This window comes from Ruditapes philippinarum, unplaced genomic scaffold, assembly GCF_026571515.1.
Source record: "Ruditapes philippinarum isolate M1 unplaced genomic scaffold, ASM2657151v2 ctg6483_1_1_1_1, whole genome shotgun sequence".
NCBI classification, from domain to species: Eukaryota; Metazoa; Mollusca; class Bivalvia; order Venerida; family Veneridae; genus Ruditapes; species Ruditapes philippinarum.
Genome location: NW_026865479.1, coordinates 1 through 72,089, shown reverse-complemented (window position 1 = coordinate 72,089; position 72,089 = coordinate 1). Strand labels below are relative to the sequence as shown.

The following is a 72,089-nucleotide window of genomic DNA, read 5'->3' as shown; positions in this document are numbered from 1 at the left end:
GTTACTCCACAAGTGAATGACTAATTATCCCAGTAGATTTGTGAATCAGCAATGAGAGACAAATAGCAATTAGACTCAATAACTGAGTTCAGTTGTCATAGAAAAATTACGTCTCACCCGAGGGATTCATATGATGATCCCTGGATTTCTAAATAAATGATGTATCTATTGAGCCAAGGTTATAAATTTGTAGACTGGCCTGACTCTATATTGAAACAGAACAAAAGAGAACAGTAGAGTTCATTCTGTAACAATAGAATAAAGGGCCATTGGCCCTCTATTAAACAATAGAAAATACCAAAAGAAATGGCCGCTTATTCCATTTCTTGTCCGAGACTTTGACTTTGAAACAACAAGTGGTATCAACACAAACCTTTTTAGGTAGATAGATCTCATTGGGTAGAAGTGCAATGCAAAAGAACCATAACTTTGCCTTGCCTAATTTTGGAGTTATTGCCCTTTGTTCATGTTTACACTTTGAACTTTGTCTGGGACATAAATCTGAAACCATTAGAGGTATTAACATGAAATTTTGTAGGTAGATTGATCTCAATGAATAGAAGTGCATTGCAAAAGATCCTTAACTCAGCCTTGCCTAATTTTGGAGTTATTGCCCTTTGTTCATTTTTAGCTCACCTGTCACAAAGTGACAGGGTGAGCTTTTGTGATCGCTTTTCGTCCGGCGTCCGTCCGTCCGTCCGTCGTCCGTCCGTAAACTTTTACTTTAAATGACATCTCCTCATAAACCACTAAGCCAATTTCATCCAAACTTCACAGGAATGTTCCTTTGGTGGTCACCTTTAAAACTTGTTCAAAGAATTTAATTCCATGCAGAACTCTGGTTGCCATGGCAACCGAAAGAAAAAACTTTAAATATCTTCTTTTAAAAAACCCAATGAGCTAGAGCTTAGATATTTGGCATGAAACATCTTCTAGTGAGTGTCTACCAAGTTTGTTCAAATAAAAGCCCTGGGGTCAAAATTGGCCCCGCCCCGGGGGGTCATTGATTTTCCCTATATGCATATATTAAAAACTTAAAAAATCTTCTTTTAAAGAACTCAAAGGGCTATGGCTAAGATATTTAGCATCAAACATGTTCTAATAGGTGTCTACCAAGTTTGTTCAAATAAAAACCCTGGGGTCAAAATTGGCACCGCCCCGGGGGTCATTGATTTTCCTTATATGAGTATAGCAAAAACTTAAAAAACCCAAATAGCTAGAGTTAAGATATTAAGCATGAAACATCTTTTAGTGAGTGTCTACAAAGTTTGTTCAAATAAAAGACCTGGGGTCAAAATTGGCCCCGCCCCGGGGTCATTGATTTTCTTTATATGTGTATAGCAAAAATTTAAAATCTTCCTTGAAAAAACCCAAATAGCTAGAGTTTAGATATTAAGCATGAAACATCTTCTAGTAAGTGTCTACAAAGTTTGTTCAAATAAAAGCCCTGGCCCGGCCCCCGGGGTGTCATTGTTTTTAACTATATGTGTAAAGTAAAAACTTTAAAAAAATCTTCTTTTAAAAAGCCCAATGAGCTAGAGCTTAGATGTTTAGCATGAAACATCTTCTTATGGGTGTCTACCAAGTTTGTGCAAATAAAAGCCCTTGGATTAAATTGGCCCTGCAACGTTGGGGGGGGGGGGGGGGTAGGGGGGCCTATATACAGGTGAGCGACCTCAGGGCCATCATGGCCCTCTTGTTACACTTTGAACTTTGTCTGTGACATAACTCTGACACCACAATAGGTATACTTTCCTGTGTCCAAAACCTATTCGGGGAGCATCAACCGGTTCTTGTCTCTTTTTGTTCTCAAAATGTAAAGGGAAGTAATGATGTTGTACAAATTACTCTCATTATGTCATTGATCATATTTTAGGAACAAGGGTAGAAGATGCTAAGGCAATATTAGCTGCCAGTCCACTTAGAATGTTTGCTTCTGATGATCTTGATCAGGCAGCTAAAATGGTAAGTTTGACATTTGTAAAAAAAACCCACATGTTTCTTACATTTATTCATAGTTCACTTATGTATGGTGTCAGAGGCCAGGTGGTTGAGGTCGACGACTTCAAATTACTTGCCCGTCACCACTGTGTGTACAGATCTAGATAAGGACTTATCTGGCGTACTGAATGTCAGTGGTTTTACTCAGCTGCCCATTCGTGCCTGAAATAATGCACAGAGGGGCACATGAGGTCTTCATCCACCAGTAATAATGCTGCAAACTTGCCATATGACCTATATTGTGATGGTGAGTTGTAAAATCCAACAAAAAATGTGTGAACTCTGAGTTAGTTTTAAATATAATGTACATTACTTGTTCTCAGTAATTATTTGGGCCAGCATGTATTATGGAGATGTTGCATATTATTTGTGAAGATCATGCAAATAATTTGACATGATTAATATTGAAGTAGGTTAAATAAATATGGCATTATAAGAATGTCTTTTATTTTTTCTATCATGTTTAAAGTGGATAAAGCTTTATTTCTAATTCATTAATTATTATTTAATTTTGAAAAAAAAAAAAAAAAACTCAGAAAATGCTTGTATGATAGAAGTACATTTGTATATTTTCTTAACGCTTAGGTAATTGGCCAAGGAGTAACTTTTGGAAAATAAACTGCACCAAAAATGAATAGAATTTGAAAAATAACAATGGAACCATTTCTGGGGCATATTGGGCCTTTAACAACAATATTTGTTGTATATTTCAGGCTGTGAAGTTAGCGGGCATTGTAACTTTAGCAAAGGAGGCTTCTGTTGGAGTAACATTTGAACTTCCCATCTAGTGAACTGAGATCTTAAGAATGTTCCAATACTGTGTAAATGTACTGCATGTGAACCCAGGACAATTTTATTAGAAATAGAAAAATAATCATAAAGAGTAAAGTGGTGTATTGGTTTTGGTAGTGCATTTTGCATTGTACATTAATTTTGGTGCCTAAGACCACAGCCATTTTGCGTTTTCATCGAAACGGGTAAATTTTAAATTGGTCGTTTCAGAATACTCATCTCCATTTATTTTATTTATTCAATGAAAAATATTTTTTTATGCATTGAGGGAAATGATCTGAACATATTTTGAGCTTTTACAATGGCAAGTTTGTCATAGATATACATACATTTATTGTACTTTTATAATATGAATAGTGGTTAAGATTTTAAGCACTAAGTTTAAATCATTTGTCCTCCACTTAACAAGATTTTATGTAAGGTGATATTAATTAGGTTTAAAAGTTGGGTGGTTTACCAAAGGTATATTGATGCTGAATGTAATGTAAAGAATTTGAATCAGTTACTACTCTAATTATGCTAATGTGACAAATTTAATAAAGTATTGGCAAACATCCCTCCCTGCAGAGCAGGTATGAAAAGTTTGAACTTGGTTTTACATTCAGTATATTTATACAATAAAGGAACAGTAATTTATACGGAAATTTTATATTTGACGTGTACTGGTATTAGTGATTGGGTGTTGATTAGGTTTGCTGAATGAATGACTTTTGGTTATGTTTTCGATGAGTTTTGTTAAGTTTTTTTTATGTATGCATAATGCTGTTGAACTTGAAGAGTGCTGTTTTGCAAAGGTGTCAATATGCAGGAGCTGATGCAATACAGTAATCCCTGTATCATGATTTGTGAAATATGGCTGGCAACAGTGAGGCACCAAGTGTTTTTAAGTATATTAGTAATATATTTATTACAAACAAAAATGTAATCCAAAAGTGTACTTACACATTTAATGATGAAATGTAAGGTATTAGTTAGAAATGTATGTTTTATACAAACTTTACTTATGAAACTGTACCTGTAGTGAGAAAGAAATAATTGAAAGAATGAGCTATTGAAGGATTTATTTATATAACCATTGAAAGATTTGCCAATTTTGTTAAAAAACTGCATTTCGATATCAGTTCATCTTTAAAAGAAACTTACATTTTATTGTGCAAAATAAAAACTCTAAGATTCTTAAGATGTTGTAAATGTTTATTTTCAATACTTTATATGGACAACTTTGATTTAACAAGTGCTAAGAAAAAATAGTGATCTGTTATTAAATATTTAAAGCATCTTGAAATTTTAGTCTCCTCAACTAATGCATTTTGTATTTTTCTTTTTTTTTTCCAACAGAGAAAGGTCTTCTCTTCTTTTTATTTAAATCTTACAGCTGACTGACACTACTGGTGTACAAATATCATGTGACCTTTTTTTGAAAAAGGTTATTATAGATGTTAAATCATAATTTATACTTACAAAATTAAAACTGTTTTATGTAATACAAAAATGATATTTGTTGTTATTTTAATACTGAATAAATACAAAGCTATTAAAGCAAAACACCATAACTTTTAATGCATTTTATTCATCAGTATAACTCAAACTATATACTCCATATCAAGTGAAAACATTAGGAATGGCATTATCTGACTGCACTGATAAACCAAATATTAATTCCACTGGTAATCAAAAAGTACCATCTTGAATTCGATACCTTACGCTGAAAATAAAATGGTGACAAAAATAATGCATGGTAATGGTATTTATTATGACTTTCAGTTTGTCGAAATAATCCTGTAATAGATAATAAGAATTCCATTTCCATGATATCCAAATGTCATTTCCAATCAATGTCCATGATATCCAAATTCCATTTTCCTAATATCAGATATTTCTAATTCCATGATATTCCTTTTCCATATTATCAAAAATTTAAAATATGCTTCTAAAATTGATAAATACTACAGAAACTATTATATATGTCCGCAATAAGCGGACCTGTTCCGAACAGACATAAAGCATGCTTATTAACAATAAAAAGAAATAGGATATTGTCCCTCCAAAATTGGTCTTCTGAACAATAATGTCTGCCATATTTCCAAACCTTGGTTTAATAATTAAAACATTACATGTAATTCTTTAAAATATTTTTTAAAATGCAGAGTTGCACCCTCTGATTGTCAGAGTATCTTCGAGTGCAACATTTAGACCACTGTGTCCATCCCAGTCAATGATATGGTTGGCAATAGAAAACCTTGTCCAAGTCCAACGGACTATCGAGTCTCGATCAACCCATGGCTGTAAATATAAAACCAAAAGTTAAAGCCTAGAGTAAACGTGCACTTGCTGCTCTGTATGAACCACAAGAGGGAAAACTGGGTCTGCCAACTTGAAATAGGTCAGCATGTCTAGGATGATTATGACATGCCACCTTCCCATGATTTTCCTTGAGATAAAGGGGATATCTGCTGTTGAAATACATGCAGTACCCTTTATTAAAATGTAGACACGGTGGAGCTTGAAAATTTTCTTTTTCTTCTACTTGAAATGTGTGGTAATGAGCTAGAAAAAACAATGCAACCAAAAATCAGAGCGATACTTGACCAAGACATGAACTGTTTAGCTTTACGTAATCATAATTACGCCACATAAGACTTCCATGTTTTGCAGGAGCCTCTCTTATTATAAACATATTTTGGAGTAAGTATTGAGCTCGGTCTGGGAAAGCTTGAAGATAAACACTAGAAAATATTTGAAAGGAGTCAGTCCATTTATCAATAGCATAATTTTTTTCGATGGAGGTTCTTGGCTTGGCTATTATCTGGCCATTTTATCAATACCAAAAAGTATAAGCTCCCTGTGGTGCTCCCTTTGAATCTGGTAAATTTATAGACTTGGAGATGATGGTTTCAAAATGAATAAAATGCCTACCACTAGAACCAGCAAGGTCACTCTTTTTGGCTCCTCCCTTCCAGCTTTCCTCTTAATGCCCCTTTCCCCTTCCAGGCATTGTTGTTTAAGCTTTTGTTTATTTAAAAATAACAAATTTGTTCACTCTTCCCAGTATGGAAGCTGAGATGGACAGGAAGAATGTTTCCCATTTGACCCCAAACAGGCCTTTAACTTTTCATCTATTTCCCAGATTTTTTTCCAAGGGAAATAACTCTTAATCTATACGCAATACATCTTGTTACAGTTACCTCCCTTTATACATTCGTCCTTAGACTTAAACAAAAAGACACATTATTTTTAGTACTAGTACTTATTTTAACATTTATATAAGGGGGGGGGGGGGCTTGGTTTGAACGATGTAATAATTTGTTTGTCAGACCTCTTCCTCCACCAGTAAAGCTGGCGAGACCCAATCAGAAAAAAGATAAAACAGTGCTGGAAAAATTTAAGACCCAAAGAGATAAAAAAAAACCAAAAAAAACAACGATATATATAAGAACTGTATTGCAACATCCAACGTAAGCTTAAACACCATTTCAACAGCAGTATGCTGGTTTAGTTAACTTCTGACATTAAAAATTTCGAAAACAATAATATGTTGCTTGCCAAGCAAATGTTATGTTACACGTAGTAAAGTAAATACAATACATAATTTATGTAAAAAATGGAACATAGGGATGAATAACGTAATAGTTATGTAACAGCAAAAGAAAAGAAAAGAAAAGAAAAGAAAGAAACCGAAATAGGCAATTTCTAATGACTAGCAAACTGAAAAAGAAAAGAAATAATGGTTGTCTAATATTTAAAACTAGGGAATGAAATACATACTGCTTATGTAACATTAAAAGCAAAGGACAGAAATCCGTAATGGTTATTGCCATTTAAAGTTTAGGGCGTAAACTCATTTTCACTTTGAAACAAGGGAAAGAAATACGTAATGCTTAATATATTAACACTGAATTATTTAACATCACAAGTTAAAGAACATATTGTGATAAATTGTAATGTCCTGTACTGGAGGATTCACCGGTTAACCCTCAACTCTTAGTACAAATGATTTTAGCCTTTGTCACAAGCCACGAGCAGTGTGACAAGGCTCTGTACTGTTTGTAGCTCATGTATTTTGATATTGAAATACCTTACACACTTTTAATAGACTGTTGTAAATTGAAACCAGGACCTATACTTTACACAAATTGTGCAGTTTAAGCGTTAAAACGCTTTTTTCACCACTTAAAAGTAGATGGTTAAACATTCTCTTTCACACCGTGTGTAATCGTTAAGTGATGATAACGGATCAGTACCAAATGTTTTGGATAAAAATTGTACACGTACATTTGGCCAGTTTTGGTAGCGCACCAAACGTTACAGCATACGTGATGCTATCCATATATTGCAAATCATATCAGCCTCTTTAAACAGTAATAACATAAAAGTTTCAATCAAAATTATATGTTACTAATCCGATATTTCATCGTGAAGGCTAGACAAGGTGTTTTAGATAGTATAATATACTGTATTTTATTCATATTTTAAGATAACGCAATCAGAAGGCAATATAACAGATAAAACTTTAAAAGCTTGTTCACGCTTTAGCTGATTTTATACGTTTATGTTAAAAAATCGTTTGATAAAAGCAATCTAATTTATACAAAAATTAAAGTATTGACAACATAATTGAAGCACAAAATGAGCTTGTACGTTCCTGGCCGTCGTGTCTCACGCCCCTCTGAATTATGTGAAACATGTGAGAAAAAAGAAATAAGGACAAACGCAACGGTTTATTGTGAAATGTGTGACGAGTTCCAGTGTGAAGCATGTTCAAAGGCGCATCAGCTTTACAGTATCATGGAAAATCATACATTAGTGAAAGCATCTGAAAACAGACGTCATCTAGTCGGCTTGAATCTGTGTGATGAACATGAACAAGAGATACGTTTCTTTTGTGAAGAGGATGACGAACTCTGCTGTGGAACTTGCGCCTTTTTGAACCACAGGAATTGCGCAACTGTTGAAGATATAGATGTATACGCACGTATGGCTTCACAAAGCACTGGCCATCTGATTGGAACTATATGTGAAATTCAGGATACAGCGATGTCACGTAAAATCCAATTAGAAGAACAGGCAAAGAATCTGCAAAGTCATGTTGAAACAGAACTAGGACGAATAGACGAGTTACAGACCAAGGTGGACGAGTTATTTGGTGATATGCTACAAAATGTTGTGAAAAATGGCAAAGAGGTTAGTGAAGAAATAAAATCTGCAGTGACGGCTAGACAAAGTGATTGTAGGACATTGTATGCAGACATCGAAGTGTTAGTTAACATCGCAGATAATGTTTTAAACAAGATTTCCTTAGAAAGCATGTTTATTGTTCAAAACATATTAGCGGATATCTATAATATGCGCTCGGCTAAACTAAAGGACATCAGGTCGGATATGGTCAGTTTTAATTTTGACGTGTCTTTCGAAGAAAAACTGCTCGAGTTTCAAAACTCGGGAAATGATTTTGCTAATCTTAAGGTATTAGTTAAAATAAGCACTAAACTATAGTACATAACCAAGGCTTTAACATGTGAAAACACAGTCTCGATAGAAAAAAGAAAATGGTGCAGCTGTTCCATTGCTCTTTAGAAAAAATGAATTGTCTACGCAAAGACGACCAATTGCAGCTTACAATAAAAACGAAAAAATTGTTATCTTTGATCAGATACTGCAAGAAAAAGGTAAATTCAAAGTTCAGGAAAGTCCTTGTGATAAAGCCGCTGACAAAGAAGTCGAAGTTGCAATTATATGCCTAGGCTGGCTTTTTGTTAGAATTTGTTTTGTTTTATCTATATTACATATTTTTATAAACATATATCAACCAGATTGTCATAAAATGTTGTAAACAGAAATAGACGGATTGTTGTAATAATATAAACTTACATGCATGTTTAATTGTTTCAACCTTTTACAGTTTTTGATCCAGTATAATCTTCGATCAAAGGACACAAAAACCTAATTATAAAATAAAGGTTTACATTGGTGTGTTATTATTTCCAAATGATCAATTGTTCCTAGTCATTGTGCCTGATTTGACCTGAAACCCTGTTAAAAGACATATATTGTGAGCTAAAATATTTACAAATAGTTCTTCATAATGAAATTTGACCTAAACTATGTAAAAAGGCCCCAACAAAAGTAATACACGTATAAAGTCGTCACCACAGTGATTTAACTATTTAAGTGAAGTATATTGTGTAATAATATTTTAATGAAAAAAAAAAAAACGAAAAAAAAACAAACAAAAAAAAAACAAACAAAAAAAAAAGACAGAAAAGAGAAAAAAAAAAACCGGAATTATAAATTGTATGTACAAATACACCCCATAACATAACCACGTAGTATGCAGAATACACTCTTATTCCTGCGCACTTCTGTTGTGCAATGTGTTTTCAATAAGGTTATAAATCATTATGAAATATAGAACTATAGTACTAAATACAAAACCACCGATAAAATTATATATTTTTTTCCACTATCAAAATTATAGTCTATAACTATAATTTTGATAATGGAAAAAAATTTTAATATAATTTTTTCGGTGGTTTTGTATTAAGTACCTTATAGTAAGCCTTAGAGTGTTAAATTATTTTTTTTCAGGGTTGTAGTAGGGGTCCAGGGGCAGATAGGGGTGGGGTGTCTAACTACTGATACAGCCACCTGTGTTTTTGACGAGTGTTTTTGTAGTATATACAGATGTTTTCTGACGAACTCCGTGACAGTTATCACAAGAACTCCTGAACAAGTTATCATAAGAACTCCACCCTTCGTGTAACAGTTCCGCCCCGTGGTTTTAGGCAATCGAAATTCTAGATCCTTATTTGCACTTTTATAATTACTAGCAAATGCATTGATTGACCTATCAAACTACCTTGCTGTAGGGTCACTTAGGTAACACTTTCCTGTTATTTTTAGTTGACGGAAAATGATTGGCGAGCTTACATTATTTTTAAAGCGATGCGGTTTCTAATTTTAACCCTTGGAGTAAGTAATTTCAGGATTTCGAGAACAAACATGACGTTGTCCATATAGCCGACAGGTAAACGAGCAAAACAATCGTGCCAATCAAAAAATGACTTCATTTTTTCAAGTTAATTTGTTAAAAATTACCGCAAACATTTTTTTCAATCAAAAATCAACACTTTGTTTTACTTCCACGGATAGCGGTGTGTAAAGACCGCTTTGATTGCATTGTTAAAATAGCTCTCTCGGGAAATCCGATTTATAAAGAAGGCAAAACAAATACAGCCGTCATCAGATCTACATGTAAGAAATAAGTAGATCTTAACTTTAGTCTAGTGATTTTATCTCAGAATGTTATTATTATATATATTTATACAATTATCAAATAATGCTTCTGTCAGTTGTCATTTGATAACAGATAAAAAACAAACGGTAAAAAACCTGTTCAAGTTAAAAGTAATAAAAGTAATATAAAGTCATGATGGAAGGGGTTGTTTCTAATGATTATAAAATAGTAAGCAGGAAATATCGGAATCGTAAGTAGAAAATATAAGGCTACTTTATCAGCTTATCGTTTTCCTGTAGAAAAAAATCTTATGTATGATTTTAACTCAGAAATATAACTTTTACAAGCATAAATAACCAATTTGTGGGTTGGCTAATGTAATCTTATCAAAGGGCTTTTAAGAGTTTGCTAAATTAATATTGTTCTGATGGAAGGAAACCCAAAACCAAAAGCACAAAATGTTTAATGTGAATACTTTCGGTTCGGCAATGATTTGGTTACAATCGCGTCTTACACATGATTTCTATTGTTAACTTCATTTCAAATATATCGGAAGCATTAATCACAACAAAATTACATGAAAATTGCAGACTCGGTTTGATTGAGTCTGTTCATGAGCGATAATGAAAAAGTGCAGCATCCTTTAATACCCTTAGCACTTAAAAGTGATGGGATCAATGATCCCGGAGGACCAGAAAAATATAACAACACTTAAGTGAAGTACGGACAATTTGTACAGCCACCACATGGCACTTGACATCTGCGGTTGCGAAGTATAAAAATCTGGAAGAAGGGTTATCCCTCGGAAGCATTAATCGAAACAAAATTGCATGAAAATTGTGGATTCGGTTTGACTGAGTCTGTCCATGAGGGATAATGAAAAGTTGCAACATCTCTTTACGTATTTACATTAATATTTTTACAGATATTGCATTAGTTATGTATAATAGATAGAAGACAAAGACCACATAAATATACGCGACTTCTTTTTCAGATTTTTACAATCTCATTTATGTTTAGACTCAGAAGAGTGTGTTTGACATATTTCTAAAGACAACTGCATGGGAACGCCTTCTCCTTTTGAGGTTTCTGACAGTCAAATCGGGGATGACTGCCCATTCTTGCACGAACATGACCTCAGACAATTAAGTTTTGTCTTGTGTTCATCACATTTCCCTTGCCCGTTGAGAACGGACCTGGCGGTGACGACGCGTTAATGAAATTCTTACACAGAGTCTTTATTGTTTACATTCTACACATCGTCTGGCTGCAAGCATTGACCCAAGAAGCATTCGGCAGGTAATTATGAAGATGCGTTGCTGTTGCAAACCATTCGACGGGCATACATATTTAAGAATTGATTTTGAGTTTCTGTCGTCACCCATTGTCTGCCTCCGCCTTGCCTTCTGACGGCTTTTCTTTTCTTCTGGTTCCTTGTCCAGGCTCGGTTGATATTGGTGTGGTGAATACCAAGCAAATATATGGATGATTTTGACATTGACTTTTCAAGTTGTACAATAGTTTCCTAAAATGAAATAAAAATGAGATTAAAGAAGTTGTCAAAAATGAAAAATTTCTTCAGTGCTTCAAATGTCCCAAATAAATTAATATTAGAATTTTCTGTGTCTGGGTTTAAGGTTGCTTGTTATTTGTTCAATGTTATTGTTCCTTAGATGAATGTCATTATATATTCATTTTTTTCGGATATTTGAATCAGGAATATAATAATCCCATCTATAAATAAAGATTATAAGTCTTACAGAAATACTTATAAGGTAATAACACTATTGTGGTGTTTCGATAAGTTGTTACAAATAAACTTTATATTAAACTTATTATATTTAGAATGGAAGTCTCAGCATTTGTTCATTAAAAAGAAAATATGAAAATGAAGATGAACAATGGAGAGCAACGTCTAAACTTCAACTGCATCAAAATTTGTTCTTAGCCCCAACATGTTCCTTTATACAAGAGAGAGCAAAATGTGCAAAATGTAATTCTAATAATTGCTGTATACATGCATACAGTAAGGCTTAATCTTGTATAAATATAAACTGTGACCTTACTAGTTACTTTGGTAGCTCTACTTACATACACCAATGTGAAAGTCTTTTTTTCATTTTCTTAGATAATTTTTCTGAATTTGGGTCCATTAAGTGTCCCGGACAAGATAATTTCTCAAATGCAACTCGTCATTGTCTTAGTCATGACGTTATTAAAGTTTACGTTAAACTGATTGTTACTGTTATTTACAAAATGCTATAAATGTTCCATATCTTTAAAGTTATAACTCGTGACAAGAAAAGGCTAATAAACAGATTTAATTTAATATAGTAACATTCATCTTTTACTTAAAATCGCTTGTCAATATAACTTGTTTCACCATTAGACAGAAAATTGTCATGCTGAAATTTTCTTTTTCAATTTATGCAGTATGTGTTTCATATTAGAATTTAAATCAGTACAGTTGATATCACTCAACAAACACATGATAACCGACTTGATTTTGATCCAAATTTAGACCGGCTACTACTTATTTGCGAATATTTACGGTAGTTTGAAACCTGATCTGACGTGACAGGATATGCAATAATACTTTAAAATAAATGAGTTCTGTATGTCTTTTTAAAAATCGAAAATTGATAACAGGTCGAATGCAACATATATGATCTTATCTTTAGAACCGAATGTTGGTAAACCATTGTCACGACACCTTAATACATTTTCTTGTGTAGAGATATAAACTCGTTAATAAAGGAAACAGCACCAATGTTCCTGTGGATCTTTTATATCAGCCGGGGAAAGTCTTAAATATTTTCTCATAATATGCATTAAGGATGATGAATAACTTTAAGGTAAGTAATATTTAAATAACCCAGTGTTATTAAATATCACTTCTACTATCTGATTTACTTAACTGATGTATAAATTTAGTTTACCGGCTATTTTCAATTTAGATTTCTATTTATATCATAAAACTTAAGATGATAAAGTGACACTTTGATGCAACATTCTTTACATGAAAAATCCAGCTCTGAAAGACACGTAATGTGTCTTTTCTAAGAGGAACTGACCTACACCCTTAAAAATATTTCATTATTATGATATGTGAAATATTTAGATCTGGCATTAACGACCAATTATGTTGTTTCAAAATATATTAAGTAAAAGAGTATATGACATGCAAATATGATACAATGTACTTAAAATTATTCTTTAATTGTAGGCTCCGCATGAATAAGCCGCGACGCAAATCAGAGTATTCAAAGCAAGAATGGATTCTAAAACAAAAGAGGATAGCACCAGTTCTGGTGACGCAGTTACCGGCCGTTTAAACAACTTTTGTGAACTTTGTATAATCAAAGGTGATATGAATATTGCAAAAGCATTTTGTGAGACTTGCAATAAACTCCAATGCAATGACTGTATTGAAGGCCATAACAAATACCCTGGTTTGACAGAACACACCTTTAGATACTTGAAAGCTGCAGATCAAAATTTAACAGAGCTTTCCTTGAAAGATATATATATTTGTAAAAAGCACAAAAAAGATGTTGAATTCTTTTGTAAGGACCATAAGATAGTTATCTGTAGTTCTTGTTTCATAGCTGAGCATAGGAGTTGCAAAAATGTTGAAGAAATAACTGCCATAGCAACAGACGCAGATGTAAAATTGAGAGAAGTTAGAGGTAAATTTCAGGAATTAGGTAAAGAAGTCAATGAGGTGATAGATAAATTTGAAAATTTAAAAGAAACTGTGTCACGTCAGGTAGAGGAACGTCACAATGGAAAAGGGTGCTCATTTATATCGTTATATACGCAAGTCCAAAAATAATCTTGTCTTAGAAATTAATTCCGTAAAAAAGAAGTACCTATCAATGTGGGGAGAAAAGGAAATCCTTTGCAAATTCATATTAGATGAATGCAAGAAATCTAAAGACACTCTGACGAATATTCCTGAAAGCAATGCTAAGGAAATGTTTTTAGCACAGAAAAAAATTGAGAAAAGATTTCAAATGATCAAAAATGCATGTAAAGCACTATCAGAAGTTAAAGACGTTGATATATTCTTTGAATTTGAGGAGCCATTTCAGATATTTGAGAAAACTAAAGGGAGCATTGGAACACTGGAAATAACGCAGATTAAACCAGATAAATAAAGAAGGGACCCCAATGCGTGTAAATGCAAATGATGGATTCTAAAGAAACGTCAAGGACGCTCCACTTATCTTAATGTTTTCCTGATAGCAAATTGGTAATAATATGTATCAATAATAAAGGTACAGATCCTTTGAGAAACCTTAGATTGTTTTATAAAATACACCTTAAAAATAAATTTTTACTTGCAAAATGGTGTTGTGAAAATACTTAAGAAGTTTGCTGTAACTGCATTTCTCAAACGTAAAAAAAAGATATATTTCGTGCTAGTTTGTGAAATCAAATACCATTAGTAAGAACTATTAACTCCAAATATCACCTTCAAAATACCGCCGTTGGAGAGCATGAGAGACATTATCAATTTTAATTACTGCTCAGTCTATAAGTTCAGATTAAGAAAAGAATCTACATATCGAATGTATTCCTGCTATGTAAGAAGCGGACGATTTATCTTGAATATTCAAATATGCAATGAAGTGCTTTTGTTGCCTGTTTGAAAGTGCCACCGTATATATATGCACTGGAAATACAAAAGTAACATTCAAGAACAAGAGTTTTAGAAATAGATCACTACTGGCACAGGAACCATTCAATAGCGTTTTATTTGTAATGACTCTATTTTACATTGTTTTCTACAGGATATATACTGCCTGTTTGCAAATCGGGTAAAGATAATGCATCGGTAACTGGCTTATCTAAATACAATAAAAATATGTTATTTAAAACTATTTGCAAGAGCAATACAGTATGCACGTACATATAGAATTTGAAGAAAATACAAATGTAATTTTCTGAATTTTAAAGTATTCTTTTTGAGTCTGCTATCCAAATAAACCTGCAAAAATGGCTACTCACAATATTCATTAATCATAAGTGTGTTTATCAATATCAATAGGACTGTTAATGTTGTTGTTTTTTATTATCTTATGCCTACACTTTTTGAATTAACAATAAAACAAAAATATTCAAAAATCGTATTTTGTTTTTATTTCTTAACATTTAACACTATTTGATAAACCTTGTGCTGTGTGCTATATTAATTGATTTAAATTGCCGAAAAGCCTAAAAGCATCACAAAAACATGAAACTATTACTAAAAACAATGAATTTTGTATAGATGCACGGCCACAATTGAGGACTGAGAAATTCCTACGAAGAGGAGTAATATGCACACGTTTACCTGCTCAGTTAACATACTAGGCAATTAAATGTACCAAACTGGCTTTCCTGAACACCTACCACTTATTATCAATAGTGAATATCTACTAATTCACATGATTTCTGAATCAGCGTGAGGAGACAAATGACTATAATAAGACTTAATGTCCAAGATCAATTAACATGGATAATTTCGCCTCACCCGAGAATTAAAATAGAGACCACTGAATTATTAATCCAATGCTCCTCCTTTTGTGTTTTCCTTAAAATCTTGTAAAAACCTGATAAAACTCAAATTTTCTTGATCAGTTTTAAAAATTTTAAATTAAAAAAAAAAAAATGATTGGACATTCTATAAATAATAATGTAAAATAAATTAACTTTCTGAAACTTACTGTCTAAAATTAAAATAAGGGATTATTTACTTATTACTTGACATCGTTTATACCAACATATTGTATTTAAATTTCTTTTCTAAAAAAGTATCAAATAATTTATAGAAAACAAATGAATCTTTTCGAATGATTATATCAAAGTAAAACTTGGTTGTGGTAATTTAGCTATTCTTGTCAAGTCGAAACAGGTTGTTATTTTCAAAAGAAAATAAGATTAAACAAAATTTGATTAGTTTGCAGGTGTTTTTTTTTAACCTGACAATTGTTGGTAATTTTATTATGTGTGGAAATTTTTTTTTCATTTTTTTAAAATATTTTTTTTAACCCTACATTTTTTTTTGGCAATAACTAAAACTTGCTAAAAATGGGCACATCAAATCTTTGTCGGAAAATGTAACATCTCTTTAAAGTTAAAACATACTAAGAAAGGTTTTAAATAAAAATTTCCTTTGCATAAGTATGAAAAAGATTTTTGGGCCTATGCAAAAGGAAAAAAAGGGAAAAATTTTGAAATCGTAATTACGGATTGTCAAAATTTTTGCTTTTTAAAATTTTTAAAATATTTATATCTAAAATCAAAGCAAAAGGGGGGGGTTTTTTAAATTTTTATGTTTTTTTTCGCACTTAAGAAAGGGTAAAAGGTTTTTAATGTTCTGACACTCAAGACAGTTTCATTTCACTGTTTTTTTTAAAATAAGGAAAGGGGGCTTAGCAAAATTTCATCATTAAAATCCCCATATTATCATTCGTAATTTCTTCTCGTTTTGGTTTAATTAAAAAAAGGGTTAAAAACACGGTATAAAATTTAAATTAAGTAAACCATTATATTATTAAACACGCTTTTTAGTTAAAAATTATCTTATAATGAAAATAAAATTTAAATAATTTTACCCAATACAAAAAAAAATTATTGCCAGCTCGATAGCAAGTTTAAGCTTCAACCCCTTTTAGCCGAAGCCCCTTAGTTCATTCAGTCTTTAGCCCCCCATACCAGCCTTCATAGCCACCACAATGTTTACTGATAAAACTCTCGCTAAACTCATCCCTGATAAGTACCAGTACAAAAGTGTCATTATCATCAACAACGGTTTTAACGGTCCTCTTCAGGTTGTTGATTTGAGAGGAATGTTATAACGTCTTAAATGAAAAGTGCGTCTAAGCACGATAATATTTCTTTACAGACCAATCTTTTAATGACAAGTTGCTACAAATCGAAATTTTGCTGCGTTTTTGATCACCCGCATGGTGCGTCTTTCGGGAGTGAATGTGAACACATACCTCGTTTAATAACATTAAAACTTCCAACAAATGCGTCAGGTTATCATTTATCGTAACTCAGTCGTCAATTAAATTATTCCAACATAGCATAACAATACGAAGTTCGTAAATGTAAGCGTCAATGGAAAAGTGATTCATTTTTACAGCTCACAATTCTGGATATGTAAACTAAGTATACTACTCAAAGTTTGCTAAGCACCAACTTTTCCTCATAGCGTCGTGCATTCTACATAATATTATGTTATGATATGACATTTTAAATCGTGTAGTAATGTATCGAGAGTGTACCATGTGTACACATAACCTTGAATGACACGCAATTTCCACGTGCAAGTAGTGCAGATAAGTTTACACTGTATTTTGATAGTCTTTAGACACGTGTAGGGTATTCATTCTTCAATTTCCATTGAAATATTGAACATTTAAGATTGAATAATGGCTAATACAAATGTTAGAAGGCATTTATCAGATGCAGAGTTGTGGCGGGCAGTTGGTATGTTGGAGCAGGGGGTTCGACATAGTGAGGTTGGTGAGGTGTTTGGTGTGGACCATACGGTTATCACCCTAGCTTGGGCGATGTTCCAACAGCATGGTTCACCTGTTAAACGACATGGCGGTGGCAGAACAAGGGTGACTACTGAGGCTGAAGATCGTTTTCTGGTCAACCAGGCACGAAGAAACCGTTTTGCAACTGCAACCCAACTTCCTTCTGATCTCCAAACTGCTTCATGGGTGCATATGTCAACACAAACCATACGTACACGTTTGCATGAAAGTGGTTTGCGATCAAAGAGACAATATATACGGATCCCGCTGTCTAGAGACCACTGCCGGCTCCGATATGATTGTGTCATGGACCATGTTGGTTGGAGCTGGATGGATTAGCGCCCTGTTCTTTTCAACGACGAGTCTATTTACTGCATGGACTACATCGGTAGGCGTGCTAGAGTATGGCGAAGGTCAGTGGAACGGGTCTATACAGCAAACATACGGAACACGACCGCTATAAGGAAGATCAATAATGGTCTGGGATGGAATCAGCTGGGATGGACGTACTGACCTCATTGTCCTCGGCAGAGGCACATTGACTGCCCATCGGTATCGAGATGCGATTCTTAACACTAGGTAAGGTTGTATGCTGGTGTAATTGGTAATAGGTTCATTTCGATGGATGATAATGCCCGCCTCATACAGCAAATGTCGTCCAAAGTTCTTGGAAAGACAGGGTATTACTCGATTGGACGGGCCGGCCCGATCCCCGTATCTTAATCCCATTAAGCATATATGGAATGAGCTACAGGTCCGTATTTCAGCCCGTCAGGTCCAGCCAAAAAGCACCCAGGAGCTTGGTGCCGCTCTTTTTGACGAGTGGAATACCATCCCACAAGCCGTCCTAGGAAACCTGCTAGGGAGTATGCAACGACGGTGCCAAGCTGTCATTGACAACACTGGGTCACATACTCGCTATTAAAGCAAAATCAGTTTTTTTACAAAGATTTTAGGGGGCAAAAATTGAGTTTTTCCAAAAAATTACAAATATCGACTAAAACCATTCCTTTACAATAAAAAAAAATCAATTTAAAAACCCTTCAATTGGTAAAATCCCTTTATGATTTTTAAATCACTTGTCATATATAAGAAAAAATAAATTCTATATTTGACATACATTTTAGATGGGTACAACAGCATTAGTAGTACAAAATACTTTGGTGATAAAAAATAGGGTAGTATTTTATTGTTGTACACTATTTTTTTATTAAAATCTTTCAATTAAATAATTTTTATACTCCCAAAGGGGTTGCTCGCTAATTTAATATTTTAAACCCGGCAATGAATTTTTTAGAATTTAAAAACTTTTTAAAATTTACATTTATTTTTAGTTCGCAAAACGGGGGAAACAATCTCCAGCATATACCCCATCAGTTTGGTATCTCAAAAGCTTATGAAAAAATTAGAATACATTATAAAAAAAAATTTTCCACATATATATAATAAAAGTATTTTTTCCCTAAAGGGAAAAAGTTTGCTAAACAATCAATTGCACCCTTTGTCGTTCACTTACCCCGGGGAAACAAAAAAGGGACTATCAAGAAGGAAAAATTTTGGAGACTTTTTCAAAAAGTTCCCTGAAAAAGTCAATGCGATCATGATTAGTAGTTTAAATTTATATGCTAAATCTCTAACAAAAAACAAATAGGACGGGTTTTGTTTTAACACAAAAAATCAATCAAGAAAAACTATATGCACCGTTTTTTTTTTTAGATAATTTACGTGATTTCTGACTACCACTTTCTTTGACATACGTGCACTTAAATTGTTTCTTAAGAACTGATTGCGCCCTTTTGCTTTGAAGTTGTCATTTAAATTAACCAGGTTTAACAAAAACCGGGGTTATTGTAACCGAAGTCGAGGGGGGGGCGGGAGCGGGCGGTCGTAAACTTTTGGTTTTCCGCCTAAATTAGTTTGTTTGGGCCTTTACAAAAATTTGGTTATAGGTATTTTATAAAGGGGCCTTTGGATTGCTACCGGTGTCAGTGATAAAGGTTTATGTATTCAGTGGCAGCTTTGGATTGCCACTTAGATATCTGGGAGCAAGGTCAAGGACATTTGCTTACAATAAAATTTTCAGTTTCTACTCAATAAGTTCAGTGCATTTTGACCTATTGATTGCTGCCACATCAAAACTTGATCGCTGAAAACCTGGTTTTCGTCGCAATTCGTTTTCTTGTTTAATACTAAAGTAATGTATAGCATGGCAAAATGAGACAAGTAACAATAATAAACTGACTAAACCATGCATTTTGTGCTAGTATGATTTATATGAGATGCATTTAAAATTATACCGGCTAATAATGGATTTCTAATTCAGTCAGCAACATGAAGATTAACAGCAAGATAGATAGATAGATAGATAGATAGATAGATAGATAGATAGATAGATAGATGATAGATAGATAGATAGATAGATGGATGGATGGATGGATGGATGGATGGATGGATGGATGGATGGCTCCGCTTTGTTACACTTTGATTTTTGTCTGCACCGCATTGTTATACCTGTTGGCCCACGCATTTAAACACATGTTGTAACTAGTCTGAAAAGCATGCATGCTCAAGTGCAGATGAATCGCGTGATATGGTTCTCCTGATGCTGACGACACATCATTGATCAAAAGGCCGACGTACACAAAAGAAACAATAAAGAAACGCATTGCATATTAACCAAAAATGCTTTTGCAATCTGTTATTTGCCTTATCACTGAAATCTAAGGGAACATGCAACTACAGCCACAATAATGGCATGATATTTTTATAAAATCGCTATGGATTATTTCATAATTTTTGCAAGCATTACATCTAGTATTATAGCTAGTTATGAAATAATTGCTTGATAAGTCATCATTCGCTACCCTGCCAATGTGACGACCACATACTTCCTTTGTAAAATAATATTCTGCCTATTCAGTAATGTGATTCCTTTTAAATATTCCGATCCCAAGAGCAGGTCAAACAATCAATCATTTGTGCAGAATTATGCCCCTTTGTCATCTTAAGAAATTGTAGCAAATGGCATTTTTTTAATATTATATAAGACAAGTCATTGTCTTTTAATATACTTATATAGCATGGTAACGCAAATCAGTATAAACCGCTGATGATTTCATCAACTATTATTTCAGAAGTGCACTTCGTTAAAATTAAGGCAATTGTCATCTTTTATTCAAGTGGCCACTGTGACCTAGTAGAAATGAAAACAAGGAAGGATTGACCGCTTATGCAAAGTGCAAATACATGCAATTTTAAATGTAGCATAGACACACAATTTGAACGGGCCATTTATTGAAGCTTTGACTACACTAGATGTTCCTCATAAACAGTTATCTTGAAACAGTTCAATAGGGTTTTCAACAAGAGACCTGGCATCATTTAGCACAAAGGATATTATTGGGATACACAGGTTGAAGGGTCTGAAATAACATAAATCTTATGTTAAAATTATAATATATAATTAATATAAAAATTAATAAATGATATAATTCATAATTTAATTTAATAATTATGAATGCCAACACGAAACCCGATTACTTGTTCATTGTAAGTCATTGTGAATGCCCCAATTCAAAGTACACTGTTAACGGTTCGTTTTATGGCAGTCAAAAGCTTTCTATTATTCAAAAACAACACTCGAAAAAGTTTCTCGATCTGGTTACAATGAGGCCGTTTAAGTGATCCATACAGTTCTGGCATATCTGTATGTCTTCTTGGTCAACATGATGACCAAAGGTTTGCCCACCAAACATTCTAGGTACAAAATACACCAGGTCTTCCGAAAGGTATTTCAAAATTATTTCTCATGTAGAGTTATGCTTGGATCAAATCCATAAAACAAAATCTTAGGTATTCAATGTGTACATGATTTGTTATATCCTGACTTTGAAATCAGTAAGATCCTTGGAAAATGAAATCCACCAGTGCAACCTTGTCTACTAGGTAATCCCTACCAGGATTCTAAACGCTGATTTGCTACACTCTTTCCATACATAAAACTCTTCAACCCTGACCTGTGCCGTTATATCTGAAAAATGGTTTAAGCAATGCTAGCTTTGAATTGTCAGTTCCTCTAATGTGTCAGGGTAGTATGACACTATCACTGCCGACGATTCATCGCTATTTGATACTATTCGAGCCATAAAATGAGTCAATGTTACAGATCGCTCCGAGGATGCAGAATCAACATGACATTAACTTGTCGTAGTAATTTACATGCCACACAAAGTTAATCAGTTCTAGTCTTATCAAATGCGCCCCTCTGAGAATGACAGCTAAATCTGTGAATACAACACTTCTTACTGGTGTAACAACAAACAGCCAAATTCCAAACCTCTATGCTAATTTAGAGACCATTTTCGTCGTCCGGAAAAGGGATGAAGAAGATTCTGCAAAAGGAAAAATAAATTATGAATTATTTTAATACACATAAGACAACCGACATTTTTAATTATTATTAAAATAACATATTCATAATTTTAGATTATTTCAAATTTGATGATTGGGGAATTACATAAATACAGGCAACAAATGTCAGTTTTAACGCTTGTGTCCTTTATCGTAGATTTCATTGGTAGCCAGGTTCGGCTAAAATAGCTAGAACTGGCTTAAATAGCCACTTACGAGTTTGTCCCTATCATGTTGAAGATAGCTCTGTCGACATTTAATTGCCTCCTATGGTTACTTTTTACCCGACCCTTTTATATAAGATATAATCACTTAATCGTTTAACGTTCTAGCTATATCTCTGCAATTCTTTAAATTAAAAAATAAAATTAAAGAAATATAGTAAATAGTTTATCTCACTTACATCTTGTTCATCTTGCTCCAGTAAATATGGCGTTTTCCCGCCTATACAGAACCTCTAACTTAGAGCTAAGACCTAAGTTCTAAGATCTAACTTCTAAGATGTAACATCTAAGTTCTAACTTCTAACTCAAAACGGCCTCAATGGGCTTATTTCATACAGCGTTCATTAGGATTCATGAAGTTGATCATTTCATGTGAGCGAAATGTCTCCTAGACGTTTGATCGTAACTTCGTAAACATGGTTATAGTAACTTAAATTTAACCTGTAAAAAGACAATGGCTCTAAATCTTTTTAAATTGGTACGGTTTACTTATCTACACAGTGTTTGTTAATGAAATTGAAATTGTAAATAATTTTAATTCTTTCATCGATTATTCAAAACGTTTGCGCAACATTCAGGAACATAAAATATCTAATATGAAGCAGCGTAAAAATAAAATCGGATCAGTTGTACCGTTTGATAATGTAAATATAACTAAGTTGTGTTTGAACCAAATCATGTTCATCAAATGTGGCTCTACTTTAATGTAGTTTATCATTATTAACGTTTGTTTGACAACTCGTCTCCTTAGTGCAGTAATGTAATAAGTTCTTCTAAAGTCAACAGGAGTAAATCAGTTATTGCACTAAGATGACGAACTGATAATACATGTATTATATAAACATTCATAACATAATTTTATTGGCGAGGTTTATCACCTCTCATGAATATCAAAAAGTTGTCATGTTATAATTCGAAAATTAAATTAAGCTTGACAACAAAACATGTGGCTTTAAGACTTTGACATTCAACTCTCCTTCAGAATATGTCAATGTAAACTATCAACTTACTTGTGTATTTATAATTGAGGACATCTCGCCTATGTTCTGGATGATTTTGTTTATATTAAAAAGTCAGAGAAGATCTTAATGATTTTCTATTAGATGCATTACAAAGGATAAAAAAATTTGAGGTGAGTAATACTTAAATTGTCCAAGTGTTATTAACAAAAGTCTGACTGTATTATTTACTTATGAAGTATATGTAAGCTGTGATGTTAAAACTGATAATATTTCGATATAGATTTCTTCACATGAGTCAAGCTATACAAGGACACATTAAACATAAAACCACTAGCAGAATGTGAATTGTAAGGTCTACATATTGCCCAAATAATATGAAAAGAAATTGTAAAATTCTGACACATGACTTATTTTTATTGTTATTAAAATATTCAAGAGAAACAACAACTTATGTTCTTAGATAAGGGCTATACGACATAATTATACTACACTGTTTTACTTCATTTATAGAGAAAATTATATTACAATAATGTTTTATTATATATCTAAATTTTAAATATAGCAATACGAACGATTTTTATTCGTGGTCCATTTGCTGAAACAAATATAGTTTTTTACTAAATGTATATAACATGCGAATTTAATCCTTTACTTCTAAAAAAATGATTCTTAATTTCAGGTATCGTGTGAATAATACGCGTTTTACTTCAGAGGTTTCTAAACAAGAATGGATACTAAACAAAGAGATGATCCTGATAACAAAGTTCCCGGCCGTTTTGAAAGTAAAGTTTGCGAAAATTGTATCACCAAAGGAGAACGGATTATTGCAAAGGCATTTTGCGAGTCATGCAATAACTTTCAATGTAATAACTGTATTGAAGGCCTTAAAATATTAAAGAAAATACTTTTTTTATTTGAAACCGAAGGGAAAGAAATAACGCCAATATGAAAGATTTCTACATGAAAAGCACAAAATGGATGCACATTCTTCTCAAAAAATATAAAAATAATCTTTGTACTTTTTATTGGCATAGGGGTTTCAAAGTGTTGTAGAATTAACTGAATTTGTTTTCAAAAGGAAAGGTTAAAACAAAGGAAAATTCAAATGAATTTGTTTGAATTGGAAAGGGAAGTCAACATATTTTATAGATGACATTGAAGATTTGAAAGAAACTATGTCGCGTCAGGTAAAAAACCTACCAAAGGTAATAACTGAAAAGAGGACCAATATAGATAGTTGTTTACGCGACGTTAAACACAAAATTTTCGAGGAAATAAGCGCCATAAAATCAAAGTACACACCAAAGCTGAAAGCGAACGAAATTCTCTGCAAATTTGTATTAGACGAATGCAAGAAATGTAATGAAATTTTAACGAATATGTCAGAAACCAGTACTAAAGAAAAGTTTATAGCAAAGAAACTACTTGAAAAAAGATTTGAAATTATCAATGATGTATGTAAAGGAATATCAGAGGTTGAAGAAGTTAACATTTTTCTTGAATTAGAAGAGACATTTCAATTACTCGAGAAAACTGGGGGGAAAATTGGAACTTTAGCAGTAACGCAGATGAAAACTGACCGAGTAAGTAGGGACTTCCGAAGCGTTCAAATGCAAACGATTCTTTCGAAAGAATTAGAAATGGGTGAAGGCGATACTGAGATTACACTCATTTCAGGGATTGACTTCTTTCCGAATGGCAGAATAGTTATAGTAGATAACAAGAACAGAAAGATTAAAATCTTTGATGAAAAGTTAGATGATTTGAATACGCCTTATAAATTAGATTATCACCCACAAGATGTCGTAGTAACTTCAAATGAAGAATTTGCTGTAACAGCACGTGTTGATCATAAAATAGATATATTTCGTGCTAGTTTGTCAGGTCAAATATCGTTAGTAAAATCTATAAATTCCAAATACCAGCTTCAAAATATTGCTGTTGGAGAAAAGGACTGTTTTCTCGTTGGACATTTTCAGGAAGTAACACCTCTCAGTCTTATTTCAAGTTCAGGGGAAGAAAAGGATTTAGACATTGAATGGATTCCTGCGCAGTATGAAATTGTGGACCCGAGTCATTCGATCGGCTGTCTTTATTTACAAAGATGTAAGAAAGTCGTTCTATGTCACCCGTTTGAAAATGCAATTCATATATATGACACTGAATTGAAAACAAAGGTTAAAGTCAAAAGTGAAAATATTAGAGATAGATCTCAAGTTGTGCATGGCCCATTTAATAGTTTTTTTGTTTGTAATTTAACGGAAAACAGCTCGATTATACACATGTCTTCTACTGGACACATCCTGTCTGACTACAAATTAGGTATAGATAATGCTTTGGCGGTTGGCATCTCTAAAGACTACAGAAAACTGTTAATATCTACCAACGAGAGCAAAACGGAACGCAAATTACATTTGGTGGAAATAAAAATGTTGTCTTAATTTGATTCTTATTGTGTGTAAATCTAGGATTAAATGTTTGATAAAACAAATTACAATTGAATAAATGAATGAAATATAAATGTTGTTAGTTCTATCTATTTCTTACTTTGAATTTATTGCCTGTATTATAACTTATTTCATTGACGGATAAACAAACATGTCCTTATATTATATTACTACTGTAACAAAGTATTCCATTTTTATTTTGATATTAAGCTTATATTAAATTTACGCGTTAAAAACACCATGCATCTTCTTACAACGACAATAACTAGCCAATGCCTGCCTCCACGAGAGAGTATAGCCAGTATGACCAAACACTTTTCTTCTGGTTTGCTTTCCTTTTATGAAATTTCTAAACTATTGTCTAAACTTCGTCTGACCCAAATTAAAAATTCATCACAATAAGGGTGAACTGGAAGTAAATCTTTTACATAGGAAGGGAAGCCAGTTTAGTTTTCCGGTTTATACTTTTATGTATATCTAATTTATTTGTTATACACAGCTGCACACTCAGAACTATTAATGTAATTATATTTCTCAGTTCGCCACATACTGACAAACAAAGGTTTTATTTCGGAATGCATAAATGTGGCAATGAAATAGTTTTAACAACAAAAAATTCTTTTAGAAAAACAAAGTTAAGCCCCCATTTCTCCAAAAGAAAATTTAATGATATTTTAAGTCTTTGACATCTGGACCGACCATTTGATTGGTCGACGCTAGGACAGACATCTCGACATAAAAGAAAAACTTAGACACCTATGACACTTTGACTCTACTAAAAAAGTTCGACCCATCATTAAAAAACATTGCCAATGGCTCATCAATTTCGAGTTCAACTGCCAAAATCTGCGTCGTTGCTTTACGCACTTTGAGCATGGTGACACTAAAGAGTTGTACAAAACGTGTGTAGGTGTTCCAGAATCTCTGCGTCGAGTTTGACTGGTCTGCATCTTATCAGACCGACTGCATGCCGCATTGACCTGGTGAAAAAGCAGGATGTACGAGCGTGTTTGCCTCTGGCGTATAGCAGTCTAAAGGTTGCAGGTTGAGGCTGATAATGTGCGAAACAACATATTGAAGGCGATTTTGCTATTTAAGGAAGATTATTAACATATATTTCATTGTAGCAGCAGATGCAGTATCAGCAGTGCCATAAGTAGCAAAAGATACAGCAACAATAGCGGCAGTAGTAACATATGCAGCAAAAGTATTCCCGTAGCAGCAGATGCAGCTTTTGTAGCAGTAGCAGCAGTAAATTGCAGATATAGTCATAGTTGTTATAATAGTATCCGTAGTAACAGTAGCGGCAGATACTGCTGTAGTAACAGTAGCAACAGATGCAACAGAAGTCACTCAGTAGCAGCAGATAAAGCAGAAGCAGCAGTTACATGGTAGAAAGAAATCATAGTAGTTGTAGTAGTATTCGTAGTTACAGAGGCTGCACCTGCTGCAGCACTAGCAGAGGTACAAATAGTAGAAATACATGCGTTTACAGCAGTTTTTGTTTCAGTCGGCGCGTTTTTAGAAAAAAAAATAAACAGTGACAAAAACCTTCTTTCTTCGGTGACTTAGATCTTGTTTTTGATGAAAACATGAACTAACTTAAACTTAAGGAAAATACATTTCAAAACCATTGTCGCTGGTTTATTTGAAGACAAAAACAACTTATTATTTGACCTGCACTGGATAGGCAGACTATGTTGACTGTATCGAGTTTTAACACAAAAAATGGAAAAAAGAAAAACACTTATCTGATTTACATCAAACACATATGGACAAAATTTTAGAATTATACTTGATTAAAATACAAAATAATTTGACGTGTTTTATGCATTTCTTTAATATCACATGACTTTACAACGGTATTGACAAAACTATTTAAAGCTATAATTGTATTAATTTAAGATATTTAATATACATGTTGTGAAGACGATAACTTAATTCGTACAATTTTATTTCATTATTTACACTACACAAATTTGATATTGAGTTATTTTAGTTTTGGCGTCAGTTATCTACGTGAGTAATTTGTTGCTTGTATATGTAAAGGTTTGACGTCCTTTAATTACCAGGATTTTTATAGAATAAATCTAATTTATCATGAATTCTTATACAAAACACGAGGAAATAATACGGAAGTGGTTTTACGTTAAATGATAATGTTTTGTAAAAAAAACTAGGTTCTCTATAACTGATAACTGGGATTGTTTAAAGCCTTTGGAGAACTGAATTATTCATCAGGGGTTTAATATAATTAAATAAGCTAAAAATTCCTATACTCTTTGAGGGATTGTTTTGAAACTTTGTATACTTACTACTGACTATCAGCTTCAGTTCTTGGCAAGAGGACATAACTATGTATTGATCACCGTCGTGTAAATTTACACTGAATGAAGGCTATATTAATAGACCCTTAATTGGAAAGCTATAATAAGAAGAAGCGAAAACATTGTTAAATTTACCAGCGCCAAATTATTTTCTGTATTTATGTATATTCCAGTTAATAAACACGTCAAAGAAGAATATCCAAAGGCACTTTTCTTTTCTCAAGTGATCACGTTGCCTGTCATTAGTAAAGAAGTTGTAATTCAAACATCAGGGCATAAAAAATGAAGTTATTTGGTCTTACCATTTGCTAGCACATAGACCACATTTCATGTGATCATAGTAAAAAAACTACAAACTGATAAATTTCTTAACAAATCTGTTTTTTAACAGTAAAACGTGGAGAGATTCACGTTAAGAGATAATTTCATTCCAGAACCAGCACATTGTTTTCAAACAACTGTAGCATCAATAGTATTCTTGCATATTTAATCGGTAAAACATTGAACGTTGTCTTCATTGCTGAAGACACATGAGTATTAAACATTCTTATTGAGAAGGACTTATACAGATCTAAAAACCTATGAATAGTATGTATTCATGTAATTGTATAACAAAGAAAACACTCACTTTGTGTTCGTATCCTTTTGTGCTTTCCTTATGATGCTTTAATACTTTAAGTCTTATCCAAGCACTTATATTAGCAAAAATTATATAACTACATAAATTTAATAAAACTTAAGTTACTTTAATGCCTATAATACATATATTATTCAGTTCTTAAAGTGTTCTTTAAATGTACCTTTTTACATTTATCAATTTTAATTCAATTTCAAATAATATGAAAAAAAAGTTCACGTGGAACTGTTAATAGATATATTTACTTTAGATATAGGGCTATCTAAAAGTTTAAGGGTCATGTCATGTCAATCGGGATCAAGATATTGAGGGTTGAATAGTCAACTAAAGATCCAAGAGGTACTATAATTCAAGGGGTCGGAGTGTCTTCTTTTTATTATAAGTTTTGATATTGCCATTTGTTCAAGTTTAATCGCTCAATATAACAAAACATGTTTTGTGCAATTTATATGCCATCCTTTCTTACATAATAATTTACATATTAGATTATCATTCAAACTTTATATTAATAGTTTCTTTGAAACAATATTAATGAAATACTAGTCAGTAATTATAATGTTCTATTTCATCATCTAATTTTGTTATCTATCAATATTTTTAAAGCATAAAACTATTTTTAAAATTCTGCATATCGTAAATTTTGTGGCGGCCAAAGAATCCTTAGATACTGTAATAAGATTATCTTCTATTCTCTTTGATATTCAGTAAAATGTACCATTGTTGTAATGAATTCATTGCGAGGTGCTTAATGCTGCTCATTTTATCTTACCCCATGTTTCTTTACAGCAACACACCTCCAGATTTACGCTTATTTTCATGAAAATGTTGAAAATGAAATTAAATTTATAATATTGTATAGTAACCAAAAGGAAACAATTTACACATTATCAATGGCACTTACAACTCACGTTAATTAAAAAAGAGGTCAAAATTTGCAACAAATGCCCTTACTGCGTTAGTAACGCAGTAGAAATTGTCACGCATAATGAAAAATCCACCATTCATCGCTCATAACATGCAGAATATTCGTTGAATCTTGACTCTTTCTACTTTTCCTAGAATCTTAGTACATTTTTCACACGTTTGATGTATTGAAATATTTTCGCTAATCCGGAGGCTTACATAATTAAATACCAAACATAAAGATGAATTAGCAAACAACGGCTATGTAAAGATAACAATAATATCTCACACAGAACTTGCGCATTAAACTCAAGATATACAAGCTTCAAGATTGCAATTTTTTAATATAATTGTTGAAATTTATTTTGAATTTGCATTTGTATCTTTTTATGTCTATATGGTTTTTAGCTTTTTGTTAAACTACTATTTGTACTCTTGGAAATAAAATGAAGATTTTTTCAATATCTTGTAAACATTCGTGAAGCACATGATATACAAGTTTGATACAGATAAGATAAAATCGGGTTTAGCTGAACGTATTTATGCAACTGTTGAATTCAATAACGGTCGTGTTTTGCTAACTAAAAAAGAAATGGCCTCAGATAGCTGCCAAGTAAAATGTACAGAAGATACTTTTCCACATGCTCGTTTGTGCCAGATATGTTCCAAAAATGGCATTTCAAGACCTGCGACGATATTTTGCTCAACATGTGAAGAATTTCAGTGTGAAGATTGTGCAAATGGACATACAATTTATAAGTTTTTAAAAAATCATAATTTACAAAACGCTACAGAAGCCAAACCTTCTTTAACAAGAATATCTATTTGCGAGAAACACAATGAGTCGATCGACTTTTACTGCAAAGAACACAATGAGCTTTGTTGCGGCACCTGTGCTTTTCTCGGACACAAACAGTGCTTATATATAGATGAGATATCAAGGACTTCAGAACAAACAGATAATGATTGTACATTTTTGAAAGACAAATTCTGTGAATTGCAAAATGTTGCTGACCGTATAGGAAATCATCTTGTAAAGTCTGAAACACATTTAAAAAAACAGGCACAAAACGTTCTTAAAGAAATTAATGGCGTGCAAGAGAAGATGAATAAGTCATTTCAAGACTTATCCTGCGAATTACAAAAGGAAGCTCTCTTTTTCAAAGAACAGAAGGCTGATGATTTAAACAAAGTGCAAAATAATTATATACAATTACGAAACAAACTAGAACATGAAAAAGACCTCCTTTCATCGGTGTTGAAGGATGGAAGACCGACTCAACAATTTTTGGCACAATTTCAATTAAACGACAGTCTCACATCTATGAAGGAAGAGTTAAAACATGTAACATCCAAGTTAGACCGAATGGATTTCAAAATTGAATTCGAAAAATGCATTTATTCTTTTTCCGATGATTTTCGAGGTAATCTTACTACTTCAGTAACTAAACACTATCATTCTACCGAAAATAAAAAACTGAATTTTAAAGTCAATACAACAGTTAATATATCCAAATTATACGCTGAAGATAAACATTTGTTATATACCAATATGGAATTTCTGAAAGACGGGAGGCTCCTTGCAATCGAATGTCATCATAAAGACATGCTAATATTTGATGAAAAATTGAAGTGTGTAAACTCCCATAGGTTTCATTCAACACCATTTTGCCTAGTCCTTCTGTCCCAGACAGAAATTGCAGTATCACAGGCTGGTCGTATTGAGTTCTACTTTATTTCCAGAGACAATACTGTCATTCTTCTGAGAATCCTGAACACTTCTTATAATTGCAGATGGTTACGCGTGTTAGATGAAGATAATTTTGCAGCAAGCTATCTAAATGAAACGTGCCTGAAAAAGATTTCACATATAGGAAAAGAAAGCGATATTGTTTGTGAAACTCCTTTAAAACAATTTTCTGATAGTGATTTTCAGTTTACATTCATTGCAAATACGGAAAAAGTAGTTACTTGCAATCAAGATGACAACTCTGTGTGTATATATGACATTGTAAAAAACACTGTTGTAACAGTTAAAGACAAAACAATATTGTCGCCTTCATGCATGGCAGTTGGTCCTTTAGACAGCATACTTGTATGTAGTAGTGTGGGAAATACAATTGTTCATATTTCCCCTGCGGGTACAATAGTCGGGGCATATGACTTGGGACTTGTTTCCCCGCTTACTTGCTGTATTTCTTCAGACATGAAAAAGATTGCTGTAACTAGTGGCAAAAATGGAGAGCAAGTCCTGAACGTTTTGGACATTTCTTATTGAAGAGTAACATACAGAAAACAATTTCAAAGAATACTTTGTCTAGAACTTGCTCTCTTTCTATGCTGATCCGTTTTTATGACAATGTTGTTTTTAGTAACCACCACATGTAATATCTCATTATCTGCTGTCCTATATGCAAATACTGTTATTATGTGATATTTTCTATTTCACACCACTTAAAAGATAATTCACTTGAAAAATTGTGATTATAATTTTACGCAGATATATCTAGAAGAAAGTGTGAAGTAAATGGTTTTGTGTTTTTTTTTTTTGTATTTCAAAACTTTCCGGAATAAATAAATGAAAACCATGAACCATAGTCATTTTCGATTCCACAACACAATATCAATACGTATAAAACGAATCTCTTATCATTACGATTATATTATTATTTTTATTTCAAGTAGAAATTCAACTTAATATCAAGTACTGCCTAGAATACAGCAAAAATTGTAAATTCGTTTAATTATAGATGTACCGTCATTTTGATCCAGAATTTTAAAGAACAGAGCATACCATGTAGAAATACCACTGGTTCACCCCCCCCCCCCCCCCCCCCCCCCTGATTGGTGTAAGGTTTCCAACGCTGCGCTCATTGATCAACTCCGTCAATTGTTATATATAATTTTTAAATTGCACGCTTTTAAATGGTCTACTTACTAAGGTGACAATAATTATAAATATGTCTAATATCTCATTTTTACTTGTATTTGACAAAAGTACCTTTTATTTTTCCGGATCATGAAATTCTTTTTTCATCTTTGAGCAGAAGATAACAAAAAAATTAGCGTCGTACTATTTCAAAACATAAACTACAAAATGTAGTTGAAATTAATCTGACGTTTATATTCTGGCAGGTTTCCTGAAATACCCTCTTTAATTACACTACGCAACAGTTTCATCAGGGTTACTCTAGTATTTGTAATACCCGGTGATAGTATAGGAGGACGAAATAAGGATTTGAAACCCGGGACACTTGGGATCGGAGATCTTTTCAAAAAAAAAAAGAAAAGAAAAGATGGAAACAAATAAACTGCTTTGGTATTATATTTGGCGTAATTAGTGGCACTTAAAAGTTTATCAATTACATCATATACGTAATGACCAGTATAATTAAATTAGCTTAAGCCTGAAATATGATTAGAACTTTGCCAGCCAACACAGTAACTTACATTGAAGTATGACCCCGTTGACCGGGAGTTCCGGATCCCCGGAGTATTCGAAACCACTAGTGTAACGCGTATTATATTAAATAAATTGTCTTTTCTATTTATATCAGCTACTTTGTTAGTAACGCAGTAGAAGAAATACGCTTTATTGATGATTTCGCAATTTTCTTTCTTGAATTAAAAGGTCAATAATAATTTATTTATACATGAAACCTATTTTTACTGCTTACTTGTAAGAGGGGGGGGGGGGACGAGTGGCTTCCCGATAAGTCCTTACCATTTCTAGCCTTCTCTTTGAAATATACTCGTATTTTGAAATGAGTCTGTGCGTGAAGGACATATTTTACTCTTTCATTTCTGAAAAGAAAACGTTACATTTGGCCTTATATCATAATTATATAAATGTCCCAAATTTTAACATGGCCTCACCTTTGAAAATAATTGAATATAATACAGGTTGTCATGCGATAGAGGTGAATAATGAATTTTGAACACGGATATGTCAATTTAAAAAGAAGTTCGCGCGAATTCGTCAAAACTGGTAATTTGAGTTCTACCGCGATCACATGTTTCTAAACAGAAGAGTGTCACGTGTTCCTGCCAAAATGTTATTTTTTAAGTTAAGTTAAATATTCAAGGTAGAGAATAGAGACAAAATTATGCAGACACGGGTAGCGTTCATTTTACCATAGGTCCCTTGCATCTCACGCGCACGTTTATGTCACGCACCACTTAATTTCGAATTTCATGAGGTTGAAAGACCCCTGTTTGAAATGACAGACTACACTTTGAGGATCTCTATTAAAGTGCATGCAAACGGGCCAGTCGTTCTAAGGATAGCAAAAAACATCAAAGTTAAACAAAAGGCAATGAAAAGGTTGATACATCTTTTAACTGTGAGACGTGCCAGATTTTAGACAGGCACAACATACTGAACCTACCTATGAGTGTCATTATCACCGGGCAAAGTACGAATGTATCATACTCGTATGGCACTACGTACGTTTGAAATTATATTTAATCAGGAAAATTCATCTCGGCATGCACGTACCATGTGCGTTTGGGTGACTTTATCAATAATCAATCTGTCATTATTCTAAAGTCCCCTGATAATGACAAAATAAATAGAACGTCGTATGTTGTATCAGCGCAACTCATCAAATTATTATCATGGAAAGACAATTATCTTTCTCAAGTGTTTACAAAGATAAAATGTGACAGTCACATGTTGATTTTGAAACAAATGATAATTTGATATCAATCTAATCTCAGCCTTTTTAATTATCGATGATAAACTTTGGTAACTTATCCTACATACGTTAAACATCATGTGATTATCAAAGATTATTACATGAATATATGTTAAGCATTTGCTTTACATTTAAATGATTTCTGTCAACATCGTTCCCCGTTGCTATTTATGTTTCATTTTTAATTGATAGAGTGGTACCTTTGCGTACACTGAAATTACTTTTTACCCATCTTAACTTTAAAATACATATACATGTATAAATCAAAGTGTAAGTCACATGATCAAAGATAACAACATTTTGACCAATTTGCCATGTTCATAGGTTGTGCAAAATATACAAAGTATACAAATAACGAATACAGATTTTTGCTATCGCGGAGACGTGACGGCAGTAATATACATAATGTATAGTGAGAATTAGCTGTATCATAAATTTATATTCTTACAAATATATTCAGTCATAACAAAAAGATGAGAATGCATCATTAAACATTGAACGGTTTCTGTTTTTCGAACTTACGACCTCTCGCTTTCAAGCCAAAGTAACAACGCTATAGGGCACTTAGTCAAGGAATCGAATCGAAAAAAAAAAACAAAAACATATGCATCAAGAAGTATCAAGAAAAATATTTTCAGGATTCACGATCTTGTAAGTTACACAGATTTTTACAGTATTTCTTAAATTTTTCTGTGAAAGAAACATATAGTATCAAGAAAATCATTTTTTAAGGATTCTCGATCTTTGTTAGTTACACAGATTGATCATTTCGATTCGGTAAAAAAGTGTCATAATCTGCTTCAACAAAACCTTTCTCTTTCAAGAATACCAATTCTTTTGTAAATACATATATGCTTATACATGTTTCTGCAATTCAGTTGCCAACAGAACATATAGTTAATCAACTTCGGCAACCCTTAATGTCAGCCAACACAGCAACATTTACAATTACGCTTGCAATGTTTGACTGAGCGTTTTATAGTCGGCAGTGGTTTCAGTAACTAATTATTTTCACTCTGCAGCATCGGTCGTAGTTAAACACGGAAACGGTGATTAATGTAGAAACATTCGGAGATTTAATCTTTCGGCGGATAGTTTTCTGGTTACACATAAACAACAGCTTACAACATATTAGTTTGGAAAGTTCATCAAAAACTTTGTGTGAATAATTGACAGGCCATACAAGTTCTCTCCGATTACTTGCGTGCATAAATAAGAGCACACAAACGCGGGGAAATATAAGCTCGATTATAATTTTGTCTGGGTAATCAGAAATAAACTTTCAATCATGGTAGAGATCCAACCAAGAAACTTGTCTGAAAATACTTTTCCCAAATAACATTTAAATGTGTTTTCCCAAGATTACCAACCAAGTGAAACCAGGGGCAGGGCCAATATGGACACAAGGGGCATGATTTTGTAGAGGCCAACAAGACAATGTTACATGTTAAATATCTAAAACTAGGCATTGTAGTTTCCCCAAATAAGACTTAAATGTGTATTTGTGTATTCCTATACAAAACTATATTAACTAGGTGACCCTGGTGCCAATATTAATCAAAAGGGATTGATTAATACCAGTTAATTTGTGGTAAAAAAGTTATGTTACATTCCAAAAATCTAAGCTCATGGGATCGTACACAGTAAGTCTCAGGTGTGTTTTTCCGATATAAGGCTAAATAAATCAAGTGACGCCTTGGGCGGGGCCTATATTGAACACAAAAGCATGATTCATATCAGTTTTATAATAATAAGGCGCTTTTACATGTCTAATTTCTAAGCTCTATACATTGTAGTTTCACAAATAAATCTCAAATGTATATTTCTATATAAGTCTATAGAAATCAAGTCATCCCCGAGGCGGGGCCAGTTTTATCGAAGGAAGCCCAATCTGTGTTTTACACATCGTCTGATTATAAGTAATATTTCTGCGAAAAGTTTTTTTTCTATCGGTTCAGGAGATACAAAGGTGGACATGAAATATTGAAATTGAAACAATATGACTAAGTGTGACCTTAACCTGAGGAAAATCAAACATGTGCTCTGCACATTAACTGAATATTTCCGCAAAGCAGTTTCAATTTTCTTCCATCGCTTCAAAAGTTACAGACTAGACAAGAAAAATGCTAACAGACAGGCGGACGACAAGGCGCATAACATTATAACGCCTAAATTAATGATAATCTTTATCACTGTGGCTAATAATTTGAATGTTATGGTGCACTGGTCACCCACACTATATGTACAATCGTAATTTGACTAATTGACCAGGTAAAGTAAAATCTACGTACACACCACTTTCTCCTTCATTAGTTTGCCAGATTGAGGTCCCTACTGTTGTTACAGAAATATGGTTTGGTGAAATTTTGGATTTGACGCTCCTATATATCTAGATATAGTTATATACTGCCTGCAAAGACACTATTACTTCCGCTTATAACAATATCAAATTTGTTTCAACAAATAATATTTGAAATATGTAAAACCGTTTTACAAAAACGTGATAGAATGTAAAGAGTGTTACAGAAGGGAAGAATTATAAACAGTAAAAGACAGCCAAAAACTTTAAGCGATACGGGGCACATGCATGTTTATTTTTTCTAAGTTAATAAACATTTACACCAGTGCATGCTTCTACGGGAAGTCTTATATACTAATATATTGCCTCTATAAAATGTTCTTGAGAAAGTTATTTGATTTAAAGGAGAAAGAATTATTTTCTATAAACATATAAAACAGATTCGTTCAAAACAGCCCGCTGTTAACACATTATGATACTAAAGGTATAGCTTTTAAAAATTGTAGGGTTTTGTAGTTCACCCTCCGGATCACGGCAGTAAGCCACTTTGAATTCACCAGAGCACAGTTCAGCCACTGCCTCGTTCCGTGGCAGGCTGTTTTGCACTTTACCAGTACTAGATGCATTTATCTTTGCAAGGAATGACAATTATTTTTATTACCCCTCACTTTTTTCGTAATGTATTTCCCATAGGCCTCTGGGAGTTATTCTTTCTGTTAATGCAAGTGTACCACGTGACTAAAAATTGTGTACTGTTACATAGGTAACAGTATTTGTAACAGTATAAAATCTGGTCACGTGGTCTATTTTCTAAATAAAATGAAATAAAATGGCCGCCATTTTTCTCTCGATTCATTCTTATTTTCGACGTAAGGGCTTAGGGCATCATCAAAGTAACTATGACTCTCATAAAATTCAGTTCTTTGCACCCTAGAGTTCTTTTCGCGTATAAAATATCTTTTAGTTGAATAGTAAAAAAGTAAAAAAGTAAACATCCGTTTTCAACGGAAGTTATTGTAATGTGAATAATTTTGTGTCAAACTGGAACATACAGACGATTAAAGCGTACAACAACGGATTATTTAACAATTTTAACCTGTGAAACGTTACAGATAGAGTTGGTGGACAGACGTAGGATAGCATCGTTAATTTGTAAATGCACTTTGTCAAAAACCATGCGAAGAATTTTCTGGATACAGAAGGATCAGATTTCACAGATCATAACCTTATAAATGGGTTAGTGTTTTGTTTTCTAAATAAAACACAGTTATTGTATGTTTATGACTGGTAGATATCATCACTTGCTTAAAGAATAAAAGAAAAACAGCTTCTCAAGTACAGTAGGCCTACAGCTTGCAAGGTAAGGACAGTTTAGTTATTGCTACACTCAGTTTATTTTTGTTACAGTTAGATTTAGTTTACAAATTCAGATCATCACAGTATTTGTTCGGGGTAATAACATAAATAACACATGGGTTTGTGGGTAACAGTGAAAATCATCCCTTGAAAAAATACTGTTACGTTCGGCTACGCCTCGGGTAACAGTATTTTCCTCCGGATGATATTTTTACTGTTACCCACAAACCCATGTGTTATTTATATACTGTTCATGCCAGAGCAAATGTACATCGTGAATTGACGTAAAAAAGAAAACTTGTGTCCGTTTTCCAACTGGAAGGTCCTTTAATAAAAACTTGTTAATTGCTGTAATAAATCTGGTACAATGAAACAATACGCTATTCATTTACCGTTCATTATGACTTTAGCTCGAGAAAATCAGGACAAATCACTGAAAATACAATGCGCACAGACAATCGTTTACGTTTAACTAGCAAAACGTGTAAATTTGTCATCAACAGTAAGTAATCCTTTACCCTGCATTTTTCATTTACAACCCCTCCTCTAGACATCCGATACGTTTCCCCTTCACCCTTGTTTGTGCCGTTTATTTTTTGTCTGAATACGTTTTAAGTGTGTTTCTTAGGTTTCCTAGAATTCCTGTGATTAAGTTGTTGACGCTGCAGCATCTAGACCATGCTTTGTCGCTATGACATCTTCTGCGTTTGTTTGGTGCCTCGCTGGGTTCAGTGTCGGTCGTTTGGTGTTACTGGACTTATAGGAGGGAGGAAGGGGTATTGGGGGCTGCGATCTTTGAATGTTTAAATGCTCTGCCGTCCTACTGTGCCTCTCCAAGATGGGGAGAGAGAGACAGAGACAGAGATAGACAGAGAGAGAGACAGAGACAGAGAGAGACAGAGACAGATAGAGAGAGAGAGTTTCTAAACTTTTGTGAGTTTTGAGACACAAAAAGCAGCTTTCAAGTACGAAACACGTACATGTGCCCAGTAATGCCCTTAAAGGGTTAATTTTGAAGCAGAAAGTAATGATAATTTATCTCCGTGCAATATCAACATATACTTAGTCACAGAGATAAATTGTAAGCCTACATCCAATGTATAGGGATCAATTAGCGCCTAAACATACAATAACCCAAGACAATATGAAAAAGTGAGGTAGCCGAGAAAAATGTTGTTTGTGTCAAGCACAGGGCTTGTCTTCCAAGCATTCACTGCATACTTAGGGCTCATGCATCCTAGTATCCTTCCTACTTTGTTGCTGGCCGCAGGTACATATTCTGGTCTTTAATACTTCTTCGTTATGTGCCTATCTATCATGTGAACTTTATTTACGATGACGTTTTGTTCAAAGCTTCGATAAGTCAGCGACATTTGTGTATGGGCTACATATGTGTAGTTACCCGATATGTAGTTACATGTCTACAAGTGAGAGAAGCTTACATTAATGACAAATGTTGATTCCTCTCGCACAATGATAATGTAAAGGTAGCTCAAGTTGAAGTTAACACATAGAGGGCAATAACTTAAACTATTATAATCAACAAAATATGTTCGGACTAGTGTCCCTTTAAGTTGAATTAAAGACCTATTAACACTTAAATTGCAATTATTTTCATTTCTCACAATAATGTGTTGCTTTATGATCATTCACCATCCATTGTACATTGAATAAAGTTGTGCTTAAATAGATATTGGAATTAGGATTTTTATATAGATTTTCAGTTCCAACCAACGTTATAATACCACCGGTACCATTACTGAATGAATGCACTCCTTGAAATGTTAAAGATTTTACAACTTCAATTGAAGTGTTATAAATGAACATGTCCATATGAGTTGATCTGCCGTTTTTAAATATAAAATCTTAAATTTTTTCAACATTAATCGTGAGACCCCAAATATTGCAAAAATGATTCGACGTCATTGCCATAAGAAGATTTTCTTTTAATTGACTAAAAAGAGCCATATCGTCTGCGTGCATTAAAAGAAAGAGATTCATATCATTATATATACGGGATATTGTTCCCGACATGTCATTGTATACATGTATATTATTTATCAAGTCATTTACAAAAAAAACACAACAAAACAAAACATGGACAACAAAGGTGAACTGGGGTCCAGACGTATAGTCAAAGAAGGGGGACAGCTACGAGTTAAACCTAACACAAAGTTATCAATGATCACGCAATAATGTTGGGGGCGTGAGGGATGTTGCACTTATTCATTATCCCTCATATACAGACTCAATCAAACCGAGTCTGCAATTCTCTTGTAATTTTGTTGTGATTAATGCTACCGAGGGATCACTTTGTTTCCAGATTTGTATACTTCACAACAGCAGGTGTCAAGTGCTGTGTGGCAGCTGTAAAAAGTTGCCCAGTACTTCACTTCAGTGTTGTTATATTTTTCTGGTCCTTCGGGATCATTGATTCCAGCACTATTAAGTGTTGAGAATTGAGTACCGCTCAAGCCGGTGCTAGGGGGCGTGAAGGATGTTGCACTTATTCATTATCCCTCATGTACAGACTCAATCAAACCGAGTCTGCAATTCTCTTGTAATTTTGTTGTGATTAATGCTTCCGAGGGATCACTTTGTTTCCGAATTTTTTATTCAATGTTTTTGCTATAATTCAGTTTAAGATAAAAATGCTATCCGATATCGATTTTCCTTTTTGAAGTAAATCCAAAATGTGTTGGTGTGAATTTATTGTGTAAAGGAGCCCGGTTTAAACGTATCTATGAATTTATACTTGACATGATGTTTATTAACGTTACACCTCTTTAATTTTTAGCATTATTCGCGTCGCCTTTCTTAAATAGCACGGCCCAGGATTGTAACGAAGTCGTGTAAGCTAAAATCCGCGTATAGCGAACTCTCGGGTATACTTGAATCCTTGTAAGCATATAAAAAATTATAGTTTCATATATCAGAAGCTTTCATAAATAATCAAATAATGTCGTATCTAATTGAATGTTTATCATCATTTTTCATTTCTGATTTAGATATTTATTAAAAACTCATCTCAGTTTGTGATTGTCGTTTCGTTTCCATTTGTTATATGTAAAATTATGTAACTGAATTGTTTTATGTTGTCATGTATGGATGACACTCAAATATATGAAGAAATACTTAAAAAAAATCAAATGCTTATTTTGCATAATGACACTAACATATTGTACAAAATGTATTTATAAAAGAAATCCACCTAAAATGAACGGAACTATCTTAAGCTACTTATAAATGTATAGGTTTGACCATGATTTTTATATATAAATATCAGTCTTCTTTTCAGGATATGCTTAACTGTCATTAATCATGACAAGTTTTCTACTAATATTGTCTCTTTCAGTGTTTACACCTCTGAAAAAGATTTACTGATACTGGTTGATGTCATTGGATTATAAATATTCGTAAATATCAACAATTTATTGCGTAATATGCTATTTGTAAATTAAAACTAAATGGATACAAGTTCTTATTGAAAAAAAGTCCAATTTCGTTCAATTCATGGAAATGAAAACAAACGTAGAAAGTACAGGATCGTCTATGAATAGACTGTACTTTTTGTTTTGAACAATTCATTTTCAGTGCATTTTCGTCAAAACGGATCAAAAAAATGAGTTCCTTATAATCAAAAGTGTTGGCTATAACAATATTTATTAATAAAAAATAAAGAAGAGCAAGCTTTGGGGTAAAACCAATTGTTCCTTATAATCAGAAATATTTTTTGGTTATTCTTAAATCATGCAAAGGCTTTTATTCTGTCTATATGTAAGTATATTGATTATCTAAGTGACATTGTGTTATATATACAATACAAAATATACAAATATTTAAATCAAGGAAAGAAACAAAAGTCGGTACCGTGGGCATATATGTCATGATCGAATTTCATGAAAAAATCATATAAAGTTCACAATCACTGAAAAAAGTAAAGATATAAATTCATTTTCAAATAAATGAACAATGTATATATGACAACATACATGTTTTTAAATTATCATTTTTGTGCTAAAGTAAGCTATTAAAACACATATATACAATTTTATTACCCTTCCAGATTTTTTCCGCCTTTTTGATTGGATATTGATCACCCGAAAGAAATTGATATAACCGAGCCAGACGGGTAATATACACACTAAATTTACCCGTTGGGTACCCAACGTTGTAAACAACATGCGCTGATGTGATGCGCGTACGGTTCGATTTTACGCGGTGTAAATTCCGATTTAAAAGCACTTTTTAACTGTCAAATGATAAATATTTACCAAAGTAGAGTAATGATACATATTACCATCAGTATCGAAAACAAATATGACCTTGTAAAAGCTTGATATTAATTACAAAAAAGTGCGTTCAATAGACTACTCCTTTTCTCTTGTTTACATTCGTTAGGTACGGAAAAAAAACGTCATGTATTTATGTGACGTCATGTTGTGACGAAGAGGTACCCTAAAGGGAAATTTATTTCGACGTTTCATTTGAAACAGCAATGATTTTTTAAAAAATCGTCTTAACTCGGCAGGGGAAGGGTAATAAAATTATTATTTTGGTTTTGGAGTGATATATGTGGATATATTACCTGCCAAGATAAAATATCACCCTCGCCTACGGCTCGGGTGATATAAAATCTTAACAGGTAATATATCCACATATATCACTCCAAAACCAAAATAACATATAATATAAACACATAAATCGAGTATTTGATGACTTTCAAGAGAACTGTTATGTAAGATATTTATGTAGAAATGGCATAGAGTATAAGTATAAAACATATAGTTTCTATTTTTCTATATGGAAACTGTAGCGAAGGTTCTCGTGCCATTTTTACACCACAAAAACTAACTTTAAAGTAATGAGTCTTTCCTTTTGTAGTAGCCATTACCTTGTTCTTTTATTTTTGATACTTGGTATCATGTTTAATACTAAAGAGTATAGAAAATATTATATTCGGGCAGCCTTTATATACAAAATTTGTTCCCCCCTACCATGCCAGTGTGTTTAGGCTTGTTTCGGGACCAATGTCAGTTTGAGATGGTAGGTAGGTATACAGTTAGGAAGGTATTATTTATGGCAGTGATTTTTTTGGGGTAGCTAATTTTGTGGGTAGAGAAATAAACACTTTTAGTTTAGGCCTTACTTGTGAAATATACTAATGGACGAGTATTAAAACTTTCGTCTTTTTAAAATAATTGTCTGTTTTAATTAAGGTATATTAATTGGCAGCTTATCTAAATAAATGTGGTAAATTATCAATGTTCCAGTAATTTCTTGTATGTGAATTTGAAAGCAAACTTTCTCCTTCTCTTCCTCCTTCTGTTCCATCATCTTCTTCTTCTTCTTCGGTATAGTGAACATCGACAGTGTTCTAAAATTATTTATTTCGGACATCATATGATTATACTTTAAAAGTATTTATTTTCACATAGTAAATTTCGCTCGAGCTTGAAACTTTGCGAAATTCCGTAACTTATCTAGAAGAATTTCTTTTGTGGTTTTAATGCAACATTTCTTAAATTATTTTTTTTTAATTTCAAAACATACTAATAATAAAAATAAAATATGACTTTAATCCTCTTTGCTCTTAGGTTTCAGATGATGACTTTAAAACTTAAAGATTTATTGTTTTTCCCATAATGCGTCCAGCAAGAGAAAACTATTAGAATCGTTTGCCTTTTGACTTTGTTTCTAAAAAATCAAAAACAACAGAAACAGGCACACAAAGATGAACTTTCGCTTGCTAAACGGAAAATTAGCCTTGAATTAAAGTGATGGACAAACAAAGGTATTTCAAACGAGAATTAAATATTCTTTTTAAAAGACCCTTTATATTTTTTACGAAGCAGATTGTTTTACGCACCTGAAATAATCTGGAGTAAAAACCCGAAATGTATGATGCGCATCTACGTACTTTCCGGACAACACATGATGATTTCGTCAAATCATTTACAGTTTTTTCGAGATCATTCTTTTGTTTTTGTGTCTAGGTGTGGAAATAAAAAGGGCAAAAAATAACACAACAATAACAACAACAACAACATCAATAAAAAAAAATGACACTTTTTAGTTTCCGAGAAAATGAATCCTAATACACAGGTTAACAATGACTGAAAATTTAAGTTGAAAAATGGCATTTAATATATTAAGCATTATCTGCATAATCATTTGAAATGTCGTCTTTTTATAACCATAAACATGTATGTAAAGTTTAGAGTGAATATGATTGACACTATCTAGAAAACGACCCTAACAAAAAGGTTAAATAATGCCGACGTTAACGCAAATATCGAAGTCGACACTGATGAGTGGGTCATGACAATAGCACCACATTTATTTTCTTCGAAAATTAGAGCTTGTTTAATATATTTTTGTCCAGAGCATAATGTATTTGAGATGTCAACTGAAAACTTCGTAGGTGCAGTGCACAAAAGGGAAGACGGACAAAACCCCACACGTCAAAACCCCACACCTCAAAATTTTATAGATATGACAAAACCCCACACCTTTTGATTTTATTGAGTCGACATAACCCCACACTTTTTATTACTAATGTTTTAAGACCTTTGATTGACAATAAAATAAGATTAAGATTAATTTTTATTTACTCTTTGCTTTTTATTTAACATTTTGTAATATTTTAAGTTTACCCTTTGATCTTTATTTAACAGTTTGTACCATTAATTTTGTAGAGTCTTTTATCATTTAATCATATTGCATTGTATACAGAAATAAAATAGGAGATACCATTTATTATCTTTCATGATCAAAGTCATATGAATTGTATGGTAACAAATAGTAGATAGTGTGGGGTTATGACCACTCTGGAAAATTAAAGGTGTCGGGTTTTGCCACTCTATAAAATTCATGTGTGGTGTTTTGTTCACTCTATAAAAGTTTGAGGTGGGGGTTTTCACGTGTGGGGTTTTGTCCTACATTCGCAAAAAATGATAACTATTCCTTTTATAGTTTTGAGTTATTGACTTTTCTTTACCGGTATTTCATTCTTAATTATTTTGTTCTTTTACATGCTTAATTTTTGTACTGAGCATAACTTGAAAAGTATTGAGATATAAACTTTAACTTAAAATTTTAGGTGAATTGAAAAAGCACGCAATGTACATTACCAAACATTATTTTTAGTTTTTTTAACAGAGTTATTGCTATTTGTTATTTCCATCCTTAATTATTTTGTAATGTTGCATGCCTTTTTTTGTTTTGTTTCTTTTCTGACGTAACATTTAACCCATTTGAGATATACACTTGAAACTTCATAGGTGAATAGATCTTATATAACTTCACCAATCGTAAACTTTATAATTGTTCATAAAAATATTTGGGATATCAATTTATTTAAAACTTCGCAGATAGATATATCGCATGAAGGATGTATGCACTGTACAAAAATGATTACTGAACACGTCATCATTTTAAGTAATTGCACTTTGTAATTGTTCATGCTTTTTTTGTCCAGAGCATAACTAGAAAAACAATATAGAAACTTGAAACTTCATAGGTGATAAGATGTCATTAAGGACGAGTACATTGCACAACTGTACCTTTAAACAAATTTAAGGACGAGTTTATTGTACAACTTTAACTTTCAAAACATTTCAGGACGAGTACATTACACAACTTTACCTTTGAAAACATTTAAGGACAAGTACATTGCACAACTTTACCATTTTAAACACTTAAGGACGAGTTTATTGTAAAACTTTACCTTTCAAACATTTAAGGACGATACATTGCACAACTTTACCATTCTAAACATGTATGGACTAGTACATTGCACAACTTTACCTTTCAAAGCACATAAGGACGAGTTTATTGTACAACTTTAGCTTTCAAAGCATTTCAGGTCGAGTGCATTACACAACTTTACCTTTCAAAACATTTAAGGACGAGTACATTGCACATTTTAACCTTTCGAAACATTCAAGGACGAGTACATTGCAAGACATTTGAGGCAAGTACATTGTACAACTTTACTTTTCAAAACATTTGAGGTATTGCCCTTTGTCTTTTGTATGCTTATTTTTTTCTGCGGCATAACTCAAGATAATTTGAGATATCAACTTGAAACTTCAGTTCTTATTGAGGAGGGACATAGTTAGGAATCAATCTATAGATCTTGTTACAATCCTTTTTTCCAATAGTAACGAATGTGGCATTTAGCGCATGCGCTTTCTGCGTCGGGCAAAACGCAATAACGGTGACTACTGTTTATTAATAGGCGCGATTTCGTGTTATGTCAGCCAGAAAACATTAATTTTGAGATGACTAAAAGCGGTTAAGTACTGAAAACGTGACAGATCTAAGTAAATATGCGGGACTAATAATTCAAAGGTCAACAAGAGCACCGCTAGGCGGGGTATTATATGCCAGAAAGTACTTTAGCTGTAGGTTGATTAATGCTTGAATTATTGAGCAAAAACTGTTTCCAGTTTAAAGGTGATAGTCACCTTGATCTTTGACCTTGTGACCCCAAAATCAATAGCGGACTTCTATCCAATATAGACAATCATCCTTTGAAGTTTGTATACTGTGGACCAAATGGAACTTAAGTTATGCTTCCGAAACCATTTTCAGTTTTAGGGTAAATGTGACGTTGATCTTTGACTTTGTGACCCCAAAAATCAATAGGGGTTTTCTACCTAATATGGACAATCATCCTATGAAGTTTGATAACTGTGGGCCAAATAGAACTTAAGTTATACTTCGGAAACCATTTTCAGTTTAACGGTAATAGTGACCTTGACCTTTGACCTTGTGACCCCAAAATCAATAGGGGTCTTCTACCCAATATGGGCAATCATCCTATGAAGTTTGAATACTATGGGCCAAATAGAACTTAAGTTATGCTCCGGAAACCAAATTGCTAACGGACGGACGGACAGACGCCAGGGGGTATAACATAATATGCCCGAAATTCTTTCGGGCATATAAAAAAGGGCATTACACATGTCGTCTGTTTAAGGTATCATTGGACGACTTTTTCATCTGTCATTTAAATTAAAACAGCAGGGTGTTAAAGATAAAATTTCATTCCCCTGTATTACATAATATTACACAATTTGTATTGAATACTTCCTTTGAATAATTGGATTGGCCAGGCGATAAGTGTCAAACAGATAAACGCGCGAACGGTTGTTCATTCAACCGGGTTCTTAAAGTACCATCAGTAATTTATATAAAAAAGATGACATTTCATTACCCCTGTTTTACATTAGAATACACTTCCTTTGAATAATTGTATTGGCCAGGCGGTTCCGATAAATGTTTATTGATTTTGTGAAGTGACAAATAGTTACTGTAGAGTGCACATGTGTTACGAGGAACCGGATAAAATGTGTGTTATGTCTCTTCACAACTTCTCAAGATTTTGAAAAAAATTAAGTATTTAAAATATATTTATGTGACTAAAACTTTTCTGTGTGCATTACAGTCAAATTTGGGTAAAGAATAAAATCGGGTAAACTGAACACTAAAAATGCATGATCACCTGTTCTAACTTCTTTCAGAATGATAATTAATCTGGATTTCATGCTACAAAAATTGTTAAGTTTTTATATGAACTCAACAACAAATCAGTTGACTTTTTTTTATACTTCACAACAGCAGGTGTCAAGTCAAGTGCTGTGTGGCAGCTGTAAAAAGTTGCCCCGTACTAAATGTAACTAAAACAATATAAGCGGCACTTAGTAAAGATCTTATTAGACTATTCTTCATATTTTTAAAAGATTTTTAAAAAAATCACTTTGAGAGAACTTTTTGATATAATTAATCATTTTTGTGAAGCTGACGGCATAGCGTCCCAGCGGCCTAAAATGTTGATGTTGTAGTAGTTTGTCAAAGAAATTAAAACGACTGTTAATTAAATTAAAAGACATTAGTACATTGTCATTTAAAAGATATATAAAAAGAATATATCACTGTGAGAACACTTTTTAATCTATAATTTTGTGAATTTTAGACCACTAGGCCCTTATACCTCCAGCTTCACAAAAATGATAAAGTCAAAAAGTTCTCTAAAAGTGATTTTTCTTTTTATACATGTATATCTTTTAGATATCAAGAATAGTCTTAAGAACGTCATAAAGTGCCGTTTTAATTGATTTGTAACATTTATATAGAGGATATTTGTTTAGTTCAGTGTAAGATCGGAATATATTTCACCGAGTGAGCACCAAAAGGTATATTTCACGAGTGGTGCAGCCACGAGTGAAATATGAACTTTTGGTATTCACAAGGTGAAATATATTTCGATCTTACACTTTACTAAACACATTTTCTTTTTATTATATGCAAATAAACGTTTTAAAAAGACATTCAATCTAATACTGAATGAAAAGCGCGCCAAATAATAATACAACGTGACGTCATTTACGACGTCACGTCATTAAGTTGGTACCCAGTACTGTGCACGCTGGTATTTCACTGAAACAACGTAAGGGGCTTAAATTCAAAACAGTGAAATTATCAAAGTGGTAATTTCACTGTTTCAAACAGTGAAATTACCAGTTTTATATCACTGATATATTTCTATAAACCACCGAAAAGCATGTAATAAACAACTATAATATTTAAGGCTGCCAGGCCGCCAGAAAACAAAAACTGTCTGAATGTGATTTTTTTTCTTTTTATGTAACTTTTAAATGACAAAATATGTGTTTAAATCTTAATTTAGAGCCGTTATAATTTCTTTGACAAACCTTTACAGCATTAAAACTCGCCAACTTCGCAAAATGATAAAATCAAAGTAATTTCTAAAAGTTTTTTTTTCAATTTTATATGTCTTTTAAAAAACAAGAATTGTCTTAAGAATTTCATTAAATGCCGTTTTTATTGTTTTAATCGCGTTTATGCAACTGTAAAATTTAGGCTGCTGGGCCGATAGGCTGCCAACTACACACATCTTTAGTGGTTTGCATAGAAATATTTCTATATATAAATACCTCCTCTATCTGCCGACGCAATTCAATGACAGTACACTTAAGTTCGTCAACGCTAGCTTCAAGGTATGTGCATCGATTAGAATCCTAGTAAAACAGAAAACATAAATTAATATGACTGTGTTTCTTTTATTTTCTGTTGCAATAGCTCACAATAAAAACAAACCAGACCTTAAAAATACCATCCGTACAATGATAATTCGTATAACTGCAGTATTTTGAGTCATTCGCACATTATTATAAAGTATAACAAATGGACCCTCAGCGTTTGCCCCACGTGATGTTCAAAAACAAACCATTTTTGGATCCTAATTCTAATGGACAGAATCCTAGATGACCCTTTGTGCATTTCAATATGAATTTCAGCACAAATTGTTTGTTACCAAAAGGAACAATGGCAAATTTTTGTCATTTGATCTACTGTCCCTCAAATAAAAGTCAGATTAGGGATCTTATAATTCAGCTTCGTTTTTATTTCCAGAGTCGCAAATGTCCATATCATATGCATATTTTTCTGAGATTCCACATATACATTGGTAGGATACTGCGCCATAGCGCACCTGCCGAATGTTTCCACTCGGACCACTTTTTTTGTAGAAATTCCGTCGACTCAAAGGTTAGATACGATTTTATTATAAGAAATGGTTAGGCTATCAAAACATAATGTAGCGCACCAAAGAATGGCTTCGGTATTTGATGCAATTGTAAGACAAGTTTATAGACCTTTTTACAATACGACCTTTCGATAGCAACGAATGTTGCATTTCGCGCATGCGTATTCCGCTTAGGGCAAAAACGCAATAACGATGACTACAATTTATCATATATAAAGACTTTAATATACGTGATTTAAAGTTATGACACCCAGAAAACAGTAATTTTTTATGTTTTTGTTAAAAGCTATTTCATATAATTTTCAGCTTTTTACGTTAAAGTAACTCGGAATTGTCTATTAACTTTTACTATACTTCTATGTGGGGCGATGCTCTTTGCCCTACGCATATTGCGCATGCGCGAGAAAATACTACTTCCGATCGATATTTCATAGCAACGAACCGCGTCGTAAAAAGGTCTATAGATTTATTGCCTGGTTTCGACCTGAAACGGGATAAGTTTTTTTCTCTGAATGCTCCCACTCGCACTTTTCTCACAACCTATCAGAAATTAGGTTGAAATCCATCTTGAAAATTATTTTACACGTACCAGAGAATAAACCGAATTAATAATATTCACATATTTTTTGTAGATATCCATAACTGTTGTATTTTTATGGATATAAGATGGCGAGATTTAACATTTTCGCGTAAAAATCGAAGGATTTCTACGGAATGAACTTACAGCTACTAACCACGTGATGACCGACCTGCAGACCTTCCTTAATTGGCATATTTAGGGGTGATCTTTTTTTCGCCCATCTTCCCAAATCTGCTCAAAAACACAGTAAACAATAACAAACAATGCCAAATTCAAAAGTTTAAAAATGCATATACCGATATGGCAAAAATCTGTGCCATGTTTAGATTGTGTCCAGCTTTTACTTTGTATAATTCTGCAAATGTTTCATTGGTTGGCAAATCCTATAAATATATGTAATATAACATTGAAACCGTAACATAATAATGAACTATTGATAACATGATAAAGTACTATCATCATCGAACATAATATAGTATTGATATTCAAACGAAGCACAGAAGTATTATCGAAAATTGATTAGTACTGTTTTTGAAACAAATAACGTATTTCATCGATCGTGAAACGTACTATAATTATGATATCGAGAGATAATATAGAATTGATATTAAAACATAATGCACGTAGCACTAAATATCGCATCATAATACAGAAATGAATTTGAAACATAACAAAATACTGATACAGAACATAACTTCACTTAGTATTGTTGTCGAAACATGATATAATTCTGATATTATTCTGACATCGAAACATAAAATAGAACGAACTGATATCGAGACATAATATAGAGTTGCTACAAGACACAATACAGCATGATACAGTACTGATATCGAATCATAAGTGAAATATGAAAGTGGTTTTGATATTAAAACATAAAAACATAAGTTTTGATATTGCACAATACAAAAGTTATTCTTTAATTTTTAGAACAAGTTAAACATCGGTCTGAAAAACAAAATATTTGTCTTTTGGCATTTAGATATCATTAGAATTTAAAAAATATCCATAGAAAATTAAATATTTACCTTGATCATTCCAAATAAATTCTGGATGACAAAATTAGTTTGAAGGTTATAGTCCCCATTTGAATCGACGTCAATTCTAGTCCGGCATACAGGACACCAAATATCCGAATGTGACGTCATAATTTGCTTTTGTATTGTGGTCTGTATACATTCTTCACAGAATGTATGAAGACATTTTAGTACCTTCGGCTCTTGAAATTCTTCCATACAAATACTGCATGTCAGGAATTCCTCAAAAATGATTTCTTTTATAGTTTTTGACATATTTAACGATATTTTAATTGCTCTGAAAGTATATTACAAGTTAAATAAATATCAGCAGTACTTTATCCATTCCAATAAGATGTGAAAATTCTGATAAAAATGTGTTAATTCTGAGAAAATTGAAAATATCAACATTGAAAAAGTGGTTGATGTTTTAAATGGAAAATGTTAACACTGAATAGGGGTAAATGTTTACAATGAGAGAGTGAATGTGGTTACAATGTAATAACACTGAAAAAGGGGTAAATGTAAGTGCCGGTCAAGTGGTAAACATTAACAATAAGAAAGTGGTAAATGTTAACACTGAGAAAGTGGTATAATGGAGGTGACCGCAGAATTGATGGTACTCGATGGCGTTTATATAGATGTGAATGTTGTCTTTGCATTTATAGAATAATATTTTAATTTAAATTAAGAGAGTATTTTCTTGTTTCCTGGTCTCCTGCGTGTACTGTACAGTTTTTAAGGCACACTGCCAAATATGAAAATAAACTCCTAAGGGGGTCAATTGGATCGTTTTCTTTTCACTATTTCAGTCGCCAGGTTACCTTTTAAAAGGGTCAAATTATAGTATTGTTACATAGCCAGCGACTAAGTTCAGGGACACCGTCAGGTTCAATGGAATAGTTAAATGATTTGGTGAGAACGTGATGTGTACATGTACGTCTTTCCCCCCAGAAACTAACACATTGTTTTCTGAAGAAAATGAACAGTTTCATAAGGTTTTAATATATTCCACTTGGATATTTGCTTCCGAGAGGCGTTCATTTAATTGTGTCCCTGGTGCGCTAGTGTGAAAGGGGTTTACGATACGCAGTGGTGATTGGGTAAAGTCTATTTTTAGAATAATGTTAAAGGGTTAATGTTTTTATTCACTTTGCAATAATTTCTGAAAATTAATCGTGTCATTCCGCAGTAAATCATGCGACTTTTGAATTTTCGCAGCCGAATAAGGGAATATATTAAAGGTATTTATAGTCGTTTTTAGGTGGCACGTACAAAAACATTAAAAAAACTGTAATACTTATCTTAATCATGTCCCCGTACCGGACAGCTCTGGACTGCTGCTATTAAAGCCTATATTGATGCTGTGGAAATTCTAATTAAATCACATGTAATCTATCAATTTACTACATTTAAACACATGAACATATTTATCAAGTGTTCATATTGTAATATTGTCTGTTAATTTTCTTGCAGGAAAAACAAAACATATTTACCTGTAAACTGTTCAAATTATAAAATCTCAGTATTCCATATGACACTTGCATCAAACCTTAATCAGTTTTGAACTGAAAATAAAAAGTACCAGGGTAATTATTAAACCCAATAAACATTTCACGTTTCATTTTACTTCGGTAAAGTATATTATACTATTTTTAGTCGCTTTGTTTTCAAGTAAATTATCTGACTATCAAATAAGATTTTGTGTAAATTTATAAGATAGATAACATGCATTGTAGATACGTTTATGTTATATACAATACATAATAAACAATATATAGACAATAGAAAATAATTTATTCCTCGAAAAATACAATGTGCAGCAATACAATCAAATAATGAAATGACAAACTAAACACAATGGTAGTTAAATGTAATCATTAAATAACTATACAGCATTTGGATCTTCCTTTCAGATATCCAATATATGATATACATATTTAACAAATGATATGACTTCACAAGTTATTATCGATGACAATGGGAAAAAATAATAATGGGAATACTGATGCAATCATGTATCTATAAAACAGACAGCTCTGGTGAACATTCGAAGAAAAAATGCCGTTCGTCTTCTATAACATAAATATTCTTTAAGCAATGAAAGCAATACTTAAGTACATTGTAATTATCTGTTCCAATATGCCTACCATTTTCTATCACAAGTTTACGACATGAACAACAACAACAACAAAAAGAAAGAAAGAAAAAGAAATAATTCTTCTATACAGTACTTATATGTTATATCTTATTTAAATATCGTTCAACATTAGGTAAAGTCTTTAAGCACTTGAAACGTAAGGCCTTTGGAGTATAATGGGCCACTAATGATCTGTTGTTTGTTTCTAGAAAATTGTAAAAGCACTTGAGTAAAAGTCTTCAAGACTATTCTTGAATATCAGGATGCTAATTCTGCTACAAATGATAAAGTGACAATTTTCAGGATATGTGATGTTTTATAAAACGTATGTTACGCCAATATGTCACCTCACATCTATCTAATCATGTCATCTAATGTAATAATTTAACATGAAGCATTGTTAAGTAGAAACTCATACAACGTGACTGATGCGAAATTGTTATCATATATTCAGCAACTTAATTTCGATGCTATTTGAGCCGCGTCATAACAAAACCAACATAATGGGTTTGCGACCAGCATGGATCCAGACCAGCCTGCGCATCCGCGCAGTCTGATCAGGATTTTTGCTGTTCGTTTACAAACCCTATATCAAGTAGAGAAACTGTTAGCCCTGATCAGACTGCACGGATGCGCAGGCTGGTCTGGATCCATGCTGGTCGCAAACCTATCATGTTGGTTTTGTCATGACGCGGCTCATTTGTTTGAAGTATTTTCACTAGGTTTGAAACATTATTGTGAAAAAAAACTGAAATATTTGAGTAAAATCATGGTTTTAAAATATCTTTACTCAATTTTAAATAATCATTGAATTAGATTTTATGTGGGATTTTTTCCCGTTTTGATGCAAACCTTATTTGACATTATTTAGTTTAAGTAATTTCTTAGAAATGTTTATGTAACTTACCAATTGTAATTAAAATGAAACATAAATGAAATATCTTTACTTGTTTGCCTTATTTTTAAACATTTTCTCCACTCAACGAAAACTGTATAAGGGAGGCAGGGAGGGGGTATACTGGTCTTAAGCTTTATATCAGTCTGTCTGTCTGCCTGTATTTGTCAAAGTGATATTACATTTTATTATTGTTTTAGTTTACTCTGCAATACTATTAGCCAAGTCGGAACGTTTGCCATTTTGATTGTTTGTCTGTTCGTCTGCTGTCAGCCCTTTTTATAAAATTACGATATTTGTTAATTTAAAACTTAATAATATCATGAGCCTGCTGGAGCAGAATAACAACTATTGTATATAAAATCAATGAGTCAAACTTATTAAGAATGTTTGATCAAGATATAAAGAAAATCTCAGGTGTCACATGTGAAAAATTTGTATGAGGTCGTCCTGAGAACGAAGAATTGCCTCCTTTTGTTTCATCGCCAGAGCGTTATACATGTACTACAGATGATCCAGACATACTTCACAAGCTAAAATACATTTATTACAAATCCTTTAATCTATCCTTATAACAGGAAAACAAGAACAGTTTCTATTTATCATCTCGTGTCCTGCGCATCCATGTTCAAGCAAACATATAGTCTAAAAGAGAGATTGCAATTTACTGTATCACCGATAGAAACATAAAGCATAATGTTTGCAGTTTCTAAATACGCATTTCTTAAGTGAAGCAGTAGTACCGAAATTCAAGATGACCACCAATATGCCGATTAAAAAACAATTTTAAAATAAATAGCCAAGAAGCAAATTTGTATGGTATTTTAACATTTTTTTGTGAGGCCATCTTGAATTTCTGTACTTTGCCCTGGCTGTGTCACTTAAGAATGTTTTCTTTTGGTGATACAGTAGATTGCAATAAAACCCCGTCATCTCTTAAACTAACAGTATTACTGTTGAGCTTCTGGCATCAATAATCACTTAGTTTTACAATGCTTTTACCCTGCTAATTACCCGTTAAGTTAAGTGACTATGTTCTCATACCAAGAAGAATCATTTTGTTGATTTTGTTTGAACCTGTAACCGTTCATCTGTCATTTTATGTTTTGAAACTTCAACTTAAAACTCGACGACGAATCGTGTAAGAAAATGCATAAAACAGTTTTCTTAAAAGCATAAACATGTATTTATATAAAGCGAAAAAAAAATATTTTAGGAATTACATTTCTTGGTCTGTAAATGGAATTGAGATCTATAGCTTAAACAAACCTTTGACATATGCAAAAAAATGTAAATTGCCCCGAAGCTTTCATCAAATATTTCGGCCGGATCGCTTATTGTAGCCCGTCTGTCAGACTGACATTTCTGGTCATGTTGCGACTTTCCAGCTTTACTGGAAGAGGGAGACATTAGCAGTCCCTTTGTGAATTATTTCAGACATGAGTAGGCACCTGAGTAGAACAGCCGACAACAGAATTTCGAAAAGTTTCTAGATAGCCTCAACACATGATATATATAAAGTTTTCATATACAGTGGCGAGGGATAGGTATCGTGACCATCATTTTGCATCTTGAATGACAAAATATACCGAATTGAAAACTCGGGCGACAAATGAATGTTCTACAATTTGACAGATAAGTTGCACCATGGTCTTAAAATAGAATTCTATTTTTAAGACCCTCGACGTGTATGAATATGCAGTATCATTTTATATTTTGATGTCACATATTTAAACGTTCAAACCTACGTGCTTCGAAGATTTATCATTTTATATTGTGATGGCATATATTCAAAAATTCAAACCGACGTGCTTCGGAGATTTGTCCGCCTGCAGGAATTCGTACCCACCATAATAAAATCTATACCTTAAATTATAAAAGATTATATCTAAATATGATCATTTCCTGTTCATACACATTTCTTTATAAAGACTTTGAGGGCTTCTAATATTGTTGTGCAGCCAAAAAATAAGCGTAATTCTTTAAAGAAATAAAAACGTGTTTGTATAACACAAATACCCCCGGCCCAGATACTTGTTAGTAATCAAATTAACGAATGTCAGAAGTTTACCCATTCTCTCAATTTTAGACAGAAAAAATGCAAAAAAAAAAAAAATAATGTAAACACAGTTATGTAACTTGACGAAGGCATGGCGTTTTGTTATTGTGAAAAATATAAGCTGACATCTCATTACCATCTGATGAAGTTAAAAATATAATTAACTTAACATAAAGAATAATCAAATGTATGACTTGCGACTCCAAAAACTGGACTACCAAGGTATGATCCCTCCAAAAATATGAAAAACTCCAGTCTAAAAGTATAGGATGCATGAGAAAATTTTTAGTTATGATATCTATTTGGGCACCCCTCACCTTAACTCACTTAGCCTAAGGGCCCTAACTCAATTCTCAAGAAGAAGACCATGCAAGACATCTTCCTACCAAATATTAAAGACATTTGTCCAAAAATAAAGGCTGTCTGTGCAAAAGTGTAAAAAATCTAATTTAGCGCTGGTGATTGACCCAACTGACACCTTACTCAATCCAAATGGACCACGAAAAGAAAACATCAATCATATAATAAAGGCTATATAAGCAAATGTGAAGAAATCTATTATTGACACTCTTGACCTTGATCAACAGATCCCTTACTCAATCCAAAGGAAGTATACCATGGAAGGGATCCAAATATGAAAGACATCTGTACATTGTGTTTATTGGTAAGTTTTTAAATTATAAAGCAATTGGTATAGGTAAAACTTAAGAGAAAAATAACTTGCCGTTTTATGTTAATGGGCGAACGGTCGGACGATTCAATAACTATATGTCTGGGGTCATAAAAATGAATAAAAATGCATGCTGTTTACTTTTAATCACAGAATGTTATAAATGTTATTATCATCTTAAAAGGCCAATCATCTTCCGATTAAATAATTATTATTTGACATCTAAATTAAAACATTAAACATTTGCAGCTTAAACATATATGATTTTTCACACATTCTTTTGCAACTTTTGTTTTTAGATAATAAAACAATGTTGATAATATTAAGGATGATTGAACTGATGATAGTTATCTGATTTTAAAGATCCTGTATGTTGTAATGTAGGATGTAACAACACTTAAGTGAACTTTTATATGTATATACAATTATTCTACTAAAACAATTTCCAAACATTCAAGAATATGTTACATATGTACTACAAATGTTTAAAGGCATTAAAAGTAATCCTTAAAATGTATGCATTCATTTCTTATTGAAAAAAATGGCTTAAACTTTATCGAAAATAAATTTCTAATTACCTTCCTTTAATATTTACAAGAAATGTAAATTCGGTAATATCTTTAAAAAAAATCTTTTTAGAACTTACAATATTTATAAAGTTTCATTTGATCATCGTATTTATGATATAAGACCTTAAAAAATTGAGTGAAAGGATCTTGAATAGAACTGACGAAGATAAATTTGTGACAATACAAATTTATTTTATTTTTTTTTCATTTTGTTATAGTCTCTCACGTGATCTCGGTGTGAAAACAGGGTGTCCTATGACACTCTCTACATAGACGGGCATGCGCAGAAGGATGTATAGGGATACAGTGGGGATAGTTTAAGTGTTTTGTCCTGGAATGTTAATGGACTTACAAATATTAAAAAGAGTAGCCAGGATTTTGTAAATATTATAACATCTAAAGACATTATATTTTTATATGAAACATGGACATCTAAAACAAGTAAAATAGACATTGATGGTTATACAACTCATAATTTATATCGTAAATTTCAGCATCGCAGAGCCAAGCGATCTAGCGGGGGTACAGCAATATATTATAAAGACTGTCTAAAAGATGGTATTCATATAGTTCGAAACCATTATGTAGAACTATTAAAAAATGATAAAAGAACAATTCTTAAAAATTTAGCTATTTATATTAAACGTGCTATGACTTTAAGAGCATCTGCTACACATATTTAAGTCCATCCTCTTAGAATAAAAAACGATGAAATTGTATGCTTAAAGTATCATGATTATATTATGTATTTGTAATTTTATTAAATGTAAATGTGTAAATGTAATGTATGTGTTATTGCGATTTGATAATTATAAACACTGGTTTATCATGTGACTGTATTATATTACATGTAAATGTATTAATTTTGTAAATATGTTACGATGATGTACTTATGGTACAAATCTAATAAAATAAATGTTCTGTTCTGTTCTGTTCTGTTCTCATAACATAACAAAACATAAATAAAAAGAACATAAAAATAATGTATAGCCATTCTTTAAAAGTATTGCAAGACTGTAACCCTTTATAGCGGCCAGTTTCTATCCTGTGCGGTGCAAAACCACAATGATATTTGGCAAGAGTAAGAGTTTTATTCACAAAAATATTCTGCAAACAATAATTAAATCTTGGTTTGACCTCAAAGGATAATTTTGATAATATTTATGATAGTTATAAATGATATGAAAGATCCTCGTACAACGTCATCACTTAAACGTTTGTGATATAAATTAGCAGGTTTTAAGCATATTTTTGAAATTGACCATTTTAGCAAATACGTAATTAATGGAACCTCTTTATATGAGTTAATGTAAAGTACACCATGAAATAAACAAACTTTACTTTTAGGTTTCAAAAGCTTTCCTATATGTATACATAGACGATGACACCGGGAAGGCCTTTCGCTTATATGTTATATCCAGTGTGTTTGACAACTGGTATAAAATATTAAAAGGCAAGTTTGTTGCACAAGAGTGTAAGGGAATATAATATTTGTTTGATAGAGTTTGATGTCTACGTCTACCATATTACAATCCACAAACGTTAGTGCTTTTTATTCCTTTCGTATGTGTCCCTCTTTACAGCCAGTCATTACTTATCTGTAAAAATTATATGTACGAGCGAATTCAGTTGCATGGCAGCGAAATTGTATTTATAACATAATTACAAATGGACATTATTGCCTTCGATATTACTTCAGTGGTTAAACATAAGTATTATTTATTCTATATGCATACGTGTATATTAATGGAATTCCACTCTGGTCCAAAAATTGAAAAAAATAGATAGTTGAATATCTTGCATAGAACCAGTCGGGCACTTTAATGACAAATAAACTAGAATAGTTAAGTAGCTTAAAGCATTTTACCACTTTTTTCCATGTTTTTGTCGTTTATAAAAAGTAAAACAATTTTGAAAAACGCTACTTTTAATTATTGGTTATTGTTTAACAAAATGAAATTTCAGAAACATAAATATGCTATAACGCGAAGACTTTAAAATTAAGTAGATCTACAATATCATGAACTTTTCGTTCCTGTTTGTTTAGAGGCGGCAAAAAGAAAAAAAACAAATGTGTTTATATTAAAGGACGATTGACCAAAAAAACAAACGTTGCATACAGTAACATTTAAAATTTAATAGTACATTTTGACCTGAAGTTATCTGGCAAAACATCTGCAAAAACCTGCACATCTATGTACTATTTGGAAAACAAATGATGACCTCGCCAAATCATGCACAGTTTTCTCGGGGTCTTCTTTTTGCGCCTGGATAAGAAAATAATAAAAAGGTGCAGCATTATATGAATGAACAAAATGCATTTCTCAGAGTGGGTTATACCTTTCAATTTGTTTATACTTACGGAAAAAATAATCAATTTTAGCAACAGAAATTCAATAACTTCAGCGTTCGTTTTTTTAGTTATTTTTAGTACCAAATACGAGTAAAAATGTTTCGGCGTTGCCGCTTGGGTTAAGCAAGGTCTGCTAGACCTTTCTGCTAGGCGACATTCATCAATTGCAATGGCTTAAAACGCCATTAGCCATTCGCCCGGGTTATAATGCATTGTTCGTTCGCGAGAAAATTACACATTTCCTATCACTTCTTCCTGATTTAGAAGGGATTTGACTGTTATCAATTTCAAAAATATCTCTGTTATTCTTTGGGTTCATCCACTGTGTAAAAGAAACATGTCTCCATCACTTTAACCACAGAGGTGGCACATGGAGGTCGCCATTTTACCATGTGACAATAAAGCGTCTCATCTTTTCAGAGATATATTGGAAGCTTATCGAAAAATAAAATCAGCTCCCTATTGACGCTACGCATTAGAATTTCAAGACCACCTTCTCGTGAGTGACCTTTCAAACAGCCAATCATCGGCGAGCTTTCACAATTGTCAAAGCAAAGCGGTTTCTAAAACTGAGATAATTTTCAAGATTTCGAGAACATACATGACATTGTCCATATAGGCAGAAGATAACCTGGCAAAACAATATTGCCAATAAAACATGAGTCTATTTTTTTCCAAATTATTTGGTTCAAATTCCTTCAAACATTTTTATAACAAAAATCAACAATTTCTTTTACTTCAACGGACAACGATATAATGATATATCTGTAAAGGGCGAATAAAATTAGAAACCGCATCGCTTTCAAAATTGTGAAATAAAAGCTCGCCGATGATTAGCTATTTGAAAGATCACAAGAAGGTGACCTCCTATTGATGCTCGTCAGATTTTAATGCGTAGTGTCAGTAAGGAGCTGATTTTGTCAGATCAAAAAGGAAATATAAAATTATAATTGTAATTAATCACTGAGGACTACGGCCTTTCTGATTTCTTACTGTACACCTGAACTTCCTACAGCAAACCACTCAAAATATAAGGATAATTCGCAATTATTTATACACATAACATGCAGTACAGATTTGGAGCAGAACCAAAATGTAATATATTACACAGCGGACTACATGTACGTGTGCTCTTTAAAATAATCTATTAAAAATGCACTGCAAATCCTGTAGACAGGAGATTCATTACATCTTTGATTGAAGATGTCCTTTTTATTCCGAATTATTATCAAGATTTGATTTATGCATGATTTTTTTTAAAGAATTTCATTTTTCAGACCCAGAGTTGTAACAATTGTTTTCAAATTTCAAAATTTGTTGACAATTTCGAGCTATCACTTTTTTCTTAGGTATTTATTTTTTTAAAAGTTAAAAAAGGATTAATGATTCAGTGCAAAATCTTGTGGTATTTCCTGTATTTTAACCGTACACTAAACGGTTTACCAACCTTTAAAGTTAAATTATCAATAGTTCTTTCTAAATCGGCAATCGTGTTGTCCCTTGCGACCACTTGTGCAGATAATTTTGCCGGTATGGCTTTTTCTTTTTCCAATTCAGCTTTGTACTAGAATAACACGTATAAAATTAATAAAATCGATGAAAATGTGAACATAGAGAACTACATGTATATTTAGAAAAAGGTCTGTCTGAAAAAGTACTCTTATTACATTTATTTTCAAGATTAAAAGTCGTATAAAAAGATAAGTGTTTTAAAACCTTCAGATCAGCATTAAATCTATAGATATATTAGTTTAGATTAATTGTTTCTGTTATATATTGTATCCTCGTACCACGGAATTATCACCAGTTTTCGATGTAAGGATATTCTGATCCGAAAAGCAAACGCAAAATGCACCAGTGGACATATTTTCAATAATAATTTTACCAAAATATTAAATAGACTTTATTTTCCTTTGGATGTCAAACAATATTACAAAATTACACTCTCTGCTTTTAGTTACATTTAAAACCACGTGGTAGAAAAACTTTCAATCTGTATAAAATCCGAGGTTATTATGAATAACAGCCGAGATATTGCGATTGCGTTTTCCTCTTTCCTTTTCATCACACGTATGTATTAAAAAGGATATTTAACATGATTCTCAGTGCTTTATATGGTTTTATATTGCACGGTATGTCTTTCAGATGTTTGTAATTAATCACTGAGGACTACGGCCTTTCTGATTTCTTACCGCAGATCTGAACTTCATACACATGCACGAGTACACAAAATCTAAAGATTATTCTGAGTATTTATACACATAACATGAGGATGAATCAATACATACTATCATGCACAGCAGACTATATATGTGCGTGTGCTCTTTATTTGATTATTTATTTAATATGTCCAGCAAATCGTGTTGTACTATATTTGGTGGTTTTTGGTAGTTTACCCTCCGGATTTGACAGGGAGCAACCATAGCGCAGTTCAGCCACTGCATTGTTCTGGGTCACTTTCGCAAGGAACTGATAAATTCTGTACCTCCTAGAGCAGATGTACAGTGCGAATGACCGTAAAAAGGATTTCATGATTAGTCGCAACAAAAGTGACATGCGCTGTTCTGGAATCGAACCCAGTTCGACCGATTCTACGCTCTACCTATTGAGCTACCGGACGGCTTTTCATCGTTTGTTCTTTTTTTTTTTTTTAATGCGTTTATTTAAGGTCGCCGCCGGAAACCCATATGGGCGACCGTACACTCAAGTCGGGCCATCCTAGAGCGTCCCGCCGAGATTTTATCGTCGATTTTTTTCCAGCTTTATTGGTGGAGGAAGACCCCAGGTGCCCCTCCGGGCATTATTTCAGGCACGAGCGGGCACCTGGGTAGAACCACCGACCTTCCGTAAGCCAGCTGGATGGCTTCCTCACATGAAAGATTTCGACCCGAGTGAGAATCGAACCTACAGCGGTGAGGGACCTGTGATCTCAAGTCAGCGACCTTAACCACTCGGCCACGGAGGCCCCCACAATCGTTTGTTCGATTAAAGGTGTCCTTTATATACCGAGTTATTTTCAAGATTTGATTGGTGAATGATTCACTTGTAATGAATTTCATCTGTTGGACCCGCATTTGTCAAAATTCAATATTTGATCAAAACTATAATTTTTGTTCCTAGATAATTGATTTATGGAATAATAATAGTTACAGAATTAAATTAAAATGATTAACTACTCAATGCAAAATCATGCAATACTTCATGTATCTTTACCATACATAAACATCTTTACCTACCTTTAAAGTTAAATTATCAACAGCTTTTTGTAAGTGGTCAATTATGTTGTCCTTTGTTACCATTTGTGCAGACAGTTTTGCCGTGATGCCCCTTTTCATTTCCAAATCAGCTTTATACTGGAATGACACTTGTAAAATTAGTAAAATTTTGAAAAATGTATGAATATTAATGGAAAATTTTGATAAAGACCTGTCTAGTTCAGTAAATTAAATCTTATTGATTTACTCCAAAAAATCTCGAATAAATAAATTAGTACTTCAAAACCTTCAGTTACCGTGATAAGCACTAAATCATTAGATTAAATGTCCATATCAAATAGTAAACCCTCGTTCGACGAATATCAGTCCATTAGGCGGTAAAGAAGAATACAACCCAATAACCTTCCAAATACTCGATGGGGGGATATTTTTCTGGACTTTTCTACCATGTTTAAAATGGTTTGTCACGTGGAAATTAATTTATTTCCTCTGTAACTATTTTTTTTAAAATTGCGTATGAATTTACTTCATAGAATGCGTAAAATGATGTCATTTTGAAGAAATTGTATCATCGGGCTTGAGTGAACAAGGATGCAATTTCCGGCATGGGTAAAACTACCGGCAACACAAGTCTGATACGGAAGGAAACACGAGGATAGAGGTTATCTTGATATATCATTCATAATTTATCATTCAATTGCGTATGTTATTTTACATATCAATAAAGTATTTAAAATATCTTTAAACTGAATGTTTTCTCTAAACATTAATTATATATAAAATATATTTACCTGCTCTATCTGGCTACGTAATTCAAGGACTGCAAAGCGAAGATCATCGACACTAGCTTGAAGGTACACGCACTGGTTCGCCTCCTAAATAAACCATTAGTAAAAGTCAATAAATACTAAGCAATAACAAACACATACTCTCCACGCTTCGTTTTTATGTAGTAATGTTTATTATTATACCCTATTTATGCTCACAATAAACTATAAAAGGGTGGCCATCCCACGTGATTTGATACATCAGAAACAATATTACGTTGACTGGCGGCACATACAAATAAACCAATACAAGTTATATTTTCCAATAAAGACCTACTTCTCGTAAATCAAACTTTAAACGAATTGAAGCAGTGCAGACCGCACAATTCTCTCTTTCGCTTTGTTATTTTATTGATTTTATTGCTTTAATCGAACCTCTCTTGACATTTTTTGTTGATCTCCGAGGTAAAAAAGCACAAAAGAAAGTTGTTGAGAGCGGGCCTATTATATTAATGAAATGACATAAATCGAGAATGCTTCTTCATCATTTTCAGTTGACACTCTGCATCAAATCACAACCATCGTTCGAATGTTTGTTTGTCGAATGTATGATTGAAAATATGGTACAGGATAGAAAAACGTATGCGTTTTTCACTGCCTGCTTTAGTTTGTATTAAATTGGTTTTGAGACAAGAGAACTAGCTTAGAAAATATGAATTGGTATTGGTTTGCTTATTTGTGCCGCTCTTTAACTCCATATCAATTCTGAAATTCTGATGCCACAGTCCACGTGGAAAAGCCACCCTGTACAACTCACAATTAATATTTCAGATGTTCGGAAATATTCATACCGAAATAGTGACAATATGTGCCATGCTAAGATTACATCTAACTTGTGTTTTGTATAATTCTACAAATAATTCTCTTGTCGGCAACCTCTGTAAAAATATAAAAAGTATAAAAATTTACAACAAAACATAATACATATATATCAACTATAAAACAAGATATAGAATCATCATCATCGAAAATAATAAAGTACTTTTGAAACATAATATTACAAAACGAAATATTATATATAATTTGGATATTGAAACATAATAAAACTCTTATATCGAGACATGCTCTACAGCTGATATTTAAAAATGATATAAATATGATACAGTATTTATATTATGTCAATATCTAATGAAGTTTTAGAAATGATATATATTCACTTTTGTTAAGGCACAATACAAAGCTATTCTTAAATAATTAAAATTAAATTAAAAACAATTCTAACAAGAATATTTATACAAAATGAATTGTTAGTCGGGAAACCACCAGTCTTTCTTTTGACAATCAGATGTTACTTGAATTGTATATTTACCTTGAAAATTCCCAGTAAGTTCTTTACTCGAAAATTAGTTTGAAGGTTATAGTCACCATTTGCATCAAGGTCAATTCTAGTCCGGCATACAGGACACGACTCCGACTGTGACGTCATAACTTGGTGTTGTATTGTGGCCTGTATACATTCATTACAGAATGTATGAAGGCATTTTAGTACTTTAGGATCTTGAAATTCTTTCATGCAAATACTGCATGTCAGGAATTCCTCCGAAATAATTTCTTTGATAGTTTTTGACATATTTAACTGAAGAATTCTACCTGCTCTGAAAGTATATTGAAAATGGGAAATGTAAACACTGAAAATTGGTGAATAAATATAAATACTGGGAAAGTGGTTTACATTAAAAAGGTAAGGTATTATGGTAAAACCTATAATGATTTTGGAAAGGACGTAGAGTTTCTTCGGAATTCTGTTTCGCCTGATACTGTTAAAACCGATCCGCAAAAAGTAATCTGTATAAAGTCATGGTCAACGCCTAGAAATGTTCATGAACTCCGTCCACTTTCAGGACTTTGTAGTTTTTACAGAAATTTATAACAGACTATTCAGATATTGCTAAACCTTTACATCAATTAACAGAGAAGTTTAAAAAATAGATTATGCAGCTGTCAAGTGCCGTGTGGGAGCTATAAAAAGTTCCCCCGTACTTCACTTCAGTGTTGTTATATTTTTCTGGTCATTCGGGATCAGTATAAATCTTATGTGATGATGGCTTTTGAGCATTGAAACCAAAGGTATGTCTCTGAACTACCTTATGTTAAACATCTACAAATTTTGATATAGCATTTAAAGTTCCGTCTATTTCTAAGTAAATATCACAATGGACACGGGAACTTCAAGTTATATTAGAAGTGATACATGCTTTTGTATGGCAACATACTGGAAATTAATTAAAAGATATAAAATGTTTCATGATGTCATGATATACTTTTGAGCCTGGTGATCACGTTCAATAACAAGAATTTGTTGTTTTTCTAAATTTACCTCCTTTTGGAAAGAACCTTTTGAAATTAAAGATAAAGCATGAGACTTTTGTATAGAGTTAATAGTGATTATGATAAATCGTTAAAAGTGCGTAAGCGACAGCTAAAAAGTCAAATTCTTGCTGTTAATACTAATATTAAACAAACAGGACTTTCAGAAAAAAATAGAAGATACAGAGATAGATAAAACGAATTCTTTTTAACTGATATACCAACAAACAGATCTAAAAAGAAAAATTAAGAACTAAATTCTATTTGACTATGTATTTTCCATTTCCACACGGGACAGTAAGAAAACTTTCTCCAAAGACTCTATGTTCAACATGCAAGGACCACGTGCTTGAAGATAAGTTTCTACAGTATTTAATGTTATGTTGAAAAACAATGATATAAGGTTGTGCTGCATGACATGTAAGATGTTTCAAGAAGGATATTTACAGATTATGAAGTAAACAAATGAAGAAAGTACACAGCACCGAACCTTCTGAAAAGGAACCTTTAAAGTACAAGGTAAGAGTGTATAAAAATAGGATATGAAGATTCTGATCAGGATCGGAGTCGTTACATTGAAATATGTGACGAAGCTACTGATGATGTCACAGAATAAAGGAAGTATATTTAGATGCTATACAATACGTAATAATAAAAATAGTTTGTCTTTTATCAAATAATCATAAAGCAAAGAAGTCAGAAGAAAATTTAGTATCATAGAGGAATAACCGTGTTAAAAGTTACACATGCTAAAAAATGTCAGAAAAGGAGAACAAATGCGTTAGTCTCTCGATTCGAATTTTCAAACTTTTAAATCTGCACATTTATGAGCCAATAAAAAGAAAATACTAAGGTGCAGGGTCTTAGAAATTAAATGACTGGATGCCGGAACAAATTCTTTACAAGCGAAGCGAAAACATCTTTAAGAAACTTAACTAATTGTAGTAATGACTGAAAAAATATCTCCTACCTGTCATCCTCCATCTTGAAAATTCTACACTTTAATCGGAAAGCGCGATAAGGTAACAAGTTCTCTGCGGCGAATATGTTATATCGTTCCTTACATATTTTGCAACCCTTAAGTTGCTGGGTCGAAAGTGTATTTTATTCTGATAAACCAATTGTTAAATTTCCTACTATTATAAATGAATAAGCAAGATTAATACTTGATTGATTCTTTACATTTCAGTCCTGATTGAATTTAATACATATACCTGAACGGAATCCTTGAGCAAATAGAAATACATCTTTTCGTGTTTACCCCCACTGTACACATACCGTTTACACTATCTACCAACACTGGTATACGGTAAATAGTCTGGGTTAATATATTTTTTTTAAGTTTAATTGATATCTCAAGGCCTAACTGGGCATGTGAGAAAACAACAATATAACAAAACATTTCAAAACGAAGTAAAGTGCCATATAGTAAAAATGAAACTCTGACAATGCTGTGAACATATGTACATAAGAAAAAAATAAAAAATGATAATGGTATTAATCAATTTTACAAAGATTTGAGAATAAAATCAGAAAGGATGTAATTTAAAAGAATAAAAATTAACAGAATAACACCTACTGTATATGAGATCAAAACCTATATGAGTCAAACCTATTAACAGTGTTTGGTAGCCTCTCAGATGTCAAAAGTGAAAACCTTGTCTGAGGTCATCTTGAGTACCAGGACAATTCCTCATTTTCTTTCGTCGTCAGTTTCTGTTGTCAGGGCGTTATACGTGTCCTAGGGATGATCCAGAAATACTCCAGAAAGTAAATAATATTAATTACACATCCTTTAAACAAGAACAAATTTTAATTAACCAACTCGTGTTCAGCGCATACATGTTCAAGCAAACATAAAGTCCAAGAGATGGCGGGGTTTAATCGTAATTTACTGAATCACCAAACAAAACATTGTCATTATAATTAAAGCATATTGTTTGTACTTTTTTAATACCAATTTCTTAAGTGACGCTGTTCAAGCAAAGTACAGTGCAGAAATTCAAGATGGCCGCAAATATGGCCGCCAAAAAAGATAATTTTAAAGAAAAAGTCAAGAAGCAAAACGTGTATGGTATTTTGTCATTTTGGCGGCCATTTTGAATCTCTGAACTTTTGCCTTGGTTGCGTCACTTACGAATTTTTTCTCTTGAACTAATAGTATGAGTGTTGAGTTGTTGACATCAATAGTCACTAAGTTTTACAATGCATTTTCCGTGCCCATAACCCGTTGGGTGGTTATGATCTTATACCTAGAGGAATCATATATTTTTGAAAAATTAATTCCTGACGCCGCATTATGTTAATAGGCTGGCGAGTCGAATGTGTGACCGTTCATTTGTCTTTTTTTTTTGAAAAGTCAATTTGAAACTCGACGACGAATTGTATAATAAAAGGCATAAACCAGTTTTCTTAAAACGACGAGCCCCCTGAAAAAAGTAAGAAAATAAACTAAATTACTTAACAATTACGCCAGCGTTTACTATAGCTTTGTATAATTTTGTGTATAATTTTAAATACTTATTTTAGTCTTTGAATAATATTTCTTCTGACATATGAATTTAATTCGTTTTAAGAATTACAATTGTTGGTTTAGATCGATAACTTAATCAAACTTTCGGCATATGCAATTCTTCTTTACAAATTTGTAAATTGCCCCGTTGCTGGCCGCCAAATCGCATATACTAGTATTAGCCCTTCTGTTAGGCTGGTATCTCAGGTCAGGTTGCGACTTTGCAGCAGTTCCTTTGTGAATTATTTCAGACTTGAGTGGGCATCATTCTGAGTAGAAGAGCCGACAACAGAAGTCCGAAAACTTTCTGGAATGCTTCAACACGTGAAAGAATTAAATTAAAGTCCCTTTCGGTATTCGAACCCATGGCTGAGGTGTGAGTGGACACAATGCTGTTGGTGAATTCAGACATAGTTTTCATATACAGGGGCGAGGGCTTGGTATCGTGACCATCATTTTGCATCTTGAAAGGCAATCGATAGCGAACTGGAAACTCCGGCGACAAAAGAATGTTCTACAATTCGACAGATATGAGCCCCGTGGTCTTTCAAATATAATTCTATTTTTAAAACCCTCGACACACTAAGATATGCAGTATAATTTTATATTATGATGACGCATATTAATCAAAATGTTCAAACCAACGTGTTTCGGATATTTGTCCGCATACAGCAAAGTATACGCACCATATTAAAACATTAAAATCTATGGCTTATATGATAAAAGTTTATATCTAAATATGATCCTTTCCTGTTCATACACTTTATCTTATAAAGACTGTGAGGTTGTGCTGCCGAAACACTGCGAAATTCCTTTACGAAAAAGTGAATAAAAATGCATACGTATACATGTAGTTCCTTTCAAATAAGTTATTATTTTCTTTAGAAGGCCAACTAATCCTTCGGTTATATAATTATTATATGACATCTATTATTGACTACATATTTTATATTTCACACATTCTTTTGCAAATTTGGCCTTTTGAGATATATAGATTACAATGTCAATTATGTTGAAAATATTAATGATGTTAGAATTGATAATTATAATTTGATTTGAATAGAACGGGCGATAATGAATTTGTGATGATATATTTTATTTTAATATAGTATCTTACATACGCGTGCACAAGTGCGCGCACACACAAAACATAGATAAAAAGAGCATGAAAAATGTATAGCTATTCCTTGAAAATATTACAAGATTGTTTTTATTTATTCTTTGCTGTAGGAGGGATAACTCATCAGGATACATTGACAAAGAGTATATGATCTACAGATTTACCTCCCTTATTTATAAGCTTACAATTTTAAAATAATTTAATAACAAAAGTTATATTAAAAAAGTACTTAAATGTGTCTGTCTCAAAAACATAAATAGCAAGTATTCATAAGCATGTATAAAGTCATAACACCAGCTTTAACCAGTGTGTAGAAGATTCTTAACAAAATATTAATCTTGTACACTAAAAGCAATCTATTTAAAGCTGCGAACAATGTTTTTTTCTTTATTTAATTCAGTAGTATCCAGAATACGTAAATATGCCTAGTAAACAGTAGTAGACTTGAGAAATATGCAACTGACCGTTCAGCTCAGAATTATATGAGACTTTTTATTTACATACAATGTGTAATAATATGTGTAACAGCTGCTTATTTTTGTCTGGTTAGCAGTGGTTATCCAAGCGATTAGTTATCATGAACAATCTTATAAAAATCGTCTAAAAGTGTAAAAAAGCTAGATAAACAATTACATAATAACTGAGAAGTATGTTATAATTACTTTTGGATTAGAATGTTAATACAATTTTAAACTAACCATTATGTTTACTGTATTGGTTATATGCTTTAAAATATTATAACAGTTTTTTTGCTACAATCCTTGTCATATCTGGCTTGGTGGACAAAAAGCTATGACTTATCTGTATCACTTAAAATTTGTTTCCAGAAGATTCCATATATAGAGGATATTAAATGAGTGTAAGTTCAATACTGAATTTATTGCACGAGTTGAATAAAATTATATTATGCGAGCCTTTGGCGAGCATAATATTATTTTATTCAACGAGTTCAATAAATTCAGTAATAAATGAACTTACACGAATTTAATATTCTATTTATCAAATACCTAAATTAAACACCGTTTTAAATGAAATAAGAGTAATTTTTCAATGACGCACCTATAGTATAACGCTTACGTTTAGCGCGTCTTTACGCTATGTTTGTATAACTCTAATGACGTCACGTCAAAATATATGCACGGCCGTGCAATACCATATTTACGGAGTCACAAAATCGGCACGGGTGTGTGATAAATACATGTATGTAGGTGAGGTCATCTACATGTAGAAGACATTTCCTCAGATGTTATATCCAGTATGAATGCCAGTTTGCAGATTGAAAGGCAAGTTTGTTGCACAAAAATGTATAGAAATGTTTTTGCTTGAGAGCGTATCGTGTCCGTGTCTATCATAAAACTATCCACAGAGCTAAGTGCCTTTTATTCCTTTCGTATTTCTTCCTCTTTTCAGCCAGCCAAAACTTGTCTGTAAAATTATATGTACGAACGAATTCAATTGCATGTCAGCTAAATTGTATTTATAATATAATTACAAATGGACATTATGGCCTTCGACATTACTTAAGTGATGAAACAAAATTATCATTTTTTAAATATACAATGTGTTAATGGAATTCAACTCTGGTCCAAAAATGAAAGAAAAAAATTGGCACTTAAAATGGCAAGGTATGCACAAGATATTAAAGACAGATATATGTACTCAAATGTTTCTGTGCTATACCTATTTGAGCTTTAAGCGTTTAGTCGTTTTCAAGAAGTAAAATGATTAATTATAAAAAAAGGATTGAGCGAATAATCTGAAATTCTACGTACAAATCATAGGTCAAGACCATCAAATGGTAAACAAATCGAAAAAAAATCCTCAGGGGTCTCCCTTTAACTTCAAAAATGGCTCAATTTTGGTACCTAATTTATTTACTAAACATGTCACTGTTGTTCATTTGACATTTATTTACAAAATGAAATTTCAAAAACGTAAAATTGCTTTAACGCGATTACTTTAAAATTAAGTAGATCAACTTAAACATGAACCTTTCGTTCCTCACCGAAATGATTAGTTTGTTTAAAAGCGGCAGAATAAGAACCTTTAAACTATTTTTAAGGACGAATGACACAAACACTTAAATCGTTGTCTACAGTAACAATTAAAATTAAATAGTACATTTTTGACACACCTGAAGTAATCTGGAAAAACATCTGCAAAAACCTTCAATACATGTTGCGCATCTATGTACTATTTGAACAACACATGATGACTTCGCCAAATCATGCACAATTTTCTCGGGGTCTTCCTTTTGCGTCTGGATAAGAAAATAATAAAAAAAAGGTGCAGCATCATTAAACATGAACATGAAAAACACACACACACACACACACACACACCACACACACACACACACACACACACACACACACACCACACACACACACACACACACACACACACACAAAAAACAACAAAAAAAAA

At 32.6% G+C, this 72,089-nt stretch overlaps 4 protein-coding genes and 3 long non-coding RNA genes across 8 annotated transcripts in view; 3 read left to right on the top strand and 4 right to left on the bottom strand.

Annotated features, from left to right (window-relative positions):
- LOC132729250 (succinate--CoA ligase [ADP-forming] subunit beta, mitochondrial-like) overlaps positions 1-4,285 on the top strand; it is a gene marked incomplete at its 5' end in the record, with an annotated part of 16,974 nt that extends 12,689 nt beyond the window's left edge. Inside the window, 2 exon segments of the mRNA XM_060714972.1 lie at positions 1,877-1,965; positions 2,715-4,285. Coding sequence (XP_060570955.1) covers positions 1,877-1,965; positions 2,715-2,789 — 164 coding nt within the window.
- A 3,134-nt stretch (positions 4,286-7,419) lies between these two features.
- LOC132729252 (E3 ubiquitin-protein ligase TRIM17-like) lies at positions 7,420-8,286 on the top strand. Its single transcript, XM_060714973.1, has one exon. The coding sequence runs from the start codon at positions 7,420-7,422 to the stop codon at positions 8,284-8,286; it is 867 nt and encodes a 288-aa protein (XP_060570956.1).
- A 21,715-nt stretch (positions 8,287-30,001) lies between these two features.
- Positions 30,002-32,055, top strand: LOC132729253 (uncharacterized). The gene has a single exon (XM_060714974.1). It carries the CDS (start codon positions 30,065-30,067, stop codon positions 31,748-31,750), a length of 1,686 nt encoding a protein of 561 aa, XP_060570957.1. The 5' UTR covers positions 30,002-30,064; the 3' UTR covers positions 31,751-32,055.
- A 10,156-nt stretch (positions 32,056-42,211) lies between these two features.
- Positions 42,212-48,874, bottom strand: LOC132729255 (uncharacterized). Its single transcript, XR_009625590.1, has 3 exons — positions 48,789-48,874; positions 43,694-43,816; positions 42,212-43,201 (listed from the first exon to the last, which is right to left on the bottom strand). It is a non-coding gene; the product is annotated as an uncharacterized LOC132729255 (long non-coding RNA).
- Positions 48,875-50,055: 1,181 nt separating this feature from the next.
- LOC132729251 (uncharacterized) lies at positions 50,056-52,630 on the bottom strand. Its single transcript, XR_009625588.1, has 3 exons — positions 52,492-52,630; positions 51,008-51,293; positions 50,056-50,362 (listed from the first exon to the last, which is right to left on the bottom strand). It is a non-coding gene; the product is annotated as an uncharacterized LOC132729251 (long non-coding RNA).
- A 4,954-nt stretch (positions 52,631-57,584) lies between these two features.
- On the bottom strand, positions 57,585-67,601 carry LOC132729256 (tripartite motif-containing protein 3-like). 2 transcript variants are annotated; one of them, XM_060714976.1, is made up of 8 exons: positions 67,001-67,601; positions 65,033-65,318; positions 64,515-64,601; positions 63,688-63,771; positions 62,918-63,034; positions 61,129-61,245; positions 59,474-59,595; positions 57,585-58,926 (listed from the first exon to the last, which is right to left on the bottom strand). In XM_060714976.1, exons 1-7 carry the CDS (start codon positions 67,012-67,014, stop codon positions 59,488-59,490), a joined length of 813 nt encoding a protein of 270 aa, XP_060570959.1. In that variant the 5' UTR covers positions 67,015-67,601; the 3' UTR covers positions 57,585-58,926; positions 59,474-59,487. The 2 variants fall into 2 exon arrangements, with proteins under 2 accessions (XP_060570959.1, XP_060570958.1); XM_060714975.1 differs by having other exon boundaries at positions 59,482-59,595.
- A 2,698-nt stretch (positions 67,602-70,299) lies between these two features.
- On the bottom strand, positions 70,300-71,930 carry LOC132729254 (uncharacterized). The gene is made up of 2 exons (XR_009625589.1): positions 71,797-71,930; positions 70,300-71,087 (listed from the first exon to the last, which is right to left on the bottom strand). It is a non-coding gene; the product is annotated as an uncharacterized LOC132729254 (long non-coding RNA).
- Positions 71,931-72,089: the final 159 nt, after the last annotated feature.

Coding starts and splice junctions, on each gene's coding strand:
- LOC132729253 (XM_060714974.1), top strand. CDS start 30,065: ATGGCCTCAGATAGCTGCCAAGTAAAATGTACAGAAGATACTTTTCCA.
- LOC132729256 (XM_060714976.1), bottom strand. Junction 64,602..65,032: donor ACTTACTGGGAATTTTCAAG/GTAAATATACAA, acceptor ATATTTTTACAG/AGGTTGCCGACAAGAGAATT. Junction 63,035..63,687: donor TACGTAGCCAGATAGAGCAG/GTAAATATATTT, acceptor GTGTCATTCCAG/TATAAAGCTGATTTGGAAAT.
- LOC132729252 (XM_060714973.1), top strand. CDS start 7,420: ATGAGCTTGTACGTTCCTGGCCGTCGTGTCTCACGCCCCTCTGAATTA.